Here is a 70,975-nt window from a genome sequence, read left to right on the forward strand (position 1 = left end):
TCATGCATTGCGCGACGACGGCGATGGCGGCGACGGCGACGCTTGCGTTGGCTGCTGCGATAGCATCGACGGCGACGGCGGCGGCGTTGACGGCGCTGACAACGGCTACTAACACAGGGCGAGCGCACGGCTCGACAGGCTCAACGGTCAACTGCTGCGTGCTGCGTTTTGCGTGCTGCTGCTGCTGCGTGCTGCTGCTGCGTGCTGCTGCGAGACGTTGCGTTCGCGTTCGCGGCTCTGTACATCGCGGCGTATACCCAACGACTATTGGCCACGGACGCAGCGGCCGTGCTGGAGACCCGCCAGAGCGTTGCCGCTGCACGGTTCGGCAAACGCACGACGCGGCCGCTGAGCGAATCCGAAACGTAAATTGGCATCCGAATCGGTGTCCGAATGCAGTCGCAGTCGCAGTCGCAGTCGCAGCCAACATCGGCAGCTGATGATGCTTTCACCTTGAGCTTTTGCCACTGCCGTGCTCTATGCCTAATGCGATTTTTTATCTTTATCAGCAGCGGCGGTGACATCGGCAGCGGCAGCGGCTGCGGCAGCGTCTGCGTCTGCGGCAGCGTCTGCGTCGGCATACGCTTTCGATATCGAAAGCTGAAAGCTTATGCGCCGCAACATCCGAATTTGAAGGTCAGGCGGCTTGTGGCAGAGCTTGTGCTTTTAAAGTTATTCGAGCCAGTAGGCGCAATAAACCGTTGCAAGTGGCGCAAAGTGTGCGGCAAAATGCCGGCAAAGCATTGCGACGCGTTATCCTTTTGCTGCGACTTGGAAGTAAATGGGCCAACGCAGCAGCCGCAACACACTGCAGCGCATTTTCGAAATTCCAAATTCCATTCACATAAGCAAACTAAAAGCTCGGGGCAAAAGCTTTTACAAAGCTTTAGGCAACAAGCAATATTTCAAAGTGTCCGCTCAAAATTCAACGGCGAAATGAGTTCCATTTAAACAACGGACACTTGAAAACTTTAGCAAATTTTTCGAAATTTTACTATTGACACTTTATTAAAAAAAAAAAATTAAATAATAATCAGATAAGCACATCATTTTAAAGAAGTGTAAAATTGAATTCTTTCTTATCAAGCATTCAAAAAGATCTAGAAGCCAAGCCATGAACAAAGAGCCAAACATCGTGAAAATCGTATGAGATTTGACCGAGTTATGGGGGTGGGAAATTTTGACCCATGTCTGTTTAGATATTTGAGGGTACCATTTTTACATGAATTCTGACCAAGAATAATTTCTCTTTCTCGCTCTATCTCTGTTTCACATGCAAGAGAGAACGAGATTCGCCCTCTCTCTCTCTCTCTCTCTCACACACGCTGTCTCTCTTTCACAAGCTCATTCTCTCTCTCTTTTCTGAAGTAATCATGTGTTGAAAACTTTTCGTTAAGTAAATATTTACTTAATTATTTATAAATATGTGAATTGGAATGTATTTTAATGCAATCCTGATCTGGAAACTTTCTATATTCTTGTATTTATATATGTACATACATAATTTGCGTAAAATATACCCAATACCCAAAAATTCACAAATATGAGGGTTTTCGAAAATGATATATTTTAAGATTTGTTTAATAAAAGAAAAGCATTTCCAAGAATATGCATTGAATATCAATTCGCTTCTTATTTCTGTTAAATATGTACATATATATTTGTATCAAAGATTTTCAGTAACAAAAGCTCATTGTAAATTATTAGCCGCTGGCTAAGCTTGCCGGCTGTCATGGCACCGGGATGGATGCCCCATGTAGCCGTTGCCTTGGGAATAGAAAACAAGCAACAAAATCAACAGTTGCCAGGCGAAGCCTATCAAAGCATTTTCCTTAACATATAATTGAATTCCTACACTGAAAATCGGAAGTTATATGCGGCCTGTGGTGGTGCGTATTGAGCAGCCGTAAAGCGCATATCAAGCAGGAGCAGCATGGAGGCCAGCCCCAATACCGTCCAGAAAGCTGGAAACGAATCCGATAAGGGCGAAAATGCCGAATACGAAGAGAGGGATAGCCAGAACCGTGAGAGTGACAGCTTGAGTCCAAACCAATCGCCCGGTGCGATAAAGGGCGACAAATCGCGCAAGAGCCGGCGTGGTGTGCGAGCGGTATTCAAGGATCGACCCACCAAAGTTGGCGAAGATGACAATCTAAAGATCAAGACGGGCGCCTCTCTCATACCCGATCTGAATCTGATAATAAATCGTATGCGCAACATGAAGGACGACAGCTACGTCTATCTGGATTACATGCTGCCCAAGCATAGCGAATACTTTACCCCGTATAGCCTGCGCGAGGTTGAGTTTGCGAATTTGAATATATACAAGCCCTACTATACGGTCACACGACATGGCGTCACCTATTGGCGTGTATCTGAGAATTTTTTCACACCGTTGAATCAGTGGCAACAGGAGTTCCAACAATTTTTGAGCATCATCCAAATCCGCACATTCTCCATCTTTCGTTTGTGGAAAGGCTTCAAAGTGTGGGAGAAGACGATCAAATGGCGCAAACTGAGCTTCGCCCGCAACCATTTACAGAACAATCTCTTTATCGTTATACCACAGCTGGCCAAGGCAATTCTGCGTATGCGCTCCGATATTGTTGTATTGGAGCGCCTCAGCTTTGTCAATATTGAGAATATCGAGGAATGGCATCCCTTCTATTTCTTGGAGCTTCATATGCGCATCTACGAGCAGCTAAACTATCTGTTCCATGAATTTCGCAGTTTTGTGGGCAAAGCTCTATGTGGGTACTGTCCAAATATACCTGATTGCATTCTCTAATTGATACCATCAAAACACCACAGATCGTTCCTGCACAGAGGCCATTATGGCGCGTGGCTTCTATCCGGACGATGAGATCAATTACTATCCCTCAATCAAGAAAATGCGAGAAGCACACAGCTTTATGGATCGTGCGCGCAAGCGGGCCTTTTGCAAGACCCTAACCAAGTAAGTTATCTTCTCTTTAAGGAGGTCATCTCCGTGTCAATAAACCATAGTCATATGGTCTCTCGCATACCCTGCATACACGAAGTGTGTTTCGACTTTCGATAACCCAATGCTCAGAACAGATCTCTGTGACCTTGGCAGTTAAGGACGAAACCAATTAGCTGGGGATAATATATTGACAAAGGTTCCCATTCGATCTGCGAGACATGATCTCGTGCTCGTGCAGTATACACAGATACAATATATTTCAGTTTTGGTAAACCCGAAAAAACACAAATTTTTTTATCATATCTTAGCTCTTAAGTTTTCATAATGGTCTGAGTCTGAATTTTTGACAAATTTTGTAAAGAAGAAAGCTTAGAAGTTTGTAAGGGCAATGGGCATAGGGTAACTTATAGTCGAGCACTGCCGCCTAGAACATGCAAACTTAACTGGAGCTCCTAAATACTAAAAGCAAAACGAGAATAAGTCAAGAATCGTCGGCAGTCCTGACTTGTGTAGAGGGTATCTTCTAGTCGAGCACACTCGACCATTCTGACAGATTCAGCTCTAAATTTTCTTCACATACACCGACAGCTTTCTCACCTTCTGCGATATGATGCTGTATCAGGCGCTCTATCGAGTGACCATTCAGAGCTATGAGGAACTGAATCATGCATTCGATGAACACCACCAGGTGGCGCCAACGGAGGCAGAAATAATGCGGCACGATCGTTTGGACACTAAAATCGAGAAGCCGCGACCGCCGAATGCGCCGCAGAATCCATTTTTTCTCGCTCAGCTCCGTCTGCTGCCCGATCGCATCGAGGTGGAACCCTTGGAGGAAATCTTAAAGCTCATCTTTCAGCGCATAACAGGCTTGATCTTGGAGACTGTGCTGGATATACAACCCTTTACCACAGATGCCGAATTTACACAGTACACAAAGTAGGTTTAACCAAAAAAAAACAAAAAACAAAAAACAACAAAATCGAACCAAATCAATCTTATGCGAATTTACTATATCATCTAGGCCATCGATCATGGGACGTCAGGAGGAGTGTCTGTATCAGAGTGCGCCGGAATTGGCATTTCTATTGAAACAAGATGTTACGTTCAATTTCAATCGGTGAGACTGGGACCTATTTATATGTATATAATACCAAATTACACTTTAATCCTACCTAACTCTTAAATTCTTTGCCCGCAGTAAAAATATATTCGTTTTGATACACACGGCATACGAGATGGCGCGTCTTTATACCGCACGCTTTCAAAACATACGGGAGAACTATGAGATTGATGCTACCACAGATCCCGAGGAAATCAGTAGCGAGCGGGGTAAGAATATTTAGCATGGGTATTAACGTATTCCGCACTCAGCGAACAAAAAAGTAGGAGGTTCTAGTCGGAAGCTCCCGACTAGGGGATACCCTAAACCCTCTTCTTCCGACAGGCGATAGGTATAAAATGAAAGACACTTGATATATATATATACTATTCTAGAAGCTACATGTCTTGCTCATATTATTCGCCGAAATTGTTCAAAAAACAGGATTTCGATATCGACTTTTATCGATTACTTGGAAACGGGGCAAGTTATTGAATATCGGAAACAAACTCGATCTGCGCGGGCACCAGGAGAACCTACAGCCTCTAGTTCTTATAGGTTCTGAGATCCTTGCATACATACGGACAGACGGACAGACGGACGGACGGACAGACGGACAAACGGACGGACGGACAGATAGACGGACATGGATAGATCGACTCGGCTGTTGATGCTGATCAAGAATATATATACTTTATGAGGTCGGAGACGCTTCCTTCTGCCTGTTACATACATTTGCACAAATACAATATACCCTGTTTACCCATTTTGAATGGGTTCAGGGTATAAAAAGAAAGATCTCAATCTCTCGGAACACTCACTCATCTCTTTGCAGACCTTACTGCGCTGCGCAACTATTGTGATCGCTACTGCAACAATCTGAGAGCTTTGGATGGTATTCTGGATCAGGTATTTCTGGGCCTCTTAAAATTGGGCCAGAGCGGCTTTAAGGATGCGGTTACGCCCGTCTGCCAGCGTCTGCAAAGTGTTTTGGCTATATACTTGCCCCAGCTGGCCGAGGAGGAGACCACGAAACTATATGAGGAAGCTCAAGATTTCTATGGACGCATCGGCTATGAGCCACAAACAACACTTCAGCTGGTCGCTCACATTCGCTTTCTGGATAACTGTCACCAAGAGCTTGATGAGCTTTTCCTAGTTATAGATTATATACACGATTTGTTAATGATCATCAAGGACTTTAATATACCGATTGATGATGAACGCAAAGAGGACTACATGGACACGGAGGACTATCTGAATCGCACCAGGGAAACACTGGGCGAGATAATCGAGAAACGGCAGGACTTTATCAACCAGCTGGATGAAGTTATGCAGGATGATATCAATGCCCTCAAAGAGGACATACACGAAGTGGCCATCGAGGCCCTCGAAGAATGGCTACTAATGGTAAGTAGAAATCGGAGACATTCTCTATCTTAATACGATTCGCATTTATATCATTTACAACATCAAAATGGATGAATGAATAGTAAAAGTACACAAAATATAGGATATCTGCCAGTCGAATACTTCCGACTTAAGCATCATTTATACATATTTTTTTTTTGAATGGGAATACATACTTGGCAACATCAGTCGTTCCACGGTTTGCTATTCCTTTTTGCTTATACCTCAGTCCTGGGTGGAAGGCATCTTCCAGTCAAGCATAAAGTCTCTTGACTAGTGCATTATTTCGTACTATAAGGAAATTGAAATGCATTTATTTATGTGTTTAATACAGGGTAGAGGGGTTAAGAGTATCTTCCAGTCTAGCAAGGGTAGAGGATATCTTCCTGGTTAGAAGGAAATCTTACAGTCAAGCATGCACTGAATGAATTTGCATTCAACAGGGTATCTATCAGTCGACTATTTTAATTTGTTTTTTCTACCCAATCACAGAGCAAATCGGACCGCAATAAAGTAAATGAGAAACTGGACGATCTGCTGAACCGCATGAATGCGTGTCGGGAGCGGGCGGATGAGCTAATTGGCTATCAAAAGGAATTCCAGATTGATCTGACCATGTACGAGGAGATGGACTCTGGCTTCTATGATATACGACAGCGACAAAATCTGTACAAGACATTGATAGACTGGGAAGAGGCACTTACCAGCTGGCTGGGAGCCGACTTCAATAGTTTGCCCGTGGCCGATATGATTGAGCTCAACGCGAAGACCATCAAGAACTGCATGCAATTCCAGAAGTACTTGCCCAAAAACGATATTGTGCCGGTACTGCAAAAGTCCGCCGAGGAATTCAAAGAGAAACTTCCGGTTATTGGCTATCTGCGTAATCCCAATCTGCGTGCGGTAAGAAACCAAATGACAACTAAAATGGGAAAAGAAATTTCTACTAATATTGCATTCTACATAGCGCCATTGGACTGAAATTGAGGAGCTGCTGGCCAGAAAGTTCTTTCAGGAGACCAACATCAAAATTTCCACCTACGAAGAGTCGCACGCCTTCGATGATGAAGCCAATGCGGAGACTCTTATGCAAATCTCCTCTCAGGCAACGGGCGAAACGCAGCTGGAGAACATGCTCAAAGGCATCGAGACCATGTGGAAGGAAACGGAACTGTCCATTGTACCGCATCATGATCAAAAGGATGTCTTCATTCTTGCCGGCACCGAAGAGCTGCAGGCGGTCTTAGATGATGCCAATGTGAATATCAATACCATAGCCGCATCGAAATTCGTTGGACCCATCAAATCGCGCGTGGATGAGTGGATAGCGGCGCTGGATCAATTTGGCAAAACCTTCGGTGGGTAATTATTATCTATACAAACAAATATATATATATATATATGTATATATACTTACCTTAGAGGCTTGGATGGATTGCCAGGGCGCTTGGATCTACTTGGAGGCTATCTTTGCCTCTGCTGATATACAGCGCCAGCTGCCCAATGAAGCTAAAATGTTCAATCAGGTGGACAAGAACTTCAAGGAGATTGTGCGTCAGGCGAAGAAGGTATCATTGGCACTGCCCACCATGTCCAGCGTAGAGATATACGACATGCTCATGGAGGACAATCGCCTACTCGATGCCATATCACGCGGACTGGAAGCCTATTTGGAGGTGAAACGTGTCGTTTTTCCCAGGTGTGTTTGAGATTCTGAGCCAAGGATCCACGTTGCTATGAGTATAAATAACTCGTTAATTCGTTAGATTCTACTTTCTGTCGAACGATGAGCTGCTTGAGATTCTCGCCCAGACGCGCATACCGCAGGCGGTGCAGCCGCATTTACGCAAATGCTTTGATGCCATTTACCGCCTGGAGTTCGGCCAGAAGGAGAGCGGTGATGGCAAAATGATTGCCACCAATGATATTGTTGCCTTTCTCTCGCCCGAGGGCGAGAAGCTGCAGTTTGGCAAAGGTTTGAAGGCGCGCGGCGCCGTCGAGGAGTGGCTGAGCAAAGTGGAAGATGCGATGTTCGTGTCCGTCAAGCGTTATATGCGCTTTGGGTATCAGTGCTATGCAGCCAAGGAGCGCGAAGAATGGTTTCAGGATCATCCCAATCAGGTGGTGCTCACCGTCTCCCAGGTGCAATGGGCCGCCGACATTCATCACATCTTCGAGGCCAAAGAGAAGTCACCGCTTAGCATCATGGACAAGATGAACAAGTTTGAGCTGAAATGTCTACTGGATCTGGGCGCTCTGGCAGCCCTTACACGCAAGAACATAACATCGCTATTGAGAAAGATCCTTTGTGCACTAATTACTATCGATGTGCATGCCAAGGACTCGGTACGCATGCTCATCGAGAAGGGCGTCTGCAATCCGTGAGTATCCGTGAGAGAAATCGCGATTCGCTAATTGCTAAATTCGTTCAATGATGATTCTCGCTTTCGCTTCGCCAGCGCCGACTTCAATTGGCTTAAGATGCTGCGCTTTTATTGGGCCATCGAAACAGAGACGGTTTTCTCGCGCATGGCCGCCGCTAATATACCCTATTATTATGAGTATCTGGGCGCTGGCGGTGTCCTGGTGCTGACACCACTCACGGATCGTTGCTATCTCTGCCTGATGGGCGCCTTTCAAATGGACTTGGGTGGTGCACCCGCCGGTCCAGCTGGTACGGGCAAAACAGAGACCACCAAGGACTTGGCCAAGGCATTGGCCAAACAGTGCGTGGTGTTCAACTGCTCCGATGGCCTCGACTATAAGATGATGGGTCGCTTCTTCTCTGGCCTGGCACAATGCGGCGCCTGGTGCTGCTTTGACGAGTTCAATCGTATTGATATCGAGGTGTTGTCCGTAATTGCCCAGCAGCTGATTACCATACGCACAGCCAAGGCTATGAGGGTCAAACGGTAAGCAATTCAAGCAGTTTATATAAAATCGCATGGATATTCACAGAAATATCTATGGGGAAGGGTAAACCTTTCAAAATCCCACGAAATGGATATCCCAAGGAAATCCTATGGAATTCCAATCCAAAGAACAGCTTATGAAAGTTTCTAGAAATTCCTCTGGATGTCGAGGAATTTTTAAAGAAAATTCTAAGAAAATCTTGAGAGAAATTACATTCTTTAACCATCCTAATAATCCTATGCTTACTCTAGGGAAATCCTAGGTAGATTCTAAACAAACCGCAGGAAGATCTAACATAAATCCTATGTCAATATTGATTATTATTTTGCTCTCTTTAACATTAATTAGCTTCATGTTTGAGGGTCGCGAGATTAAGATCAATCACTCATGCTGCGTCTTTATCACCATGAATCCGGGATATGCTGGCCGCACGGAGTTGCCCGACAATCTGAAGGCACTATTCCGTCCCATATCTATGATGGTGCCCGACTATGCGCTCATCTCTGAGGTGATTCTCTATTCGGAGGGCTTTGAGGATCCCAAGATTTTGGCACGCAAAATGGTGCAGATGTACCAGCTGTGCAGTCAACAGCTCAGCCAACAGAATCATTATGATTTCGGCATGCGAGCCGTCAAATCTGTCCTGGTCATGGCTGGCGCCCTCAAGCGAGCTGCGCCCAATCAGCGAGAGGATATTACCCTGATTGCCGCGTTGCGCGACTCAAATATACCCAAGTTCTTGGCCGACGATGCGATACTCTTCCGTGGCATACTTAGCGATCTGTTCCCAGGCGTCGAGCTGCCAGACTCACAGCATCCGCACTTGGAGGCTAGCCTTCGACTCGGCCTGAGGCAAAAGAACCTACAGCCAGTGCCCACTACAATACGCAAGTGCCTTCAGCTATACGAGACGATGTGTGTGCGCTGGGGTGTTATGACAGTGGGTCCCACGGGCGGTGGCAAATCAGTGGTTCTGCATGCGCTGGAGTTTGCGTTGGCACATCTATTCGAGAACGAGGTAGCGGATCCCAATTTTCGACCTGTTGTCATACAAACAATGAATCCCAAGGCGGTTAGCATGAACGAACTCTACGGCTTTGTGGATCCCAAGACGCTAGAGTGGCAGGATGGTCTACTTGGGTTGGCGGTGCGCACCGCCACCCTTGTGGAGGGTGGGTTTGTGGCCAGTTGGTGATTTTGATTTTAGTTAATTTCGATTTTGATTTCACAGAGGAAATCCATCAGTGGATCATGTGCGATGGCCCAGTGGATGCCGTATGGATTGAGAACTTAAACACTGTGCTAGATGATAATAAGATGCTGTGTCTGGCAAACTCCGAGCGTATTAAGCTAACAGCCTGGATACATATGCTCTTCGAGGTGCAGGATCTGCTACAGGCCTCGCCAGCGACGGTCTCTCGCTGCGGCATGGTGTATGTCGATCCTGGAGATCTTGGCTGGATACCGCTAGTCGATACCTGGCGCGAAGTTGACATGAGCAAAAAGCTAAACCCATCCCTGGCCGAATACCTCTATCAACTGTTCATCGGCTACTTCGAGAAGGCACTAAAAATCGAACGCAAACGGGCCTCCTACACCATACACCAAGTGCTCGGCTCGAAGGTACGCCTGTGCTGCTCGCTGATCTCGTCGCAGCTGGAGGGCGTCAAGTGGAGTTCGCTGGCCGAAGAACCGGCCAAGAATCTGATCACAAAGATCTTTACTTGGTGCGTGCTCTGGGCAATTGCGTCCAATTTAAAGGATGCCGAGAAATTCTCCTTCGAGGACTTTTGGGGCAGGGCCATGGCCGTGCATCCGAATATGGAGTAAGTATCAGGTAAATAAATATCTATACGAAATCTCTCATATTCGCCTGACGGCAGCCTGCCACCACGCTCCCTCTGGAACTATCGGGTGGATCTAGAGACCAACGATTGGGGTGGCTGGAACGAAATAATGCCCAACTTTAAATTCAACTCCGATATATCCTACTACGATATGCAGGTGCCAACGGTGGATACAACCAAATATGGGTGAGCAAATGAACATTTTTCTTACTGGACATGGGTCAACAGGCGCTTTTTCTTGTTTACGGCCTGGTTGGCTTTCAAATTGTAACCCTAAGGTTGTGTGAAACTCGACGTATGAGAATTATTTTTCTTAATATATAAGTAGGGGCAAAAATATTTCTGGTTCAATCTCTTGCGATTATAGTTAAGATTTAAGCTTCTAAACGAAAATCGTTGACACAATGTTTGGTTCAGCCAGCTCTTATAATTCTCAAGTTATGTTCGAAAACGCAAGTCTCAAAATCGATGCATATCGATTTTGGGATTATTTATTTTTGAATTTCATGTCTCTAGCTCTTATAGTTTTCGAATTCGAATCTACAGACATGTCAAGAGCGCGACATATGACTGCCGACCAATAAATCTCGAGATCAATTTCATTAAGCCAACTTATTGCACAAACAATATTTCTTAGCTATGTAGCTGATCTGCTGTTCAAGCGAGATTTCCCAGTGATGGTAACCGGCGAGACAGGTGTGGGCAAAACTGTGCTGGCGATCAGCTGCATGAAGCGTCTGGCCGAGGGTAAGGTCATACCCGTGGTGCTAAATTTCTCGGCTCAAACGAGCAGCATGCGCACACAGGAGATGATCGAGGGGCCGCTGGAGAAGCGAAAAAGGACACAATTGGGCGCACCGGTTGGCAAGACGGTTATCATATTCATTGACGATGTCAACATGCCCAAATTGGATACCTACGGCAGCCAGCCGGCCATCGAGCTGCTCAGGTTTGAATGGATCACCAGGTGTTGCGGTCTGGTAGTTTTTTTTTTGTGATTCTAATTATTTTGCAGACAGTATCTGGACTTTAAGGGCTTTTACGATCGCGAGAAACTGTTTTGGAAGGACATTCTGGATGTGGTATTGGGCTGTGCATGTGCACCGCCCGGCGGTGGACGCAATTTGTTGACGCCACGCTTTGTTCGGCACTTTGCCCTATTTTCGCTACCCAAGCCCAATGAGGAGACCCTCACACAGATCTTCAATGGTATACTGTTGGGCTTCCTGCAGACCTTCTCCTCTGCTATCCGTGCGCTCTCCGAGTCCATTGTGCACGCCTGTGTGGATGTCTATATGCGTGTGATCAAAGTCATGCTGCCAACACCGGATCGTTCCCATTATATATTCAATTTGCGTGATCTTTCCAAGTGCATACAGGGCATACTTCAGGCGAACAACATGTACTACAATATGGAGAATCAAATACTGCGATTGTTTTACCATGAGACAACGCGCGTCTTTCATGATCGTCTGATCAACACGGAGGACAAGGTGATCTTTCAGGGCCTGATGAATGATGTGTGCAAATATCATTTTGAACGCGAAGTCGTCGGCCTCGAGGAGCCGGCCATACTCTTTGGCGACTTTATGATCTTTGGCAAGCCGAAACACGAACGCATCTACGAAGAGATCAAGGATCATGCCAAGCTGGAGAGCGTGCTCAATGATTATATTGCCGACTACAATTCCATGTCATCGGGCAAGTATATGAAATTGATACTCTTCCAGGATGCCATGGAGCATACGGTCCGACTGGCACGCCTCTTGCGCAGCGATCGTGGCAATGGTTTGCTTGTGGGCGTGGCCGGTATGGGTAAACAGTCCCTGACCCGTCTGGCCTCGCACGTCAACGAATACAACTGTTGGCAAATCGAAATGAGGCGCAACTATGATCTCAACGCCTTTCACGAGGATCTGCGCGTTCTCTACCGCATTGGGGGGGTAAGCACCAGGCCGACGCGAATTTCTACAGCATTATAAGTAGTTAAGTTCAAATTTCTCGAATACTTCATTTTAGATTGACAACCAGCCCGTTACGTTTCTGCTAATTGATAGCCAAATCGTTGAGGAGGAATTCCTGGAAGATATCAATAATATTCTAAACTCCGGCGAGGTGCCCAACTTGTTTGAGGGCGATGAGTACGAGAAGATAATACTGGATGCCCGGGATGCGTGCAATGAATCCAAAAAGGATGGGGTGACTAGAGCCGGACTTTTTTTTTTATCAAGTAGCTTCTTTCTATAAACATTCACCCCTTCACAGAGCTGCCCACGCGATGAGATCTACAAGTTCTTTATCAATCGAGTGAGAAACAATCTTCATGTGGTCATGTCCATGAGTCCGGTGGGTGATGCCTTTCGGCGACGTTGCCGCATGTTTCCCTCACTGGTCAATTGCACCACCATTGACTGGTTTACCAGTTGGCCCACTGAAGCGCTATATTCGGTGGCCTTAGGACTGCTCACAAAGATAGCTCCGAATATGACTGAGAGAGTGGCTCTGGCCAGCACAACTGTATTCATGCACAAGGTGCGTTCCAAACATTGCGTTTATCTTTTTCCAAAAATTGCTAAATTATACAACAACTCCGTACCGCAGACGGTGGAGGATGCCTCTGTGCGTTTCTACAAGGAGATGAAGCGGCATTATTATACCACGCCCAGCAGTTATCTAGAGCTGCTAAAACTCTATCAGAGTCTGCTCAAGCTTAAGACGCAGGAGATTATAGCCAAACGGAAGCGCATTGCCAGCGGTCTGAACAAGCTGCTGGAGACCAACGAAGTGGTAAGTAGACCAGCTATTGGAGATGCCAATTAAAAGAGCACAGCCTAAGCCCCTTGTGTGCCCTTTAAGATTGCAGTCATGCAAAAGGAGTTGGAAGTAATGGTGCCCCAACTAGATGAAAAGTCTGCCATGATGAAGTCGTTGGTGGATAATCTAACCAAGGAAACCAAACAGGCTGACGCTGTCAAACAGGGGGTCATGGAGGATGAGGCCAATGCCAAAGAGAAGGCAGCCATTGCCCAGGCGATATCCGAAGATGCTAGCAAGGATTTGGAGACAGCCATGCCGGCTCTCCGCGATTCCGAGGAAGCGCTCAAGGGTCTAACTAAAGCCGACATCAATGAACTGAAATCCTTTACCACACCACCGGCCCTGGTGCAGTTCTGCATGGAAGCTGTTTGCATTTTGTTGGGTGCCAAGTGAGTATTGAATCACACACACACAGTTAAACAGCTGTAGAACTGATTGCGATGATATTCCATAGACCCACCTGGGCCTCAGCCAAAGCAATTATGGCGGACATCAACTTCATTAAGCGACTCTTCGAATACGACAAGGAACACATGAAGGACGACGTCGTAAAAAAGGTCAAAAAGTACATAGACCACAAGGACTTTGTGCCAGCTGTAAGTCGAGTCAAGTGTGGGGCTTAAGTGTCTTTTTCTTTTCTCAACCGAAAAAAAATGTGTGTAACTCAATTCACAGAAATTCGAAAAGGTGTCGAAAGTAGCCAAGTCCGTGAGCATGTGGGTCATCGCCATGGACAGTTTCAACAAGGTCTACAAAGTGGTTGAGCCAAAGATAAAGCGAAAAGAGGCTGCCGAGGCGGAACTTAAGGATGTCATGAAGGTGCTTCGCCAGAAGCAGAAAGAGCTGGCCGCTGTTGAGGCCAAAATACAATTGCTGCGCGACAGCCTCGAGGAGAAGCAGCTCGAATTCCAGGTCATACAGGACAATGTGGACCTAACGTATGGTCGGATCAATCGTGCTGGACGTCTTACCTCGGCCCTAGCCGATGAGCAGGTGCGCTGGCGTGAAACTGTTAAATCACTTACCGCTGATCTTGGCTGCGTACCTGGTGATGTGCTGGTTGCCGCCGCCTGCGTTGCCTATCTGGGCGCCTTCTCGAATCAATATCGTCGCGACATGAGCCAGTTGTGGGTGGACAAGTGCCGGGAGTTCAGCATACCCTCGAGCAAGGAGTTCAATCTGCTCAAGGTCTTGGGCGATGCGTACGAGATGCGTCAGTGGAATGTCGACGGCTTGCCCAAGGATAACATATCCATTGAGAATGGCATTTATGCAACGCGTGCGTTGCGCTGGGCACTAATGATTGATCCGCAGGAGCAGGCCAATCGCTGGATACGCAACATGGAGAAATCCAACAATCTGCAGGTGATCAAAATGACAGACGCCTCCATGATGCGGGTGCTGGAGAACAGCGTACGTCAGGGCAATCCGGTGCTGCTCGAGGAACTGGACGAGACCATAGATCCAGCGCTGCGACCCATACTTCAGCGTGAGACGTACAAGTTTGAGGGACGCGTCTATCTCAAGCTGGGCGATCAGATCATTGACTACGATGATAATTTTAAGCTATATATGACCACCAAGCTGCCCAATCCGCATTATCTGCCCGAAGTGTGCATCAATGTGACACTGGTCAACTTTCTGGTCACCGAAAGCGGCCTCGAGGATCAGTTGCTGGCGTAAGTAAGCCAAGGATTGGTGGGAAGGTAACTCAGTTTTAATCCCTCACTTACAGAGACATTGTCGCCATTGAGCTGCCCGCCATGGAGGCGCAACGCAACGATCTTGTGGTCAAGATCAATGCAGACAAACAGCAACTGCTATCGCTGGAGGATAAGGTGCTCAAGCTGCTCTTCAACTCCGAGGGCAATATTTTGGATGATGAGGAACTTGTGGAAACGCTCAATGATGCCAAGGTGAGATCCTCACCAAATACATGGGCAGCAACCCAATCTGATACACTCTCTCTCTCTCTCTCTCTCTCTGACTTTCTATCTGTTTCTGCTTGACCAGGAAACTTCATTGATTATTGCGGCACGTCTCATTGATACGGAAGAAACGGAGAAAGTTATTACAGCCTCGCGTGAACGTTATCGCATCCTCGCATCTCGCGGTGCCATTCTCTACTTTGTGGTCGCCGGGCTGGCCGAGATCGATCCCATGTACCAGTACAGTCTGAAGTATTTTACGCAGGTCTTTTGTAATGTACTACGCATTGATCATCCCGTCATGGCCATCGAAAAGCGCATCTCCACGCTAATGGTTGATGAACTGAGGGCCATCTATGATAATATATCGCGCGGTCTTTTTGAGAATCACAAGCTTATCTTTAGCTTTCTGCTGGCGCTGTCTGTGGAGCGACAAGAGGGTCGGGTTAGTGAGGAAGAGTTCAATTTCCTAACTCGTGGTGCTGTTGGCGGGGCGCGTTTCAAGGCACAGCCACCGGGTTTGAGAATGAGTCAAGTTGAATGGGAGTCGGCATTATATTTGGAACAGCACTTTAAGGATACCTTTTCGGGCTTCACTAGCGAGCTGGACAAGCCGTTCTTTTTACAGCTGCAGGACAACAAAGAAGTGTTCGACTTCGCTAACACCAAAGAAGATCCCACCGATAAATGGAACAAGCGTCTCCACGTCTTCCACAAGCTCATGTTTGTGGCCACCTTCCGAAAGCCGCGTTTCCTGCTCAATGTGGTTAGCTACCTTCATTCAACTGTGGGTAAATACTTTACAGAAGTCTCCGCCTCGGGCACACAGCTGAACACAGTGTAAGTAGGCGGCTTTTGTGCTTGTTTTCCATTTTAGCTGGGATCTTCAATGTTTTTGTTTTCCACTCTTCAGCTACCTGGACACGTCGTCTGTAACACCATTGATCTTTGTACTGTCGACCGGCTCGGATCCCATGTCGGGTTTCCTTAAGTTTACCAATGAAATGAAATTTACGGACAAGTATTATTCGATATCCTTGGGTCAGGGCCAGGGTCCACTCGCCGAAAGTTTGATTGATAAGAGTTTACGCATGGGCCACTGGGTCTTTCTGCAGAACTGTCACCTGGCCACCTCCTGGATGCGTGTGCTGGAGACCGTAGTACGCAATCTGACGCTGGGCATAACCAAGGCGCATGTTGACTTCCGTTTGTATCTCTCCTCCATGCCCACACAGTCCTTTCCCATTAGTGTGCTACAGAATTCCGTTAAGATTACCAATGAGCCGCCCAAAGGCATTAAGGCGAATGTTATTGGTGCTTTGAGTGACCTGAAGACGGACTTTTTTGAACAGCACATTCAGAACGGCAAATGGCGGGCGATTGTCTTCGGCCTGTGCATGTTCCATGCGGTGCTTCTGGAGCGTCGCAAATTTGGCCCACTTGGCTGGAATATCACATACGAGTTCAGTGAGAGCGATCGCGAGTGCGGACTGAAAACTCTTGACTTCTTTATCAATCGTGAGGTCAAGGCCGATATACCATGGGAGGCCATACTCTATATCAATGGCGAGATCACCTGGGGTGGTCGCGTTACCGACTACTGGGATCTGCGCTGCCTACGCACTATATTAACCATATTCTCGTCGGAGCGCATTGTACAGCCGGATTATAAATATTGTCGAGGCGATTCCTACTATAGAGATCCGCAGGGCAAAACGCTTAAGGAGTATGCAACGTTTGTGCTTGGCTTTCCGGTGCTGGAGGATCCTGAAATCTTTGGCATGAACCAGAACGCCAACATTGTGTTCCAGACGAAGGAAACGGAATTCTTTATTAGCACACTGCTACTTGGTCAGCCGCGTTCCGCTGCCGATGAGGGTCAGGCCATGGAGAATGATCTCTGCCAGCAGATTATAGCACGCATACAATCGTCCCTGACCAATAAGATACAGCGTGAGCCCATCCACGATACCCTTTCCGTGGTAGGTAGCAGTAGCTTAATCCCAATCCATAATCCGAATACATACACAACTTTATTCGATAGCCCGATAGCAAGGGTCAGATGCCGTCGTTGACAACCGTCTTGGTGCAGGAGATCGATCGCTTTAACATTGCGCTGGGCATTGTCCATGACAGCTTGAGCAATCTGTCGAAAGCGATTAAGGGTCTGGTTGTCATGTCTGAGGATCTGGAGCTGGTATTCCGTGCACTGTTGGCCAACCAGGTGCCGGCCATGTGGGCCAAACGCAGCTTTCTGTCCGTCAAACCGCTGCCCAATTATATTGTGGACTTTCAGCGTCGCATCGACTTCATCCAGCACTGGGCGGAGAATGGTGCGCCACGTTCCTATTGGATAAGCGGCTTCTTCTTTCCGCAATCCTTCCTTACCGGCATATTGCAGACATTTGCGCGTCGTCGCGTCCTGCCCATTGATTCGCTCAAGATTGACTTCCAGATCATCGAATTGGAGCTAGTGCAGCAGGATTTCTTTGAGCTGCACAATTCACATATCAATGTGCGTCCACAGCTAGCCATGTTCGATCAGCTGATGTTTGAATAATTCACTCTATTTCCCACAGGACGGCCGTCTCTATGGCAATCTGGAGGAGTGCACGGATGCGCTGATCAATGTGCATGGCATCTTTGTGGAGGCCGCTCGCTGGGATCTGAGCAAGGGTGGATTGACTGATGCCCGCTTTGGCGAGCTATATACGCGCATGCCTGTCGTACGCTTCATGCCCTGCCTGGAGGTTGGCACCATGGTCCGCTATGAGGCGCCGCTCTACAAGACCCAGCAGCGTTCCGGCGTCCTATCCACAACTGGTCACTCGACTAACTTTGTCCTGTCCATATTGTTGCGCAGCAAAAACGATCCCGAGTTCTGGATAATGCGAGGCACGGCACTTGTCTGTGCCGTTTTGGAGAATGTCTCCTAAGCTTTGATGGGGGGATACTATACATATATTTATGTATATATTTCTATACATACATATGTATATATACATATTTATGTATATGCAGCGTAACTAGGCGTCTTTATTTCGTACAATTCGTTTCAATTATGTTTTGGGTTCTCTTTGAGGCATAACCCAAGTAATACAATTTCTATATGTATGTGTATATGTTTTTCATTCGTATTTTCTAGAGTTGTGTACTATATATCTAGCTCAAGGAGCGCGGGTATACATATTATTATTAACAGTTCTTGGTTCAGTTCTGTTCAATGTAGTTAATCATATGGTTATATACAACATATAGTATATATATATATATATATATATATTAAACAGAATACAACACAAGAAACGGCAAAAAAGAAATTATGAAATTTTTGTTGCTTAAGTTAAGACAAGGCCGCTTACGAAAAAAAAAAACATTATACTTGGTACATAACGTTACACGTCTAAAGTCTGTCTTTTAAATATATTATATAAAAAGTTATGCAACATGTTCCCTAAACCATTTATACAATTTAAATACCTGCACCTTAACGCAGGCCATATAACACAATTTATCATAAACGAATTTTGGGCGACTTTTCGGAACATGCGAAAATATGTTACTCGAATTGTTTGAACGAAAATAAAAAATATATATAATAATAAAGCACAACTCTACAAACTACTAAGTACATTTAGTGGTACACACAAAAATTGACGCTAGAACATATTCAATATTGTTTCAAAAATAATTGTCTAAATCTTAATTAAGGTTTTCTTTTCTTTTTTTATCTATTTTTTTTTGTTTGTCTTCATAAAGGAATGTGTTTTTGCTATTGCATATTTGCCAATGGTTTTTTTTATCGCTTTTGTCGTCTAGGGTTATATTTTTTAGTAGGACTTTCTAAGTAATACTGCCGCTCTATGGGAATGGATGGGAATTTGTTGTTTTGGAGTTTGCTAAAGGTTCGTTTAGGGTCGGGTTTGCTTACAAGGTGCATTGGTCCATTGTAAGATGCGTTCATGGAATGATAATTTAGTGTTTAGTTCAACTTAGGATCTAAATATTTATGTTATCTGGGTGGCGTATACGAACTTGTTTCTTTAAGTACTTAGTAACTAGCTGTAAACATTAACTAAAAACAACAAAATATGATTAATAATTATACAAATATTAGTATAGTTGCCACAAAAAAAAAAAAAAATAATAATAATAATAAGAAAATAATCGTTCTCTAGGAAGTTGCGTGGATGGGGTATGAGGGGACCACAAAAAAATTATTAAAGGCGGGGCATGGGACACATACTATCTTAAAGCTTTTTAGTGCCATCAATATCAATGCTCAGATCCGGTAGGGAGCCGCGTGCATGCAACAGGCTACGCTTCTCCGGATCCTTGATCTTCTTTGGCTTGGGTCTGTTCGTTTTTGTATACCGATTGATGACACCATCTGTCTCATCCATCATACGCAATATAAGCGTCTGATCAGATGAGTCTAGCGGCGCTATTGAGATATCTCGCACGGCACGGAATTTACCGCAATTGTTCAGATGCTCGTTCTCCAAGCGGAAAAAGTTCCAAACGAAGCGACTGTCAAAGAACGTTAATTGAATTACAAATAAAGCATCGAAATAGTCGGAATTAAGCTTTACCGAAAGACTTCCAGAATGCCCGTTATGGAGGTCATTATATCGCCGCTCACAATTTTCATTTCAGTCAAATAAAAGGACAGCGCCCAGATAAAACGCAGCGCCAGATCCTCCAATATGGCAAAGTAATAGAAGCCCTGATTGGAAAACATTTAAACGAGATATTATAAAATGGGTTTTCAATTATTTAGCCGCCGGTTACGCACTGTAGACGAATAGACGACCTCCTCGCGTAGGAAGGTATTCTCGCCCGCATTTTTATCGAACAAGCCCCAATCCATTTTAATATCCCAGGTGTACGAATAACAGGATGAGACTATAGAAGCCACAATCCACAGCCAGGTGTAGGGATTATCAAAGGTGTTCGCATAGTTGGCTGGCATGCAATAGAAAGAGAAAGCTTCATGTCTGAGCAAAATGAGATACCACATATTACTACTTACGACTGTTGAAGCTCTTCAGCGTGGCGAAGATGACCACCATAAAGGTTGTTGAATATTTGCCTGCATTGACCAGATGGGGAAAGGCTTCTCGGGTGTCGCGATAACGTCGCAGGCATTGCGCAAAACGAAACCAGGCAGGCAGGCAATTTACAATGGGCCGCACTATAAAATCCTTTTCCATGCATATGGACGCATCCACCGCCTCGGACCAGTTGCCATTAGTAAAGTAAAAGCATATGAGATACTCAAAATCCAAAATAGCAGTGGCCAGGGAATTCAGCTGATCGCCCAGCCAGAAATCGGCAAAGCCCACATGAAAGAACGGCGCCGCCAGGCAGCGTCCCGTGATGCGCAACAGCCAAAAGCGTGCATCATGATGCAGCACATGAAACGGATTCGCCAGAAATATCACCATAATCAGCGTCAACGTTAATGGATTGATAAAGGCCGGTATGCTCAGGCTGGCGCTGTACAGAAAGCTCAGCATGCTCAGCGTCCAGACGACACCAAATATGGCCGCCAGCTCCATGAGATGCTGCTCCGATAGATGATTTCGCGGATCCAGCTCGAAGATGAGCACATGATTAACACCAGACGAACGCCAGCCGTAAATGTTGACGCCAATCAAAAAGATGAACTCAATGATCAGCAATGGGCCGCGATACAGGCGAAATGTGACCTTTAGATTCTCTCCGGTTATGTCGTGAAATATCGCCGACAGCACCACCACAATGCCCAGCACAATGAAGCTGCCGGAGAAGAGGCCCACCTTGAATGTCGTCCACGGGCTCTGCTGTTCGCCCAGCGGCGGCACACGCAATCGTTTCATCGCCCGCTGTCGATCGCCGCCCTCTAGCTCGCCCGTGACCGTCGTCTCCGTTTCATTGATAATGTTGTCGATGTCTTTGTTGATAAAGAAATGCGAAGCCTCCACATATTCCTGACGCCACTTGGCGCCACTGTCCACGCGCAGCAGCTGGAATTACAAATGAAAAGCAGTTGAAAAAACATTTCTAAAAATTCATTAGTTTAAGCTAAAAGCCGACTAATTTGCTGAATAAACTATTGTAGTTTAAATTAAATTAAAATTAACAAAAATTTAACAAGATATTATTAAGCTTAACGAATTATTACAAATCAAAAACATTAATTAAATACATTGAATCTGTTTAATTATAAAAATCTATCTTATTATTATTCAATATGCACATGTTTATTAAATGCCAATTTAATTTGATATTAAAAATAAACAATTAAATAAACTATTAAATATTAATTATTTTAATTCAAATAATAAACAATTTGAATGTCTATTTTATATACTTAATTTTTAAAAAAAATTTTATGATTAATGACGTAAGTAAATTTTTTTATAAAATAATAAAATAAACATGTTATAACTAAATTTATAAAAAACAATTACTTTACAATCTAATTGCTAATTATTTTAAGTACACAGTTTTTAATATTTTTTTTTTGATTTACGAAATAATTGAATTTATTTGTGAAATAAAATAAAAAATTATACAATTATTTTCGTAAATTAAAAATAAAATTAAAATTTTTAAATTTTAAGCTAAACTCAAATTTAATGATTGCAAACTTCATCTAAAATTATAAATTAATTTTCAAACATTTATTATTGAACATCGATATCAAATTAAATTGCCAAATATTTTAATTAAATGTTTTGATATTTTAATTAAATCTTCAAATATTTTAATTCATTGTTAAAATATTTTAAATAAATGTTTGAATATTTAAATTAAATGTTCGAATATTTTGATTATGTTTAAATATTTAAATTAATTGTTTAAATACTTAAATTAATTGTTTAAATATTTTATTTTAATGTTTAAATATTTTAATTAAATTTTAAAATATTTTTTTTGATTATATAAACCCAATTGATATTAGCAGATATTCAAAAATTCAACCGATTATCTAAATTCATTTAATTTAATTTAATTGGCAAGTTAAAGACATAAAATCATAAGAAAGTCTTAAAATAACATTTGAATACGGTTGGCAACTCTCACCTTATCGTGTTTTTTGAGTATTTTACGAAAACCCGTATGATTCAGATTCTGATAGTTCTGCAGCAGAATAAGACTCAAATAGAACTCGCTGAAGGCCAGTTTCAGCTCGCGGGCCTTGCGATCCGGCAGTGCCGCGTGTCGCTTCTGGCCCTTGGACTTCTTGGCGGTACGCTCGGACTCCTCAATGCTAGACTTTAGCTCCGCATTGAGTGTGGCAAATTTACGCGTTGCCTCCGCCAACTTTTCCGAGTAGAAAGTATTTATCTTTTTCAGCTCCTTGTCGCAATAATGAAAGAAATTCTCATCGAAGTTCGCGAAATGCCGTTTGAGCACCTCATCCTCCACGCTGTCCACTGAGGGTGCCTCCTCGACGGCCAAATACAGCATGGCCTTCATTTCCTGTCAAATCAAGAGCATAATCAGCATTATGATATATACATATGACATATAGGTTCAGGTTGGAGAACTAGTTCGAATAGGAATTGCCACCCCGATACACTGAGCCCAAAAAGTATTTAGACACGTTCCTAGTCTTCAATCTTCATATCATATAGCTATTATGGAGCTGTTTACACAGCTATCATAAACATGAAAGTTTACAAACTTGATTCTATTTATTTATGTGATAAATGAGACGACAATTGATTTATGGTATATGAAAAACTGTTCTGTTTATACAGTTTCCTTGATCAATCTCAGCTAAAAAGTATATTTTTTGGATGCTGACTTTCTATCTCTTTCGCGAATGCACTTTTCTACAACAGTGACTTTTCTGTTTCTTCTTCTTGATTAACTCTGGTGTTTATATGTAGATATTTTTGAAATTTTCAGGGCTTAAATAGGGCGTCGCGAAGTGTGTATATACCAAAGGCCAAGACTATACCCCCAACAAAAAGGTTCAATTCAATGTATCTGTGTCTACTCTATGAGAATTGCATGGTTATCTTGGTTATCTAGGGTTTTATAAGCTGAAAAACGTAATATATGATTTTATCAGAATATTTGATCTTAAAGAGAAACTACCTTTCAAATTTTAAATATCTAGCTTCCGTATAGCCATTATTACAGCAAGATTAACAATATCTACATATATACTGAAGATTTCTGTAAGCTCAATTGAAGTTTGTTCAAATTAAGTTTAGCAATGTTTCCCTCAACAATAAGAGCTGAGCAGGAAGAATCTTCGCTCGGTACATATAACCATATCTATAACTATTCTTGTATGACTTTGTTAGGTAACAAGTCTCACCTCATAGTTGATGTACTGCTTGCGCCATTCGGGCGTTATGTGCGCCGACAGATGCTCCGCGAACTTCATGACGGCGGCCTTCTTGTTGTTGTCCTCGCAGCTGCTGCTGCTGCTGCTGGTGTCGTGTCCCTGGCTTGGTTCTTACCCAACTGCGAGCCAGCGCTGCAAACAAACAAACAAAATGAATTCAATTTGTACGCTGTGCGACTGAGTCGTGGATAATTAAACGCCCGACTGCAGACGCCAAGAGGCCGAGCCGAAATCAATGCATATTCAGGCACCGAGAGTATATAGCTTTCATGTAGATAATATCTAATCAGCCAAATTTGTAAAAACTTTGTAAAGCAGTTGGCAACTGTGTGTGTGCTTTCGGCTGATAAGAAAAACATTATACGTTCCTTTAAAATACGCTTGCGATGCGTATTATAAAATATGTAAAGCATAGAAGCTCTCTATATATAATTAAGTCCCAGTCAGAATAGCCAAGTACTATATATATCTGTGCGTACATAGATAAACATGCAGAAATCTATCTATCTATATGTACATATATCTACCCAACTATTTGCCTGTCTATGCGAACTGTCTCAGTTTTGAAACTATTTTTATGAAACTTGGCATAGATGCGACTTTTTGTTGCACGCGATACATATGTTGGAGTCGGCCGAATCGGATCGCTATATTATATAGCTGTCATAGGAATGATCGTTTGATATTTGCAAAAAAAAACACTTGTTTTTCAAAATATCTTGAACAAGTATTTACATGCTGCTTACATATGAGCAAAAGCTTATCAACATCGGACTCCTATATCATATAGCTCTATAGGAGAAATCGGTCGAAAATTGAGTTGCTGTATGGAAAACTTTGCTATTTTTTAAGATATCTTGACCCAACTGAGCAATTATAAAATCGTATAATTAATTACTATATCAATCGTCTCCTACGGCAGACATTTCCACAAGAGTATTTCGAAGCTGTGCACATATGTATGTATATGTATGCAAGGGTATTTAGGCTTCGGTGTTTGTAAGCTTCTATGTACAAAGTTTATAAGCACATAGCTGTATGTTTATTTTTATTAGCGCTGCCCGCATAATAAGCTAAGTAAATTGGAAAATTTTTGTCGCTGCGCTGTGTAAGCAAAGACGCTCGCATTTTGAATCAATTAATTGCACAAATATTTGCTAAAAAGCGGCAACAAGATGAACAACAACAACAACAACAACAACAGCTACGCTTGGTGGACTTAAAGCGTATATCTGGCCGGGTTGAACTTCCGTTTTACATAGGACCAAAAGGTAACTAACACTAACACACACACACACACACACACGTGCGGGCGTTAATTGATAGTGTGTCAATACGTCAATTGCGTGCGTTCATTCAATTAACGTCAACATTTAATTCCAAATATAGATTTCAACTTGTCTGGCCTGATCGATTGGGCCATTCAAGCCGTATCGCATATGCATCAACATTTACAGCTACAACAACAACAACAGCAACAACAACAACTGCAAGAACAACATGTGTGTTAAACACTTGTTGCCTGTTATTTGGCTTATCTCTGCGCGGCTGCTCTGTACACTGATTTTGTCTACTTGCTTAACTACGCGCCGATAAGGCAGACACATTCGACAATCACACACACACACACACAGCATGCACGCAAATATTTGATCAATAAAGTTGTCAAGCCAAAAGAAATGCAAAGCTCGCCTTCCTGGTCTGACTCACACAGCTTTAATTCGGGCACAATGAAAGCAGCGGCCAGCGTTGCCTGGATAACTGTTGTTTTTGCTTCTGCTGCTGCTGCTGCCTCTGCCGCTGCTGCTGCTGCAGCTGTAAATCAACTGCGTTTGAGTTTTGTGATTGAACCAGACAAAACTGTCGGCCCAATTAATTGACGGCATCACGAGATTAGGTTGAACGAAATTGCTTTTCAATTACATAAATATTACACATCAATCTACATATACTATGCACCAAAGTGTCTCTGTTGACATACAAACGCTGGCTGGCTGGCTGCTGCTGCTGCTGCTGTCGCTGCTGCTTGTCCTGTTTGCTGGTTAATATTATTGTTATTGCTGCAGCTAGTTTTGTATTGTTGTCGTTTTTGGTTGGCGGCACAAGTTAATTGCTATGGGCATATGTTAACTGGTATGCATTTAGGCCGAGACCTAATCATTACTAATTGATAACATTAACTAATTGGTTAAGTACACTTTATCACAGAATAGCGCGCACGGAACAACAAAGAACAAAAAGCAAACGAAACAAAATGCGAGGGCTGCAGCGCTACGCGTACGTTTATCGATGGTCAGTATTGGTAAATGCGCGCGAAAACCCTGATTGCCTATCGATAAATATAATAACAATAGCTATAGTGGGTTAAATTCTTTTAAAATATACCGCACAACCCTCTCGACAATCAAATCATTTATATGCAAATTAATTAAATACGCCCATTGTGCATTTTATTTGTGCTAGCACGTATCGCTCTTTTGGTTGCCAACGCAACGATAATCAGACTATCGATAGGCAGACCCATGCTCCGTGGTGTTGAAATTGTTCTTGGATATCGCAAGCGACGCTCGCTCACAGTTTGCTCTCAGAGTTTTTTACGCTAATAAATTGCAACGAATTTCGCAACTAGACGACACGTTAAACTACGCAGTTTCCGCTGCTGGAAATGAGTACGAACATAAAGAATCTAAAGATGGGCCACTTCGGCGGCGGCGGCGCTGGCTTCAGCATGTCAGCTGGCAAATTGCTTGCAAACAATAACACCAACGGCACCAGCGGGACAGGCGGTGGCGCAGGTGCGGTCGGCGCTGCCGGCTGCAGCAAATTAGCGTCCCATGCGACAGCCGATCCTGACGTCTTCTTAACGCCCAGCGGTGTAATAATACCGCTGATACGTAGCAGAGATGTGCCTAAGCAGCTGCCAACGCTGACCGTCGCACTGCAGCGTCCGGCGGACGAGCATTTGGCTGCTGAGGATCTGGATGCTGTGCAACTGGAGCTGGAGCTAATGCTCTCGAATGTGGCGTTGCGTGCGCGCGTTTTAAAGGCTGAATACGATAGCTTGGACAAGGATGAGAAGCGTCAGGATCGTCGAAAATTTGAGCGCATGGCGCCCTGCTCACCGCCCACAAATGCGGGCTTGCTCAATGGACTGCTGGGTCTGGGCGCCAACAGCGTCGGCAACAGCAGCGGCATTGGCAGCCCGGCGACAGCGAGCAACTCGAAGAGGAAACTGCGTGATGAACCAACGGGCGTGCGTAAAAAACATTCATCCATGACGATAGTCAAGCAGCAGCAACAGCTGCAGGGCTCCAAGCACATGGCCAAGAACAGTCCACTGGCTGTGCACACGGACGACAGCATGGACTATGTATCGCTGCCGGCCATCCAACAGCAGCAGCAGCAGCAGCAGCAGCAGCAACAACAGCAACAACAACAATCACAATCACAACAGATGATACTGCCTAAGGTGGCGATGCCTAAAAACGATATGCCAAACAAGTTTTGGCTATCGGTTGAGCCTTATTGCATGCCACTGACCAATGAGGATTTGCGACTGATTGATGATCTACTAGAGCAATATCGTGGACCATTAGTGCCGCCGGTACCCACGCTGGGACCGCACTACTCCACAGTTTGGGCGCAGGAGGATATGAAGACGTTGCAGCCGGGCGGTGCACGTCAGAAATCCCAAAATGCCAGCGCCATGCTGAAAAAGGGGGAAAGTATGCTGGAGGAGAGCATAACGGGGCCGCTCACACAACGTCTCGTCTCGGCGTTAATGGACGAATCGCTGCCCAGCGAACAGGCGGCGGTTGGCGAGCACAGCAATAGCAGCAGCAACGAAAACACACACTCCTCATCCACCAGCAATGCAGCGGGGGGCGGCGCAGTTGCCACGGGCAACTTCCGTTCGCTGGCCATGCTCAAGCACGGCGTGGGCATTGAGCAGCGACTGAAAAAGGAGCTGGTGGAGAGCGGACTGATCGATGCCAGCGAACTGGCCGCCCACGAGAATGTGGACGAGGTGCTGCTGGAAATAAAGCGCGTCACCGCCGAAATAAATAGCGTGGCGCAATTCAACAGCGACGAACTGAAACGACTGCGTGCCGCCGCCAGCGAGGAGATAAAACGAATCGAACTGAAACGTAAACTGGATACAATCGATCAGGAAATCCTTGAGTGCTACAAACGTATGCTGCAGTATCGTGCCAAGCGAAAGGGCCATACCATCGAGGAGAAGCAGGAGATATTGCGTTTAACCAGCGAACAGCGTGCGCTCGCCGAGCAGCTGGAGCGCATGCAGTTACTGGGCGCCGGCGATGGGAAATTGTAGGACAGGAGCTTGGCCTGGGGCTGGCGCCAGTTAATGGCACTGCATCGGGCGGCGCTGCTGTTGCAGCAGTGGGAGCGGCATAGCGTTTGGAACGATATCAGTTTACAATTGCAATGTGTATAAAAAGCAAATATATATATATAACGAAGAAGACAAAACAAATTATGGAGAAAAACTAATCAAATTTCACCGCTTAACTCGCCAGTTTGTAAATTAGCAAACCTCACACATATACACACTATGTACACCTATATAAACATACACACACACACAAAAGATATATATACATATATACACATATAGTTCGTACATACAATTTTTATATAGCTTTAAGTTAATTGTGCCAGGCAATAAAACTTGTCACTGTCACCCAAATATTGTTTTGGCCAATCTCTTGTTCCTCTGTTCCGCTGTTCCACCTCGTTGCACACCAATCCGAACACCACAAGCGATCGGCGCGCTTTGATAGCTAAACCAGCTGGAGTAGCACCCCTAACCCAGTGGCCGGGCACAGGCAGCGGAAGCACGGCTATTTGCCCTTCGATAAGGCGAAGACGCCTCTGGTTGCAATTCGCTTAATTAAAATTAAACAAGCGAAATTCATAAATTATTTATCAACAACGATGCACACCGACACTCGAATACGCTGCCAACGATTTTACAGCCACTCGTGCATTTAGATCGCAGCCGGGCAATCTTTTTTCGCTCTGTCTCGTATCTATATTTCAGTTTCTTTCTATCATATAAGTTGGCTATCTCGGAGCTGTTGCCTAGATAACTGATGTCTCGTCGCCTGATAGATATATGGCCATACTAGTTTATCGCCTCAATATGACAGCACAGCTTAAATCATCTCGAATATTATCGGTCGAGTTTTTATAACGTTACCTTAAGTCTTCGGCCCGAATCAGGTTTTCATTGTGCGCTCCAATTTACAATATTTCCTGGATCCTGTACATGACTTAACTATTTGGGATATATTTTTTCATAATTATTTTCTTCAAAACAATCAAATTATTTATATATATATATATTATATTTATATGTAAATTTATATATCTCTATATATAAAACTGTTTGTCCTGACTGACTGACTGACTGACTGACTGACTGACTGACTGACTGACTGACTGACTGATTGGTGATCAACGCACAGCCCAAACCGTAAGAGCTAGGAAGCTGAAATTTTCACTGTAGCTACCTTATGTGATGTAGGTGCACGTTAAGACGGGGTTTCGGGAAATTCCACCCGCAAGTGTGGAAAAATCGCGAAAAACGTTTGTATGTAACTTTTTTGTTTACCATCGGATTGGCCTCAAACCTATTTTCAAAGATCTTTGTTCAAATTCATTTGAGGGGTGTTTCACACTTTTAGGAAAATCCATTCCTCCTTGGTGGAAATGGAGGTCAAAGATTAGGTGGGTGACGTTTCGCGCTCAAATTCATTTCCAGTGATCTATATGAAAAATCATTTGAGACGTGTTTCTCACTTTTCGCAGAATTCAAACTTCTTCGGGGGGAATGCGATTTAAAGATTTTTTGGGCGGTGTTTTAAGTTGTGTCCGATTTGCTTCAAACTTATTTTTAAAGCTCTTTATAAGAACTTAATAAGTACGTATTTCAGCGATTTGTAAAATTCCACCCGCAACAGTGGTAAATTGGCGGAAAACGGTTGTATGAAAGTTTTTTGTTTACCATCCGATCGGCCCCAAATTCATATTTAAAGATCTATTTTTAAATTCATTAAAGGGGTGTTTCACACTTTTTGAAAAATGCATTCCTCCTTGGTGGAAATGGGGGTCGAAGATTTGGTGGATGACGTTTTGTGTTCTAATTTATTTCCAAAGATCTATACGAAAAATCATTTGAGACGCGTTTCACACTTTTTGCAAAATCTAAACTCCTTCGGTGGAAAATGCATTTCAAAGATTTTTTTGGTGAGTTTTAAGAGTTTTCCGATTTGCATAAAAGTTGTTTGATTCCCGTCCGATCAGTTTTAAAATCATTTTCAAAGCTTTTTTGATTTTATAACATACGTGCCACGGGCAAGGCCGGGTTATACCCGCTAGTATATTATAAATCTCTCGCCAATAATATTTTATTTATTTATATTTTAATATTTATTCTTTCTTTGGATCATTTAATAAATGTTATTTACATACTTTAGATATGCCTTATAATTTTTATACCCTTGCAGAGCGTATTATAATTTTGTCGTGAAATGTGTAACGCATAGAAGGAGACATCTGCGACCCCATAAAGTATATATATTCTTGATCAGTATCAACAGCCGAGTTGATGTCCGTCTGTCCGTCTGTCTGTTTCTATGCGAACTAGTCTCTCAGTTTTAAAGCTATCTTTATGAAACTTTGCAGAATTCCCTCTTTCTGTTGCACGCAGTTCATATGTCAAAACCAGCTGGATCGGACCACTATATCATATAGCTGCATTAGGAACGATCAGTCGAAAATTAAGTTTTTGTATGGAAAATTTTTATGTTTTTCAAGATATCTTGACCAAACTCGGCATTTATTAGTTTTACTATGCTCCCCATATATATGCAAAATCCTATTAAGATCGGACAACTATATCATATAGCTGCCATAGGAACGATCGGTCGAAAATTAAGTTTTTGTATGGAAAATTTTTATGTTTTTCAAGATATCTTGACCAAACTCGGTACTTATTAGTTTTTCTAAGCTCCCCATATATATGCAAAATTCTATTAAGATCGGGCCACTATATCATATAGCTGCCATAGGAACGATCGGTCGAAAATTAAGTTTTTGTATGGAAAATTTTTATGTTTTTCAAGATATCTTGACCAAACTCGGTATTTATTAGTTTTACTAAGCTCCCCATATATATGCAAAATTCTATTAAGATCGGGCCACTATATCATATAGCTGCCATAGGAACGATCGGTCGAAAATTAAGTTTTTGTATGGAAAATTTTTATGTTTTTCAAGATATCTTGACCAAACTCGGTATTTATTAGTTTTACTAAGCTCCCCATATATATGCAAAATTCTATTAAGATCGGGCAACTATATCATATAGCTGCCATAGGAAAGATCGGTCGAAAATTAAGTTTTTGTATGGAAAATTTTTATGTTTTTCAAGATATCTTGACCAAACTCGGTATTTATTAGTTTTACTACGCTCCCCATATATATGCAAAATCCTATCAAGATCGGACAACTATATCATATAGCTGCCATAGGAAAGATCGGTCGAAAATTAAGTTTTTGTATGGAAAATTTTTATGTTTTTCAAGATATCTTGACCAAACTCGGCATTTATTAGTTTAACTATGCTCCCTCCACTTATGCAAAATCTTATTCACATCGGGCTACTATATCATATAGCTGCCATAGGAACGATCGGTCGAAAATTAAGTTGTTGTACGGAAACCTGTTTTGTTTTTCATGATATCTTAACCATACTCGGCATTAACTATTTTCCCTGTGCTTCTTAGATACGGGCAAAGCACTATGAGCATTTTGAAAAGGTTGGGTCTGCAAGGGTATTAAATCTTCGGTGTGCCGAAGATAGCACTTCTTTCTCGTTTTTTTTTCCTTTTAATATATAATATAATATATTTTATATGCTATATATTTTCTTAGTTTATTGAACTCAAAATTTACCTGAATCATTTAATATATGTATGTCATCCAAAACCTTTCGGAAATATTTCGAACTTTAAATAAATCCAAATTTAAAACTTGTTTTAATTTAACCAAAAATATGGTAATGCAATAAACAAGAAAGTTTACATGTTAATGTTCATTTACAATATATAAATAAATATATATATATGCTTATGTTATTTTCATCGTAATTGTATCGTCTAAGCGATATTATTAACCACCCACAAACCAAATGCTTACCTCTCGCTCAGCAGTATCACCCCCCTCCTTCCCCCTCAACCAAGTGGAAAATGTGAAAGCGATGGAATCGCAGTCTCGGACAAAATATGGAAACCGTTTTAACACTGTGCTCTTCATGGAATGGAAACCTTAAACAAATCTCAAGCATAAACAAAATAATTGAAAGGAAATATTATGCCAGCTTATTTCCAGCGTTTATAAACTGGAAATGGAAAACGCAATCAAATTGCAAACAGCATCTCATTGTATAAACTTTATTTCTTACGATTCAGTAAACAATTTGTGTGATGTATGTTTGTATATGGGAATGCTATACACATAAGTACGTGTATATGAATAAACAAAATAGATAGAAATATATATATATATATATTTATAAATATATATACACATAAATATAGGTGTTTATATTAATGTAAATACACGTACATATATATAGAGCCTAACATATGCGATTGTACTTTATGTTGTCAGCGGTGCCGTGGTTTCTACTTTATCTTCCGTCCATCGCAGCGTCGATACATCGAAATCTGCAAACGACAAAAATGCCTATCACAGAAGCCGCAGTCTTTGCCTCGCCGGATGCTTGAGCGTACGCTATGAGGGCAATGCATCAAACTCCGACCGATAATCATTTAGCAAATCGGAACGGCAGGAGACTTGTATGGCTGAGGCTTTCGCCTTGAGCCGCAAATTGTTATCGTTGGTCAGCAGCATCAGGTGTGGCACCTGCGTCTGCAGCTGCAGGCAGCAGTTGACAATGCTGTCATCCGGGCAGTCCACCTCAATCAAATGGTCCGCCTCCTCCAGCGCCGATTGACCTAAGCGCAATGAAAAGGTATATACATAGAACAGCTTCCGATTGAAGTCTCAAGTCATCATACCTTGTATTTTGAGACTATCGTCAAACTTTTTATTCAAATAGCGTATGGCGCGAATGGCCGCCAGACGCTTCAGTTCGTTGTCATCGCGCCTGTCCTTGAGTTTGTCCAGCTCCTTGATGACAATATACGGTATATAGAGCATGCTGCCGTTTGTTTCGCCCAATGCCACATGGCACAGATCCTCCACAAACAGCAGATTATCCATTAGCACATTTGTGTCCAGCACAAAGTACATGTGATCCAAGCGACGTGCGGGCAAATCCTGTCCAGTTGTTAACAGACGCTGCATCTTTATATCCGATATATCCTCCTGCTCTGACTCGCTTTGACTCTTATTCAAAGACAAATCATGCTGACTATTGGAAACCTGTAAATAATTTATTTAATTTAATTTTAGTTTGAACGTATTTAAAACACCTTTGGAATTGAAGGGCTTTGATTTGCAAACTTTTACTTTTTTATTCCACAAGTTTGGCAAATGAATGGGTGGTAAATACTTGACCTAGGTCAAGCAGGTGAAAACCCGTTTTTACTTTATATATATACGAATAGGATGGCACCCTGGGTTGAGTTATTGCAAGGCTGACAATTTAAATACGCACCACTGTAACGCTGCTGCTCGCTGCTGCATCGTCCTCCTCCTCTTGCCAGTCCATATCTATGGGTTCCACATCATCGTTTGCCTTCACACAAGCTGGCAATGGGCTTGTCTTGGCGCTTCTTTGAATTGTTGGCAGTTTCTTGTTGGGCAGTGTTGTTTCACTTTTTTTGTTATTGTTGTTGTTGTTGTTGGACGCCTTTTGCTGTTGCTGCAGTGATTCGCGGAGTTGCGCCAGGCGCTGATTGGCTAGGGGCAGCAAAACACATGAGCAGAGCATACACGCAGAACAGGTTAATAATAGCTTACCACTTATGGAGCGATTCTTTTCTAGTCTATTGCTAGCATCGAGCAGCGCCTTGGGCTTGGCCCAGGCATTCTTAGCACCAATGTATGAAGCGCTGGCCGGCTTGTAGACGGCAGAAGGTCGACATCTTTGACTAAAACTATTTGAGGCTGCGCTGGCCTGCGGTTTGGCTGTGGCCGGCACGGGCCTTGGCTTGTCCGGAAAGCAAAAATTCTTTAAGCTTTGGAAGAAGCCCCTCGACTGTCTGGGCGTCTCGACTGGCGTGTCACCAGCTTTGCGTGTGGTGTGGAATGTGGCAGTGGCGCTTGTGCTGGGCGCGTAGTTGGCGGGTGGGCTGCTGGTGGGGTAACTGTTAATCAGGCTGCTGTTTCTGGTGCTCCTTTTGGTCACGGGTCGTTCTTTGTCAACTTTGACGCTCTTTGACTGCTTCAAATTTGTCTGCAAGCGTTTGAGCCGTTCCTGCGCGGGTTGTTTGGTTGCGCCCTCTGTGGACATGTCAAAAAATTTTAAACATTTTAACGTATTCAATATCTAACAACAACGGACGGATTCTCACTTACTTTGCTGCTGACGTATATTTAAGGTGATTTGGCTTTCGGCATCGTTGTCGATGGCTCTATGCTTGGCTAGTTTAAGGCTACATTTGTGTTTTTCGGCATCCATTGCGCGCCGTGCAACATATAAACACGTTTCCAACTACGCATAGATCCTCATAAACAACGGTAAAAAACAATAGTGACAGCAATCAGCTGTTTACTTACTGGCCTACGGCTATCGAAATCGTTACGATAGTTTGTTGCTACGGCATAAATTTGAGTGCTATTAAATAAATATGTTTTGTGCGCTTGGGTAAATAGTTTTTATTTTCTATATATATTTTTCCTTATGTTTACATCAGCAAACAACTTTTTATAGGTTGTTAATAGCATAATAGAAAATATGTGACTTTCGCGTCACAATCGATAGCCACAATATCGTAATCACGTACCATCTCTTATTTGGTTGCTATGGTATTTCGAACATCGAACAAATTACCTCAGCGATATATCGATATATATTGCACAGCCCTAGTCGCCATAATAGCAACCGGTGTTTTTTTTTTGCGTCGAGCCAGAGGTAGTCAGTCTTCCAGATTTCTTTGCAGTTGCCTAATCAATTGTTTCCGATTTAAAGCAAAACCACTCAACATGATCAAGGTAAGCATTGTATATAGTATTTATGGGAATAAACAATATGCCTGGCGTTCATATTGCTGATTAAGTATTGCGTTGGCGACTGTGATCCGGCCGACGGGTACAAAGTCCAACTGGGACACCAATTGTCTGCTAAGAATAACTGTATGTGTACCATGTACCTTGTACCCAAACATTCACGCGCTGCTTTATCGTTACACAATAATTAAAAAGAAGATCGGTTGCCCTTATCACATGTTTACTCTGATTATCACTTGCAGAACGTTGTCTCCCTGGTGACTGGTGGCGCCTCCGGCCTGGGCCGTGCCACAGCCGAACGTTTGGCCAAGCAGGGCGCCAGCGTTGTGCTCGCCGATCTGCCATCGTCCAAGGGCAACGAGGTGGCTAAGGAGCTGGGCGACAAGGTGGTCTTTGTGCCCGTCGATGTGACCTCCGAGCAGGATGTGAGCGCTGCTCTCCAAACGGCCAAGGACAAGTTCGGCCGTCTCGATTTGACGGTCAACTGTGCGGGCACAGCGACCGCCGTGAAGACCTACAACTTCAATAAGAACGTCGCCCACAAACTGGAGGATTTCCAGCGCGTGATCAACATCAACACGGTGGGCACCTTCAATGTGATTCGTCTGTCCGCCGGCCTGATGGGCAGCAATACGCCCAACCAGGATGGCCAGCGTGGCGTCATTGTGAACACCGCCTCGGTGGCCGCTTTTGATGGACAGATCGGCCAGGCCGCCTATTCGGCATCGAAGGCCGCCGTTGTCGGCATGACCTTGCCCATTGCCCGCGATTTGAGCACCCAGGGCATTCGCATCTGTACGATTGCGCCGGGTCTATTCAATACGCCCATGTTGGCTGCGCTGCCGGAGAAGGTGCGCACATTTTTGGCCAAGTCGATACCGTTCCCACAGCGCCTGGGCGAGCCCAGCGAGTACGCCCAGCTGGTGCAGGCCATCTATGAGAATCCGTTGCTCAACGGCGAGGTCATCCGCCTGGACGGTGCCCTGCGCATGATGCCTTAAACGGACCTGGATTGCACTCGAGATCAGTTTTGCATTTATCGGAGCGCTTGCTGTGTGTGTGTTTTATCTTTTTCTCTTAGTACATAAGCTAAAAGTTTTTGTTTTTGCATTCAATTTGTAATTGTACAGAATAAAAATGCTGAGATTTGAATTTAAAATGCATGGAAGAGCATATGATTTTCGATGCTTGGTTTGATAAGCTCAAGTGTATCGATAGCAGCTGGTATTTGTTTTAGTATTTCGATGCCCAAGTACAGGTTGGCGTTTAGATGGCTAACGCGCTCTGGTCACACTGGAAACGACGCTGAAACGACGTCGAAGTTTTGGACGAATAAAATAATGCTGAAATTGAAAGCAGCAGCCGAAAAACAATTGCAATGTGTGCAAATGCAAGCAATCAATATGTGTTTATTAACAAAGTGCGTGTGTTAAGCAAAAAGTGCGATCTGTAGGCGTGTAGCAGTGCAATCGCAGCCAGGCAAGAGAGAGCCAGTGCCCAAAGCCAAAGGCAAGTGCAATGAAAATTGTGTGCGCCGTGGAATTGTAATGAATGCTAATGCATTTGCTGTGTGTGTGTGTGTGTGTGTGTGTGCGACACATGTATAAAAATCACAAAAGTGTGTATGTGTGAGTGTGTGCCTTAGTGTCTGGCTATGTGTACGCGAGAGCCAGGAGAGCAATAATTAAATTTAGCAAAGGTGTTACGTGCATGTGAGCTGCCGCTGCTGCGTCGCTGCCTGTCTGCGTGTGCGTGTGTGTGTGTGAGCGCCCAGTTGTGTATATACAAAGTGACAAAAATTCTAATTAGAATATTTGTTATCACTATATCCCTTTCCCGCTCGCTCTTGCACACCAAAAATACATATTCAAATTGCAATAACGCTTGACTGCCTGCATTCGCATTTAAATAGCGGCATTCAGTTATCATAAAAAAAATTACTACAGCGCACGACTTACTACGAAAACGACGACGACGACGACGACGATGCTGTTAACGTCGCTAGCGGCAGCGCAGTAGCGTCGCATTTCCCGGCTACTCCTTTGGGCAGATGCTGCTGGGCGGTGCTGGCTTCGTGTATGTGTGTGTGTGTTTGCCTATGTGCGTGCGTGTGTGTGCAGGCGTACTACACGCAGCGCAGCATTTTTTACGCACTCAAATGATTTGGCATTGTGTTAGTATATGCATGTGGGTGTTCGTGCGTGTGTACGTGCGTGTGTGTGCATTTTTAAATTGCCAGCAACGGCGTCAGCGCATTTGCTAAAAAGGTAGCAAAAATCTACGCCCAAAATCTACTACTAAATTGGCAACAATTTCTGCGCACAAGCAAATGCTTTGATTGTCGGCAAAGGGGAGGGGTTGGGTGGAGCGGCTTGTTGGGCGGCGGGCGGCATTAAGGCGCACGCAACTGTCATTGACCTTCAATTCGGTGCAGCATTCGTTGCTGCCTCTGCTGTCGCTGCTGCTGCTGCTGCTGCTGCTGCTGCAACAACGTCGCCGCACCCAAAGGTCATGTGATGTGTGTGCCGCGATGCGATGTGTGTCATCAATTAATCAATTTATCAATTAATCAACCGTTAATTGGCAATACATTGATAGCCGCAACTACGCACCATGAACTGAATGAACGTGTGTGAACCGGAACTGCCATTCAAATATTTGATTCAGGTTCAAAGGATTTTGGATAGTTCGCCAAATGAACTAAATTAATCATTTTACATGATAAACAAACAAAAATGTACTAGGGTTAGGATGAGGAACTGAAGTCGGATGAGTTTTCTAGAGGTTCGGTTCGAAGCTAAATCAAACAGCCTTCGGAGATAAATCGAAGAGTTGGTTTTTCTGTTTGTGCAAATTTATCATTTAATCAGTTTATAACAAGCTTAGCCGTGAACCGAACTGGTTCATTGCATAACTCAATCAGAATTTGAACTAAATTAGTGTTTTTTTTTAAAAAGTTTTGGCTTTAACAGAATAATCATGAATTAAAATAAACTAATCATGAACTAAAATGAACTAATCAATCAGTCCTCTAGTGAACCGATGATTGATCAAGTCAATAAACTGAACTAACATAATACCATTCGCAAGCAGCACAAAGAACTAATCAATCAGTCCTCTAGTGACCCGTTGATTGATCAAGTCAATAAACTGAACTAACATAAAACCATTCGCAAGCAGCACAAAGAACTAATGAATCAGCCCTCAAATGGATCGTTGATTGATCAAATCAGCAAACTGAAACAACATAAAAATATTTGCAAGCAGCACAAATAACTAATCAATCAGTCCTATAATGAAGCGTTGATTGATCAAGTCAAAAAACTGAACTAGCATAAAACTATTCGCCAACAGCACAAATAAATAATGAACCAGTCCTGTAATGAAAGCTTGATCAATCAGTAAAATGAAGTAGAACGGTATTTTTTTTCGTGCCGACAAAACAGTTCACAAAGTTTACCAAACGAAAAGCCAACTTGTTTGGCTGATCAATCAATCAATCAATTAATTAATGTTCTCTCCTCTTTTAGCTTGCTACACACACACTCTCACACACCTCCCACACAAACACACACACACGCACACGCACACTGAACATGGAATCGTCCATTAAGCTTAAGGAGTGCAACAGCTCAAATGGCAATACGAATCAGAGCCTCAATCAGAATCAACTGTGCAATGGCAACAGCAACAGCAACAGCAGCTGCACCGGAAGCACCAGCAATGGGGTGTCCGTTAGCATTTGCAGCAGCGACAGCTTTAGCAGCATGATGCCGCCGCCGGCAACGCCGCGCGACCACGAGCTGGTCAGCGCCAACAGCATCGAGCTGAATGCTGCCGCATCGCTGAGCGATGACAGCGGCGTTCCATTGACCACCAACAGTTCCATATCCAGCGGCGATTCCTATCGCATTGGCATGTGCAAATTCGAGATTGAGGTGAGTTTCGCAATTGATGCCCTTTCGTTTCGCTTCCACTGACTGTTTCGGATGGTGACTTTTGGCAGATGGTGGAAAGCGATGGCGAGGTCTCGCAGTTTGATTCGCTGGACAACTGCTCGGAGGGTGGCATGAGCGCGGAGAACTTTAATACGCTTAAAAAGGGGCCACTGGCACCGATTGATCCACCGCCCGAATTTCAGGATTCGCCGCAAACGACCCTGGTGCGCTCCATCTCCAAGAACATTGTGAACAGCCTGCGCCGCTGGACCTCATCGCAATCATCGTTCGAACATCTGAAGGATGATGTGACCATGGTCAGTGCAGCGGTGGCCAGCGGCGCAGCCAGCCAGGAGCTGGTCCTGCTGCTGGCCAAGCCGACGGCGGACAACAGCAGCAGGCTGTTGGGCAGCGATGCCGCTGCCGTGGTGGTCAGCACACAGCCCGGGGCAACGGTGTGCGGGATGCTCTGCCAGGAGCGAACGCTCAAGGAATCGTATGCCATTAACAAGCATTTATATTCAAGCGATTCCATACTGAACAGCCATACGGACAACATATACGACGAGCCCAACAACATAATAAGCAGCTCGCTGGGCAACAGCATCGATCTGCTGGACGAAGATGATGATGACGACGAAGATGACGATGACGAGGACGAGGAGGACAATGAGGCTGCCTCCGAGCAGAGCAGTTGTTCGCCATCGCTGCCATCGCCGCCGCCGCCCGTTTCCATAATTAAAATCAAACAGACCTTGTGCCCCTACTATCAGGATCATACGCGCTACTTCAAGGCGATACCCACGGAACAGGATAGCATTGCCAGCGCCAAGGCGGCGGCGGCACAGCAGCGCTTCAATACCGCCGGCCTCTCCGAGATACACGACTATGATCTGTATTATGGCGGGCGTGGCAGGCAGCCGGCGCTGCAGCCGCAGGACAACAGCAGCCTGCAGCGGCGACAGTTGCTATACAGCCCGTTGGGCCATACCAGCCATTGCCACTATCACTCGCATCATGCGCACTACCATCATCATCCTCATGGAGCTCATCATCATCAGCATCATGGACACTATCAGCATGGCCAGCGGCCCAATTCACGCAACTCGCTCAACAGCCGGCTGAGCAGCTCGCACAATTCGCTGAATGTCTCGTCGGCCAATAAGCCGGACGATTCCATCTTCATCACGCAGGCGATGTCGCATGATGCGCTCTTCACGCGCGAAATTTCCGATTTCTATAATGTGCCCATCGATTCGGATATTTATGCGTTTCCCGTCGACATGATCGAACAGCAGCTGGAGAAGCAGCAGCTGGAGCAGCAGCAGCTGGAGAAGGAGAAGCAACAGCAGCAGCAACAGCAGCTGGAGAAGCAACAGCAGGTGGCCAACAAACATCCGGCGGGCTATCACAAGGCCGCCAGCAGGCGCAACAAACGCAACAAGCGCAAACAACGCTACGCGGCGGGCGCTGCGGCGCCAGAGACCAGCGACGATGGCGGCGACAAGGCGGGCAAGCATGGCAAATATCGGACGCCTGTGGTGCAGACTGGTGAAACGGAGCCGCTGCACATGACGCTCGACGAGGTGAAACAGTTCTATCACACGCTCTATTCCGATGCGGGCAAATCCTCCTGGTGCGCCGGTGGCGTCGGCGGCGGCGGCAACAACAAAATGCCAAACACAGCGGCTGGCAGCGGCAAAGCGATGGGCGTTAAGTCCAGCAACGAGACCATCTGGAGCGTGTCCACGAATGCGACCAATACCACAAACACAACCACAACGACGGCGCGCACGCGCAGCAGCGCGGGCACCAATCGGGGTGGTGGTGGTGCTGACAGCGCCGCCAAATATCTGAGCAAGCAGAGCAAACATAATATCGACAATGATAAGCTGAACAACAACAACAATAACAACAACAACAGCAGCAGCAATTATGCACAGCAGCAACAACAACCCGCACCAGCAGCAGCAGCAGCAACTGCCGCCACGAACAGCACTTTAAGCGGCGGCGGCGGCGGCGGCGGCACCACGACGACGACAACCATCAGCACACAGGTGCCCAGCTCGTCGGACAAGCTGCTGGCATCGGATCAACAGCAACAGCAACAGCAGCAGCAGCCCAACAACAACAAACATCTGCTGCAGACGGAAAAGAAGTCACAATTCTCGCTTAACCTCAAGCAAAAGTTCTGCAGCATCTTTCGCTTTCGGCGCAGCAATCACAGTCGTTGTCGCGCCAATGCGGCGGCAGCAGCAGCAGCAGCAACAGCAGCAGCAGCAGCTGCTGCGGCGGCGGCCAATGCCACAGCTGTCAATGCCACGTCGTCAACAACAGCGACGGCAAATTGTGCGTCGAATCTAACGGATGCGGAGGAGACGAACAATTGCCTCAATCGCAGCGAGCCAAGCGCTGATCTACGCAAGAAGTTTCAGTCGCGTGCGCTGCCGCCATTGCCAAAGAAAGGTTGGTACACGGCGTTCGTATCTACTTATTAATTTAAATTGTATTTTATTTTGTGCACCAATCGCTTTTCAGCTTATGCCATTGACGCCGCCGAAACGGAGCCGGAGGAGCAAAAGAAGAGCGCCGGAGCCCAAGAGCCACGTGCCCTACAGTTTACCTCAAGCATTGAGAAAGTCAAAGATGTACGTACACACTCGCTGCTCGCTGCTCGCTACTTTATGTTTGCTTTTCGTTACTCGCTACTCGGTACTCGCTAATCGTTACTTTCTAACCATTAATTATTACTCGTTACTCTTTATTCGCTAGTCGTTAGTTGCAACTCGCTACTTTATATTTGCTCAACGATTCATGCTGTCACTTGTCACTTCTCGTTACTCACTACTCCCTTACTGGTTACTCGGGTCTTGCTACTCGCTACACCTTTATTTTTACACGCTACTTCTAACTCGTTACCGGCTACTCGTTGCTTGCTTCTCGTTGCTTGCTACTCGTTACTCGCTTATCATTATTACTTGCTTCTTGTTGCACGCTTCTCGTTAAGCACTGGCTCTTACTCGTTACTCCTTTCTCGTTGTTCGTTACTCGTTATTAATCAGTTTTGCTTATTTGCAGTACGGCTGGTATTGGGGTCCATTGTCCAGCGAGGCCGCCGAAAAGGTGCTCTCCAATGAGCCGGATGGCTCGTTCATTGTCCGCGACAGCTCCGATGATCATTACATATTCTCGTTGAGCTTCAAGCTAAACAACTGCGTGCGCCATGTGCGCATCGAACAGGATCAGGGTAAGTTACACACATAAACTCTTATCGTGTGTGGAATATCAATCTGTTTAGAGCATCTTTTAGCTATTATTTTATATATATTATTTTATGTGCATGGTCATAAAATGGTTAAATGTAGACGCACACGCTAAAGTTTTTTCTGTGGCTTCGAACCGATAACTATTTGAATTCAACTTCCTGACTATACAATTTTATGACCACCGAGTTGAGCGGCCTGAATAAGCTAAGCTCGTTACGCGTTAGTTAATACTTATTAAAAATAAAATTTGATAGGCAAACTTTAATAGCTATATAGCTTAAATACTATAGCCTACTTGTCGCATTCAAAACCGTTCATTTACTCGTTGATTACTCGATGAAAAAACAATCGAGTTAATTGGAGCGTATTTAATAATTTAAAAAAACGATTCAATCCCAGTTAGATTTTATAGTTATTGCATATATTCTGAATAATCAATTATCTCTCTCTCTCTCTCTCTCTCTATGTCTCGCTCTATCTCTCTCTTTCGCTCTTTCTCTCTCTTCATTCCAGGCACATTTTCGTTTGGCTCGTATGCCAAGTTCAAATCCCAAACTATAACCGAGTTCATTGAGAAGGCGGTTGAACATTCGCGCAGCGGCAGGTGCGTTTCGCCAAAGCACACACAAATAAGATGTTATATATATTTATATACAATTTTGATCGATATTGTATTTTACAGATATTTGTTCTTCCTGCATCGTCGACCGGAACATGGACCAATGCGCGTGCAATTAACCAATCCAGTATCTAGATTTAAGCATGTACAAAGCTTGCAGCATATGTGCAGGTGCGTTGCCCAAATCTTAGCTTCCATTAAGCCAATTTCATTGGACTCTTCTTTCTCGCTTACAGATTTGTTATACTCAAGGCGGTTATACGAAAGGATCTAATACAGACATTGCCATTACCAAGAAGACTTCTAGACTATCTTAACTATAAGCATTGCTACTCCGAGCAGGTGGAGAGCGACAGTTCGCACTCGCAGGTGATTGACGAAACTTTGAGATAATAATTATGCACAGGTAGTCGTACAAAAGAGCGTGAGAAGAATCGACTTCCTTCAGGCAGAAACTTTATCCTGCGTCAGGATGAAGTGGTTTGTGTAGATAATATTTGTCTGTTTTCTCTCTAGAAATGTTTAGCGAGGGATCAATAAGCATCTTGCTATCTGTTTTCTGATTCTTTCTGGATATAGGATGCCATCGTGGCTTTGGAAACCCATGGAAGATCTCTGTGCTAATCACTATCAGGTCGAGAGCTGCTGCTGCTAATAGATAGACTAGCCTGAGGAGAAAGAGCCTGAATGACAGCATGGATATCGATGAAGATGTTCGTTATGGTTCCCTCTTAGAAGGCATTTTTCAAGATTTAATCTGTAACAATCCCTGCACATAGCTGGGAGATACATATGCTTTTATAAAACTGTTTGTCCTGGTTGACTGACAGCCAGACTTATTGGCGATCAATGCACAGGCACAAGGCCATCCGTAAAAGCTAGAGAGAAGGCAGTTAGGGGCTTGGGGAAATGCCACACGCAGGTTTGGGATATTTAGGGAAAACGGGGCCAAGAAATACCAGCTAATATATATATATATAATATTATCGCTAACTAAAATTTGTTTCTTTTTTTTAGATATCTGGCGATGGCTCCATGTAAAATTTAGCAAGGCAATTTGACGACAATGAAATTTAACGATGCGACAGTGAAAGGCGAAAGCAACAGAAATTATTATATAATATAAGTAGTAGAATTTAACAAATCGAACAGATAAGCAAATGAGAAAGCAAAGCGACAACAAAGTCAGTTAAAAACGTTGTGAGAACAAGAAGAAGCAACAGCAGCAACAAATAATTAAATGCGAATTGTTGATAGGAAAAAGAAAGAAACAAACAAAAGGAAGTAAAGAAAGGGAAATTCAAAACTATGTTTATTGATCATTTTTGTACTCGGTGCTATACTATAATTATAAACTAATTAATGAAAAGTAAAAGCAAAACAAAACAAAACAAAAAAAAAAACATATTATATATTGATATGCGTAGTCAAGTAAAACAACAACAACAATAAGAAGAACAGCAATAGCAACTGTAAACAAACAGATGTATATAATTATGCATAACTAGAATGGATAATAGATAACAAATAATAATAATAATAACAACAATAATATTAATAATTATAATAATAACAATAACAATAACAATTTACACAGCCAGCTCCAGACTTTGTGCACGATGCATTTTGCGAGCGCGTTGAATTCTGATTTGAAGAATTCTGTGAATGAAACAAACTTTAAATATGCTTGCCTTTTAGCTGTGATTTTTTCCCCCTTCCTCAATTATAATCATATATAAGCTATATGTATAAGATGTTTTCCAAAAGTCGATCGACTGATCATGTTTTCATTTGCATAATGGCTACAAATCGATATGTTTAACTGTAAATTTGCTCAAGTCCTTGAAACGATACAACGAAATCAATAAATAGAAAAGAAAATCGATTCAGAATCGATATGCGAATTCGCTTAACATATTTGAGGTTATGTTACATTTGAAACCGACAAATATGCTAAGAATCGAAGCGTACAACAATTCAAAACAAAATCTTTGGCAAATTTATGGTCTGACACTGAGAGAAATACTCGCTAATTGCTCAAACGTTTGTCGCTTTTAATCAATGTTGATATGTTTTGCGTTAACTAGTGCAAATCTCACTGCGCTTCTATTTTGTATTATTTGTTCATTAGATACTCACCCATTTGGAGTCTGTTGGGAGTCCCATCAGAGTCTGTCAGAGCTGTAGGCCACATCATCAACGAGCCGCTCTCAAAATCGTGCCCAGAGTTAGGTGTTGTTTTGGCAAGACCCAAAAAAGAAAAGAAACAAAAAAAACGAAAAAAAAAAAAAATGAACGAAATGAAAATGTAACGAAAATATAAATGAAAGTATTTCATAATAGAGCAATGTAAACATCTGAGAAATGTTGATGGTAATTAATAATTAATTAATTAATTAATTATCATTATTATTATTATTATGTATTTAATTAATTAATTAAGTCGCGGGCCCAACTGCGCCTGGCCAAATGCAATATGTACATTTATTTAATTGATTGTTAATCCGTATTTGTTTTTCCTGTACTTATTTGTTATTTAAGTTTTAAGCTCAGTTCCATAATTGTAGAATTCTTGTTTTTTTTTTTTCTGTCTTTTAACTATTGTGTATTATTTGTTTTTAATTTTATTGAACTACACTTTGTATATATTTATTTCGTATATGTATAATACACACGCAAACATATATAATTATATTTCCTTTTTATTTTTTTGTTAACCAACAATACAGCGAAAACGAAAACAAGCAATTACACTGTGCAACATAGTTTTCATACCCTTTCAATTAGTTAACCCATCAATTTTTAATATGAATTTATTTATTTTTGTAAATTGAATTTCAAATTATTTCTTTATTTTTGTGGTTTTCTGTTAAAGTAGTAAAACAAAAAACCTGTTGCATAGTGTCTATTTGTCTATTATAATTAAATAAGCAATAGAACAAATAACAAATTGAGCAAAATTTAAAAACAAAAAATTACCAAAACGACCAGTGAAACGACAGCGCGACATACAAAATGGTCGCTGGCAAAATGAGCAATGGAAAGGCAATATAACAAATTTTTAATAATAAAAATTAAACCAAATTGTTGCTACGCCTCTGTTTTTGTGCGACCCCTCCTCCCACGCCCCTCCGCCATACTAACAGTACTTAAATCTGGGAAGAACTACAATTAGTTATCCGTTGACAGGAACATGGATAAAAGGAAACAATTTGACACAAGGTATCTGTCTTATATTAATCATTCAACATTTCAACAATTATCCTTATTCACCACAGACTCAAGTATTATATTACCCAATGAAACTTCACAATTTTATATTCACCATACAAAAATTGACCGTTGCTATTTCACGTATTGTCCCGATTCAGCACAAGCGAATGCAATTCCAACTATTGCTCTTATTCACCACTGACTCAAGTCTTATATTACCTAATATAACTTTAACAAGAGTCCATATTCACCGCAGACTTGAAATTTAATTAACCTTTGCAGTTTCACCAATTGTCCTTGTTCACCACATACTCAAGTTATATTATCCAAGGCAATTTTAATAACTATCCTTATTCACCACAGACTCAAGTCTTCTATTAGCCAATGCAATTTGACCTTTGCAGTTTCAAAAATTGTCCCTTTTCAACACAGACGCAAGTCTTATATTATCTAAGGCAATTTCAGCAATTGTCCTAATTCAGCACAAACTTAGATCTTATATTAGCCAATGCAATTTCAAGAATTGTTCTTATTCACCACGTACTCAAGTCATATTAGCCGATGTCATTTCACAAAAAGTTCGTACTCACCACAGACTGTAGCTGCCTGGCGCCATCTGTTATGTTTGTCGACAAATGTATACCTGAGCATAACAAGTGGCGCCATCTAAGAGACGTTAGCTGTTTATTTCCTGCCAACAAAATGCTGACAAAATTGTTAAAAAAAAGTAATTAAGTTTTTAAAAAATATGTGTGTAAAAGACGAAAACAACTCGATTAACTGCATAGCGTAGCCAGACATGCCGATAGACAATGCATAGCTAATTAAATACCAGCAGACGCACAGATTATAAGAGCTAGATTATAAGAGATTAAAGGAGCTAGCGCTTCGAAACTTGACATGAAGGTAGAGTAATATATAGGATGCGATTGGAAGTAGTCTAGTTTATTTGCAAATTATCGATAGGTCGCTGCATTGCTACATAACCGATAAAAATCGATCTAGATTATAAGAGATTAAAGGAGCTAGCGCTTCGAAAGGTAGAGTAATATATAGGATGCGATTGGAAGTAGTCTAGTTTATTTGCAAATTATCGATAGGTCGCTGCATTGCTACATAACCGATAAAAATCGATCTCGGCATGAACATATCTCGAGGATTATGCGAGCTAGAGACACCAATTTCAATTTTCGTATGCAGACTCTTGTGCAGTGTATACAAATCGGAAAAGTGGATTTATCGAGAAAGCTTCAGTCAGTTTCGAGTTATAGCCAGGTTCACATATATTTGTATGACATATTTATGAAGTGCTAACTGCATACAGATTGCCCAATTAGACACTCTAACACCTTTGCTATCTATCGCTATCTATATCTACATACATATATGTATATATGCAGACCATATCAGTCGAATAAACCAGCTTATTGTTGGGCTTAAACAATTGACCAGCTCCAGCTCCGAGACAGCGCCGAGTATGAAATTAATTGCCTTTGTGCAGTCAGTTTCTTAACAACATTATCATAAGTATTACAACAATCTGTAACGGTTTTTTTTATGGTAAGGCCACAAAGAAGAGAGAAGCAAAAGAAAAGCGGCGAGCGGCACGTTGTGAGCCAAGTGGCAGCCGGCGAGGCGCGGGGGGCGCCTTCGATCGCAGATCGCGGCTTTTGTTGTTGTTGCTGTTGACTTTGCCCAACAACAACAACAGCAACAACAACAGCAACAACAACAACAACAAGTTGATAAGGCAACTGCAACTGCAACTGCAACTGCAACCGCCTCGTGATTAATTACATTTTCCTTTTCTTTTTGGTTTTTGTTGTTGTTTTGCCAGCCAGTTTTCTCTTCAGCCTTTTCAATTTTTGCTGGCTGCCAGGCGTTGGCGTTGGCGTCGCCGTCGCCGTCGCCGTCGACGCTGACGTCGCCATTTGAAATTAAATTTTGATTAATTGCAGCGCGCCGGTCGGCACCTTTTTTTTTCGGCTCTGGCCGCAGTTGTCAGTCGGCGCTATGTGAAAAGTGTTTTCCTTTTTTTTTTTTTTACAGGCCGCTCGAAATTCGCTGCACTTGCCGCAGCAACTGAGCGCACACGCCCCCTCCCCGTCCACGTCCCCGTCCCTGCCATTGCCACTGCGCCCGCGCCTGTGTGCCGTCCCGCTGTGCGCGCGTCCGTCAAACTTCTTGAAACGAAACAATTTTCAGGTGTGAAAAATTTTGAAATGCGCTTTCAATTTGCGCTGCCTGCGTCGGCAACGGCGCTGCCAGCGACTGCGCCCCATTAACGCAGCAACCAAATAAAGTCATTACCAACTGCCTGGTCAGGTAAGGGCGGGGCGGAGGGACGGGGGGGGGGGGGGATGGGCGAGAGGTGTGCGGATTGGGTGTCTTGGTTTGGGCCTGGGCGGCGTTGCCTTCTAATGCGCCCCAGCAATTTGCTACGTAGGCCGGCCACACCTACCTGCTGCCAAACATGCAACACACGAATCCCCCCACCCCCCAACCTCCCCTCTATACCCCTTCCGCCGAGACACCTCCCCTCCCTCTCCCCACCCCCCGTGACACGAGGAACAGCTGGCAGCTGGCAGCTGCCCCCTAGTCAGTGCCTAGCCTAGGCCCAGGCCAGAGTCTCGTTTGCAGTCCGTTCGAGCTGTTGCTGTTTTGCAATACCCTGTAAATGGGCGAAAAGGGGTATATTGATGCTGCTCGATGAGCATCAAAAGCCGACTCGATCTAGTCAGATCTCAGTTCAACAACTATACGAGCTCGCAACAATATTGAGCTGAAGTTTGTTTCAAATCATGAAATCGATAAATGTCGATATCGATAAGTTTTCTTTTGAGCACATTTCGACGCCCATAAGGGCTAGCTTTACCAAATTTGGCATGTCGACTCGCATATAATGTACACAGCCTACGAATATTTCACTTTTTTAGTTGCCTCTCCGTATTGATCAAACATAAGTTGTATAATACGTATTTTGGAAGAGACTGCCATGGACTTTGGCATTTACACATATTTCGAAAATTTCAGAAGAATCGGACAACAAATAACCGAGTTATTTGAGATGGAAATTCCCTGTGGAATGCTGCAAGGCCGAGTGTTATTTTTTTTAAGCCCAGCTCAGCGCTGGATATAGGGCAGCTGGCAGTCGTGCACACCCGACTAGAGCGGGCCAGCTTGTGCTTTGGGTTTTGCGTTTTGTTTTTGCGTGTCTGTCTTGTGGCTAGCAGGGATCAGATAACTCAATTATTCGCGGCGTAAACAAATGCTGCCTTTCAGGGTTTTGGCCAACAACAACTTGAAGTGGAGCCAGGGCTCCAGCTAGAGCTGCAGCTCCAGCTAGAGCTCCAGCTGCAGGTCCAGGTCCAGTCGGGCTTCTTCCTTGCGCCGCAGTTCAAAAGAGATGGGTTATTATCCCAGGCATAAATGGATTGTAAACGTGATTTTTATAGTCATTTAGCATAATAATGCATTTTATGGTTTGCCAGTCCGGCCAGCTAACCTCTCGGTCTCTCCAGCCCAGCTCAGTTTGGTCGCCATCTCCATCTTCAGCTCCAACTCCAACTCCAACTCCATCTCCAGTTTCCGTCTTCGTCTTCGTCTCGGGACAGTCCTCAGCAGTAAATTAAGCGCTGCTACGTTTGGCTCTTTGGCTTTGACTGCCTGCTTAGTGCAAAGATTTGTTTTGTGCCCAAGCGCAAGAGAGAGAGAGAGTGAGAGAGTGAGAGTAAGAGAGAGAGAGGGAGAGAGAGTTTCTGAAGCAGCTTCCAATCTGGGTTCATGCGTGCAGTTTCATGAGAATCAAATCAAGCTTAGCAAAAGGGAAATAATTTGGGGATTAGCATCTATAAAAAACAATTTTCTTTTCATGCGGATTCGATCCCTAGAAAGAGAGAGAGAGAGAGAGAGAGAGAGAGAGAGAGAGAGAGAGAGAGAGAGAGAGAGAGAGTGTGTAGAGAGTGTTTGTTTTCTTTTCTTCAAATAAATAAACTTTCGTTTCTATATCTTAATAATAATATATCTATATAATTAATCTATACATAAATTTCGCAAAATTATTTTCAAATTTTCAGATCAAAATATGGTTTTCAATAAAACAAAAAATCGGTTCGTTTTAGGCTCCGGCTCCGGTTTAGTTCGTTTATCTGGCTTAAGTTTCCGTTTATGTTAAATTAAAAAATAAAATCCGGATTCGAACCGGTTCGGCGAAAGCCGGCATTTTCATTGAATTTTTCTCCTTTCTGGAATATCTTTTTCGAAATACTCATTTGCGACTATTTGAGACACTTTGGACGACAAGTTAGCAAAACATCTGATGTTTATGTTTATGCAGTATACAGCGTGATATTAAAGGGTATGTCATGAAAATTATATTTTAAAATATATATATTTTAAAATATAATATCATATGATATAATATTAAATAAAATAGCATAGTATTTATTAATAATATATAATTTATTTATTAAATATTTTCTATAATTTTGATTCTTTTTCATATCTAAAATGTAGCAGACAATTTTTTTTTGTAAGTGAAAATCTTTTGTAGAAAGATAATTCCAATGTTACTTTGGAAAATAGGAAATTTTTTTATTTTCTTTTAATTTTCAGTCGATTTTATACAACTTTTTTGTTGAAAATATTTTCAGAAATTGAGAAAATTTCTAACTCCAAGGCGATTTTCTTAATTGTAGAAAACAACTTTTTAGGAGGGAAAATCTTTAAGGACAAATACAATCAACATATAGTTTTTTTCGAAAATTTTTGTAAAAATTGGAAAAATTGTTAATTTTATAGAATGTCGAAAATGTTCTCAAGATATTTTCAGCGAAATTCCTATGGAAATGATTGCTTGCAAGGGTATTTAGTTAACGGATATAAGAATTAAAATTCAGGCAACAGTTTCAGGAGCTGAGCACAATATTCGTATAAATTAGAAACAAGAATTGGTTCAACAATAGATCGTCTTTGATTTAATAGAATTTATAGCCAAAAAAAAGATGAGCCCAATTTGGACAAGAGTTTCAATTAACACGAATTAGGTTAATCACAATCAGGGGCTGCGCACGAACCGAATTCTTGATGAAACGGATTTGTTGCCGGAGACGTCGCTTGACTGACTTCTTAGCCAATTTGCGCGTTTGCGGCCCCGTTCACGTTTGTTATTCACGCTTTTCAATTGGGAACGCGCCGCACAGTTGTTGTACCTCCCCTCCTCCCCGTCCCCCCTCACGCCTACGAGCAACTTCAGCCTTGGCCCATGGCTGGGATCCTCGTTTTATTGTTTGTCTTCTTTATTACAAGTTAAAGCGTAATTACTCAACAAATATGCGGCAATTTGCGAGCCTGCAAGCTAAGAGTTGCCCAAGAAAAGTCTCAGCTTGGCCGCTTTGCTGCTGCTGCCCCTCCTCCTCCTCCTCCTCCTCCTCCAGCTGCTGCTGCCAACTGCTGCCAGTTGGCATTTTTCGTGCTGGAGAAATCAATCGGCCAAATGCCTGGCCGCAAAATTGTATTTATTTATTTATTTCGCTTTTGTTTTTGCCTTTGTTGTGCTGAGATCCTTGCGCCTCGCTTCTGCCCCGCTTGATCTTGCCGCTTGCCGCTTGTTGCTGCCGCTTGTTGCTGCCGCTGCTGGTTGCCCTTATCTGACCGCATTGCAATGAAGTAATCCAATTTGCGCGCAGGTTGTCATTTTGGCGCGCCAAGGTGCCCATTATTGTCCCCGAGTTGCGGAGCCTTGATCTCGACACGGTTGTTGGGCTTCCAGTTTCTGTACAGTGTTGGTAAATGGCATATGCATAATGGGTGTTGGCTAACGAGCATTGCACTTTAAATGCTTAGCCAGGTTTGTCAACATCGTGAGTTTAACCCGTTCTTTTTCATCCGTTTGGGCGCCAGCGAAAATGGTATTTATATATGTCAGACAAGTGTTGGTAAATGACATTTGTATTAAGTGTTGGCCAACTAGTTATGCATCTAAATAGAATTTGTGTAGGAATCCTGTTTGTCAACATTTAGCATATAACTTTGACAGGCTTTTCTGTGTCAGAGCAGTGTTGCTAAATGACATTTGTTTTAATTTAAGTTTTGGCCAATTACCTATAAATCTAAAAGGAATTAGCTAAGGATACCTATTTGTCAATATATCTAGTATTTTAAACTTGACAGAAATTCCCAGCTTATTGTGTCAGGTTAATTAGCCAGGCATCCAAAAGTATGCCGTTACCCGATTTGAGGTAGTGTTGGCAAATGGCATACATATATACTGAGTGTTGCCAGCTGAGTGTCGGCCAGCTTGTGCCATAGGCTGGTAGCTTTGGTATTCAATAAAATAGAGTTAACCTAGTCGGCGCAGTGTTGGTAAGCGTCACATTTGCCAAGTGTTGAACTAACTAGTTGTAGATCTCAATTGAATTCGCTGTCAGATCTGTTTATGATCATGCCCAGCCAGCTTCCTACAACTGTTAGCACTGGCACCTGTGCGAAATATGGGAAATGGCAATTTCTTCAATTTCTGACCAGTGTTAGTCAATGACCTGTGTATTAGATGTTGCCTAACTAGCCATAAATATCAATTGTGCTTGCTGGGAAACCTGTTTGCCAGCATGCCCAGCTCCCGGTTCGCGGTACCCCTTGGCAACCCCGGCACCCCTGGCAACCCTGGCAGCCCTGGCAGCCCGTTGGCAGCGGGGTGTTAAACGCTGCGCTCTTTTAGCCATTGTCTTGCCCATTGTTTTCGCACAGCACTCAAAATATTATCAAAATACTTATCAAACAATAAAGTAAACTTACGCGCAGATAGGCAGCGGGGGGTGTTGGGTGTTGGGTGTTGGATGTTTGGTATCGGATATTAGGGTTAGCTTTGGGGTTAGGCCTCGTGCCTCGTGGCTCTCCCTCTATGTAGATTTATTTGATTTATATACATTTTTGGTTGGCTTATCGCAGCGATCAAAACTCAAACCGCACGCGACCTTCATAAAAATGTTGCCCTCTTTTGAACAAAAGTAATTTTCAAATTATTTCCAGCAGCTTTGGGGTTGCCAATGGAATTTGATTTCGCATTCTGATTTCGACTTGTCCAGGGTGTCCTTTGACACGATACGACACAAGGACGAAAGGACGAAATCGACAAGCGACAAGCGACAGGCGACAAGCGACAGGCGACAACGAATGTTTATCAAAACAAGCAAATCGCATAAAAATTGAGCCATTGTCAAGGGTCCATCTCGCCGCGTTGGCTGGTCCGCCGGGGGTTGGGTTTTAGGTGGGGGTTGTTTGCATTGCCACAGAAGAGGCACAAGGCTGTGCGATCTGATCCTAAGCCTCGATTAGTTATTATTATAGTCGCATTTAAGCCATTATAAATTTCGAGTGGCATTCATTTGTTTTATTTGGCTGTCAAGTCATCTTCTATCTCTTAACTGGTCGATCTTCGCCTCTGACACTAAATGTTTTCATATCATTTCCTAATTCATTTAATTTGCACCTCTGTCCAACTCTTTCTTAATCCGAGTAACTTCTTTAATTGCCATTTGCCATCTCGTCTCGGATTAGTACTCCGAGCTGCAGCTTTAAATATTATATATTTTTATATATAGTTTATATATTATTATATTTTATTTTGTTATATCTGTTGACATTTTTTCATCATATCTGCAATATTTTCTTTATTTCTGTTGATTATTATTTTATGAACTACTTAAAGCTTCTCTCAATTCTGCTTTAAGGCAATCATTTTTCTAGCTTCCTTATTTTTTCTCTATTTCTTACATTATTTCTATTTTCTCTGATCAATATATTTGTCTCGTTTTCTTTTATTTTCTTTTCTTTTCGCTTCTAACACAAAACCAAACTCTTTGATGCGCTCTTAACTTATCTAATATATTTGTTGCGAAATACCTAGCTCTATACTTTAGACATATATATATGTATGTATATATGTATATATATAGATATATTAAATCTGATTGTATCTAAGGCGCATTTCCCCCCTCCCCTACTCTTGTTCTTGTCTTTATTCATACATTTTTTGTTTGGACTTCATTGGGGATCGAACGCCTCGCACTTCTCTCTCTCTCTCTCTCTCTCTGTCTCTCTCCCTGTCTATGCATATATTCTTACATCTATTTCTTGTCTCAACTCCTAACTAACTCTCTTAACTTCTTCTTTAACTCAGCTTCATCTTCATCTATGCCAATCTTGATATTATCTTCCCCCCGGCCAAGTAGTCACAATTTCACGTTTATTCCAATACTTGCCACTCGGAAGCTTGCCTCTTTTAACGTTGCCCACCTCATCTTCTCACGCTCACAACATCGATGGGAGAAACAACTATTAGCTGGCCACTTTGGACAGGCAACTGGCGCTAATCCCGACAAGCCACCAACAAAGGACGAGCCGCCTCCAGAGACGCAAATCCTTGTCGATTGCTCACTTTAATGCGCGACATCCTGCAAAGCTGCCCGGTTACCCTTGCGCCTCCTTCCACTTCCATTTCCATTTCCACTTCCACTTCCATTTGCCATTGCCAAGCCCATTCCCGGTTCACTATTTACGTCATGTTGTACATGTTAAGCCGACAAATCGGTTGCGATTGATTAAAGTGTGTCCTGGCAGCAACCACCCAAAATGTCTCGCCCCGTTTCGGGCCGATTGCAATCTTGACTTCATTATCGGCTTTTCGAAATTTTTGGAAAATTTGAAATCTGGCCAACGCTCGAGCGGGTCGCCAAGTTAAGCCGCTGGCGGCGTTCACCTTCGGTCGAGCCGAGGCCACCTTGCCTGTGCGTCCTGCAAGGACTGCTCCTGGCGTGAAATTTGTCATATCCTTATCCAAGCATCTGGCTGGTGGTTGTTTGCGCTTGTTGCTGCGCCAGCGAAACATATTTCACTGGGCCAGGCCAAAGGAGGCGTGAAATCTGCCCGCTGCCGTGTCGAAGCTGCAAAGCCCCGGCGTGCGCAAATCCAACGCTTGGATTTGCCAGGTTGCCAGCCCAACATCCAGGTCCCAGTGGAGCACTAGACGACTGCGGTGGCTGTCCGTGAAATCGCTGCGTGCGTCCAGGATTACGCAAATTTGAGCTGTGTGTGCGTGGAGCTTAAGCCGGAAGCACAGCTCTCTCGGCTTGCCGGTAGTGCCGCTTCAAATTGTAGGGTGCACCGTGGAGGTGTGTAGGTTACAGGGTGCAGCTTGCAGCTTGCAGGATGCTGGTTGTTAGGTGTGTGGTATGCAAATTATAAAGTGTAGGGTATTAGGCCAAGATGCAGGTTGTAGCTTTTAGGGTGTAGGGTGCACGAACTGTAGGCTAAAGATGAAGTGTGCGAAGTGTTAGATGTAAGGTAGTGTGTGCTTCTTATTGGATGCAGGGTACAGGGAGGATATCGAAAGTGTGAAAGATATACCTTTCGGAATATTTGCTGTAAGTTAGAGGGTAGACATAGAGCGCTCTATTTAGGTGTAGGTGTGCAACCTGATGCCCTACTCCTTGATGAATGTATATTAAGGAGTGGAGCATCAGCTTGTAGGCTTTACTCAGGGCGCAAGTTGCAAGATGTAGTGTGAACGGCGTTAAATGCGTAAGGTGTAGGGTGTAGCTTGTCAAGTGTAGGGTGCATGAGCTGTTGACTAAAGTGCCTTAGAAGAAATGTGTGCAGTGTTAGATTTAAGGTAGAGGGTGTTTATTATTGAAGAGGACAGGAGGGGTATAGAAAGTGCTAGCTTTAAAATGTAAAGGGCTGCGTGTAAGGTGTGTATGAAAACTGTACAGTGCAGGGTACGAGGTGCTAGTTATAAGGTGTGGGATGCATTCAACAGCGAGTAAGGTTTTAGGTTTGTAGCTCGTATGATGCTAGTTGAAGGGTGTAGGGTGTGTAAATTGTAGGTTGCATTAGCTGCAGGTTAAACTTTAATATAATTAACAAAACATTTGAGATGAAGAATAATGTGTGTACGGTATAAGATGAAAGGTAGAGGTGAGATGTAGGTGCTTATGATAGGATGTAGGATACAGGGGGGGGGGGGGGGTAGGTGCGGTAGATTTAGAATGCTGCTTGTCGTAGGGTGTTGTGTGGAAATTGATCAAGGTAGATATGGTATATGCTGGATAGTGTAAAGGATTTCGGAGGCAGGAACTTAGGTGTCAGGTGGAGGGCGCTTATTGCAAGATAAAGGTCTTACATTTAGAGTGAAAACTGTGCAATATAAGAAAAAGGGTATAATGTAAAGGATACAGCCCGAAGGAAGTAGCATAGGCTGCAGGTCCTACAATACGGAAGAATGTGGATGATTAGATGTAGGGTGCAGGGTAAGCATTTGAGTTGGCTGCAATTCTTATAAAACTGAAGAATGTCTGTTATTAGATGGAGGCTGCACAGAAGTAGGCTCAATAAAAAAGTAGAAGCGTGCAAGTTGCAAGCTCCATTTCGTAGGGTGCAAGCTGTTAGGTTAAATGCACCAAATGCGGCAAGGCAGGGTGCACAAATATTACGATAGAGGGCAGCCTGCAGGTTGTGTGGCTTGCAGATTCTCGTGTGGTTGGGGGGTAACGGGAAGTTGGGTCCGTCGATTGCTCCACTTGCTCCATCGAACACTTGCACTAATTACAATTGCAATTACGCGTCGTGCGAATTGCGAATTCGCGTCCGCATCCAAGTGCTTGGGAGCCAAAATGCGTTCGCACTTCCCATCATTAGGCCGCATGACTGATGGGTGGGAGGGGGGGGGGGGGGGGTCAGGGCGTTGCATGCGTTGCATATTAATCAAATTAGCTCCAATTTTTTTTTTTAGCTGCTGTTGCTTTAGCTTTGCTTAGGCGACGTTTCGTTTTTTGTGTTGTGCTCGGTTCGTTTTTTTGTTTTGTTGCCCTGCCGATCGCAGAAATCATTTTAATGACATCGCGACTGGCAGCAAACAATTGAGTTGTCAACTGTTGGGGCTGGCGGCGGGGCGTGGCAGCTGGGGCGTTGATGACATTAATAAAATGGCAAAAAGCCAGCAGCAAGGCAGGCAAAACAACAACAAAAACAGAGTACACAACTGCAACGGCAACAATGTTAATTACCAAAGCCGAAGCGACAAAATTGTAACAGTGGCAATGCCTGCGGCAGTCCAAAAATGGGCGTGGCACCAGCAGCTGGACCAGCTCAGCGGGGCTGGTCTGAACTGGGCATATTATGTGGAGCAGCACGGAAACGGCCCAAGGCCGAACAGTTGGTGCGCATTAATTGCCATCGCCCCAGCCCGTTGCCAGCAGAGCCGGGAGCCAAGAGAAGCTGCAGCTCGAGAATGCGGCACAGCGATTGAGGGCACCCTTGCCCCATCACAAGCACCCTAACCCCCCTCTCTGGTCTTGCCACCCGGCCATCGCTCATTGAGTGTGTGTAGCTTAGCGCTTATGAAAATGAATGAGGCCACAATTTGTGGCAGCCCCATGCCCCATGCCCCATCTCGCTCTCTCATGCCACCTTGCCACCTAAAGCAGCCATAATGAAAGCCACTGATGACTTCTACGTGTCCATCAAAAGCGGCTACATATTGGCAGCCGGCTGCGCTGCTTTGGGCGGCCATTCTGTGCCTGGGCGCCAAATGATTTGTGCCACCAAATCGGGCCAGCAATTTGGCAACTGATGCGATTTGTGGGCGGCGCCAACAACAACAACAACAACAACAACAACAGCCCACCCAAAAAGCCAGTAAGACCCATCATATAGGGCTTGATGAGTTGCCGGCGATGCTGTTATATCCATAATAATGTCATCCATTACCAGATAGAATAATAATATGCTCTAAATCGAACTTGGAACAAAGAACAAGAAAAAGAAATTCAATAACTTGTTCGTTTTCTGTTCGATTGTTCCTATAGCAGGGATATAGAATATATATTTAAAAATTGATTTAATCTAATTTGTATTTTGAATTTTAATTTTAATAAATTATGTATTTGTGCAAATGTATGTAACAGGCAGAAGGAAGCATCTCCGACCCCATAAAGTATATATATTCTTGATCAGCATCAATAGCCGAGTCGATCTATCCGAACGTAAAAATCTCAGAACCTATAAGAGCTAGAGGCTTGAAATATCAGCTGTAGGTTCTTCTAGTCCCCGCGCAGATCGAGTTTGTTTCCGATATTCGATAACTTGCCCCGTTTACAAGTAATCGATAAAAATCGATATCGAAATCCTGTTTTTTTGAGCAATTTCGGCAAATAATATGAGCTAGAGTCAACAAACTTGATATGTAGCTTCTAGAATTGTGTAGCTTGTGAAGTGCTGAATAAAAAAAGTGCATTTTTCTATCGATTCTTTCCATAGAGCTATATGATATAGAAGTCCGATATGGAAAAGATTTTAATCATATGTTGGAAAAAATAGTTAATCGCAAATTTGTTTAAGATATCTTGATAGGCCAAAATGGTTTAAGCAGGAACTTAATCTATGACTGTTCCCTTCCATGGCAACTATATGATATAGCAGTTCGTTACGGCCGATTCTGATCTATAATCGGCCGATTCTAGATTCAAAGTCTGTAATCTTAGGACAGGCCTATGCACAGAAAGTAGTTTGCATAACATCAGACAGACTGACGGATACTGATCAAGAATATATATGTCTAATGAGATCGGCGACGTTTCCTTCTACGCTTTGCATATCAAATGTATTTTTAATATGAATAGAGAAGAACATATGTTCATTCTGTGCATACAATTTTTCAATGCAAATATTTATTCTTTTATATTTATAATAAAAATAAATACATATACAGCTCACCAGAATCAGGTGAATATTGTCCAATTTTTGTATGATTTACAAGAATTGATCAAAATTGATCATAATAAGAATAACTGAGCACAAATTTGAATCTTTTTGCTAATATTCTTCTATCCCAAATGAAGAGAACGCCTATTGAGATCTATAATATTCAAATGTATGTGCCTTAAGAAATTTGTGTCTAAAAGAAAACAAAATATTTATACACTATGCTTTGTATACCCTTGCAGAGGATGTTATAAATTTGTCATGAAATGTGTAACTCACAGAAGAGACACCTCCGACCCTATAAAGTATATACATATGTATATATATTCGAAATCAGTATCAACAGACGAGTTTATATAGCCATGTCCATCCATCTGCCCGTCTGTATGTCTGTCCGTTCGTCCGTCCGTCTGTCCGTCTGTCCGTCTGATTCTATGCGAACTAAGTAGTTCCTTAATTTGAAAGCCATCTTCTTTAAACATTGCTTAGGTGTGTCTTTCTGTTTTGGGCAGCCATGTATCGGATTCCGTCGGATCGGACCACCATATCTTATAAGTAGTTGCCATCGAATAGTAGGTTCTTGTATAGAAAACATTTTCGTTTACCAAGTTATCTGGATCAATCCAGCAAATTTACTGTTTATACTATGCTGATTATATATGTGCCAAGTCTTATTAAGCTATCACTACTATTATATACAGATCTAAAGCAAGAATCGGCCGACAAGTGATATTATGTTTTCCAAGATATTTTCATGAAACTAAGCACTTACGAGCTTCACTTTGATCACATATCTGCAAAACCGAAAGGCAAATGTCTACAAGGGTATTAAATGTTCGGCGTGCCGAAGGTATCCTTACACTTTCTTCTTTTTTTTTTGTGAGCAAGCCAATTAAGGCTGTGATTAGTTTATTGAACCTTTCCTAAATATGTTTTACTCAAACTATTTACAATTGCTAAAAACGAAATTAAAAAGTTTAAGTCAAAAATGACCGAAAAATTATTTACAATATCTGTAGTATATTTTATATATTTTTTTATTTATTATTTATAAAACACAAACTAATTATTAATCATTATTTTCGTTTTAATCAAATTTTTTACAATTTCTGAAAAATTAAATAAAAAATTTTAAAGGCAAAAATTACGAAAAATTATATTAATATTTTTGGTCATTATTAGTTAATATATTTTATTTAGTAAAGATAAAATATTTAATAAATATTATTAAGCAAATAAGCCAAATCATAAACTATTTATTAATAATTATTATTGTTTCACTCAAACTTTTCAAAATTGCTGAAAAATTAAATTAAAATTTTAATGGCAAAAATGATTAAAAAATATATCAATATTTTTTGATTATTATTATATATTACATATGATTTAGAAATCAATAAATTATTTAATAAATATTATTAAGCAAATAAGCCACATTTAGAGCAATAACTCATAAGCGATTGAATGCTCAGCTTATGCCTAAATAGGTTTTGTTGTGGTCTTTTATTTTTTGCTTTACTGTAAAATGTTTCAATTATGACTTCGGTTAACTGGTTTGGGTATGCGGATATTTTCTACGGACCATTTCGGGCACATATTTGCACAGCCCGAAACGTAATGATATGTTACCGTTTTGAACGGAGACGGGGCCCTTGGGCCACGCCCACTTTCTCGAATGGGCAACAAAGGGAAGAGAAAAATAAAGGTCGCACCATTTGCGGCTAATTTTGTAAATCATGATATCGTAATTAATTTTTGCAGCCCGCAACACAAAACTCAAAAGACAGCCGCGTCGTCGTCGGCGTCGGCGTCGTCGTCGACGTCGTCGTCGACTGCGGCGTCAGCATCTTTAGCGAGAAATCCTACAGACAAAAACCAATTAATATTTGAGCAATGCTCCTGCGGCAACAATTAAAGTCAACGGCAACAACAAACCACAACAACAAACCACAACAGCAAAAGCAACAGCAACAAAAGCAGCTCAAGAACAAGATTTTTATTGAGATCTCAAAGATGCAAAGTGATTTGAATTTGATTGTGCCGCGCGTGCGCTTCACCCAGCCTGTGCTCGCCCCTCCGCCGGCTCAGCAGGGCTCAGGTGTGTGCGAGTGAGACGGGCAGAGACGGACGCAGTGGGGCGCAAAAGGTGTGAAAACCCTGCTGCGTTTTAAATGCAAGCTAATAAGAACAGGCACAGCCATGGCTGGGATCGGGTTCGGCTTTGTGATCGCGGTGCAGGGGGCCCGGGAAAGGAGACCCAGAAGTACATGCACCTAAACGAGTTCAGATCTGAGGCTGTTTGGTCGTGATCGTTACAAGCGACCGACAACCGACAACCAACAACCGACAACCAACAACCGACAACCGACAACCGACAACCGACGAGTCCGAGACAGCCATGACCAATGTGTGGTTCGTTTGTCGATGCCAAAATGCATTTTAGTTTTTTAATAGCTGGTTCCGAAATTTCACAACAAAAGAACGTGAGACACAATGCATATTCATGTCGGATTGTTAAACGAATACAAAGTATAATAATATGCATAAAATGGGAATTTATTGATTCCATTCAGCATTGATGTACATCTAATTTGGTTTTCAGGCAGAGTCGCCGCTCTTCTCGAGCACAATGTTTGCTTCAAATAAGCCAATTTTATTGATTGGAATTAAATGCATAATATCTGATGCTAGTTTACCAGCGAGCCTTAGGAACAAATTATTGATAGTCCCTGCTCGGGCGCCATGTTCCGATCGGGAAAGTATAAGTGAGACTAAGCATAGACGCTTATGGATTACAATTTCTTATAATTTCTTCTTCTTCTTCAAAAAAGAAGCATTTTACAACAAGTAAATTAAGCATTAACTAAATGTATTTTAAAGTCCCTGCTCGGGCGCCAAGTTCAAATTAGGCCTGCCTAAGTCTAGACGTATTATAGATTCAAATTCCTTATGCTTGAAATGAACACAAATATGTCCTTGCGCGGGCGCCAAGTAAATATTGAGTTCATTTATGGGAGAACTATGCAAGTCGAGACATTTATAAACGTAAGCTTGAAATTCAGAAAAACTGTCCCTGCTCGGGCGCCAAGTAAAAACTTGGTAAATAAATGTGAGAGCTATATGAGTCGAGACATATACAAATTTGATACTCTCATGCCGACATAAAAGGTAGCATAATAAAAATTAAATAAGCATTGGCTATAAATTTCTAAAAGTCCCTGTTCGGGCGGAAAGGAAACATTTGCCTTCCTTTCATAGTGGCCCATAGGGGCCTTATAGTCGGAAGATAAGCACAATCCTGACTTCATAGACATCACTATTGAAGCTGTTTAACTAAACATCTTCTTCTTTTAAACTTCAGTTTTTGAGCTAACAATAAGAAGTGGACGAGGCCGGCAGACTTGCAGCATGTGAAGTGCTTAACTAAGAGTTATAATACGTTTAAAATACAATCACTTAGCTGTGTATAAGCTAAAATTTGAGCCACAAATTGGTCAGCTAATGCAGCCAAGTGTTGTGTTGCCAAATAAACCGCAAAGGGCCTGGCATGGCCTCAATGCGCGAATGGGAATGGGAATGGGAATGGGAACGGGAATGGGGCAAACGTGACGGCAACGAGCGGCTGGGGAGCGAAATCAAGTCAAGCGACAAATAAATGTAACAAATACGACAACAACATCCAGTTACATGGCATCGGCAAAGGCAGGCGGGGGGGGGGGTGGGGGTGGGGGTGGTTGTGGGCAAAGGAGGCGACACACAGCAGCAAGGACATGAAACGGCCAAACAACGGAGTCAGCCACAAAAGTCGACCTCAAAACGGCTGCCTAAAAACTCAATTACATAACAATCTGTTCACATTTTTTCACACACCATCAACTTTAAATGAGCTCGCTGGGCGAGGGCAGCGAGAGCGAGAGAGCGAGATAGAGAGATAGAGAGACAGAGAGAGAGAGAGAGACAGGCGAGGGCTGCTGGGCACGTCGCCAAGCTAAAAATGAGCAATGCCAAAACGGTGGGCGGTGGGTCGGTGGGTTGGTGGGTTGGTGGGCGTTGGGTGCTGTGTAAAGGCACTCGAAATCAAATTACGAGCCCGCAGCCACAAGGAAGCGCAGTCGACGCCCCAAACTGAGGGTAGCACGGTCTAGCCAGGACAACAACAGCAACAACAACAATCACGTCGAGGACACAGAAATTACAATGTAATTTATTTGCCGCCAGCGTCGCGAGTCGCAGGAGCAGAAGCCGGAGCCGGAGCCGGAAATGCCGAACAGAAGTTGGCGTTAGAGAAAATCAATCGCGACAGCTAAGTAGACAGCGCTGCGAATGAGAATGCGAATGAATGCTGGCTGGCAGCACCATCAAACTGGCCAATGAATGTCAATTGTGGTCGTCGTCATCGATGAAAACAGAAAACAGAAAATAGAAACCCGAAACCATTTGATGGCATTGTCTGAGGGGCAACTGTTTGCACTGTATTTCAGTTGAGTCTCAGCACTTTCACTCGTAGTTGGCGACAGGCATTTTGGCATTTCTTGACATCTACCTCGCTCTGCTCTAGCTTATCTGTATTCTCTCTGCTCAGCGTATTTTTGTCAATTATGCTTTGTGCGGCATTCTTAAACGCTTTACTGCCCGCGCTGCGCTGGCTTAGTGATGTCAGAGTAGATCGATACGTCGATTTATCGATACATCTTTTATCAATTTTAGCTCGATGTATTGCTTTTGACGTTTCAATATACAAACTATGAAATAGTGATGTCAAAGTACATTGATACATCAATTTATCGATGCCATTTTTATGAATATTAACTCGTTGTCGTTTCGATATACTAACAAACTAAAGAATAGCTTCGTGGAAGTACATCAATACGTCAATTTATTGATACCTATTTTATCAGTATTAGCTCGTTGTTTTTACTTTCGATGTTTCGATCTTTCGATATACAAACTATGAAATAGTGATGTCAAAGTACATTGATACATCAATTAATCGATGCCTTTTTTTTTATCAATATGAACTCAATGATTTTACTTTCGAAGTTTCGATGTTTCGATATACAAACTAAAGAATAGCTATGTAAAAGTACATCAATACATCAATTTATCGATGCCTTTTTTATGAATATTAACTCGTTGTTTTTACTTTCGATATGCATGTTTCGATGTTTCGATATACAAACTATAGAATAGTTATCGATACCCATTTTATCAATATTAACTCGATGTTTTTACTTTTTTTTTCGATATACATGGCTCGATTAAAACACCACGCTCTCTCTCTGGCGTTCCTTCTCGATTCTTAAGCTGTTTTTGCACTGTGAACGAGTATCACGCTGTCGGCTGCACCCGTTCCAAATTTGTTGACTTGTCTTGGCATAGTTTTTGACTTCTTGTGTTGTTCTGTGCCAAGTCATTGCAATTTGATGGGCCTTATGACGCTCGTCTCTGCTGGTGGGCGTCTCAGCTATTTGACTCTACGTTCATGGCCGACCTCGCCCTAGAGAAAAGCAACTTGGGCTGCGAATGATGTGCTTTAAGATCGGAAGAGCTTTTCTGTGACAATTACAATGAGCTTCAAGCTAATATATCCCTTTATTGGTATTGAAAATGATCTCAAGTGAGCGTTGTGGAGACTCGAGGACGGCTCAACCAACTTGGATGTTTCTTTTTCTATTTTATTCGGGATATTATTTCGAAAAATTCTAGCCTAAATTAGCTTGCTTTTGTTTTTTCAAAAATGATTTTTATGTTTCGATCTGCTGAAATCGGAGTTGGTGGCATTATTTATATGAAAGCTTTAAAGATGTGCTTGGAGCTTTCATTAAAAAAAGAGCTTCTCTAATATTTTTAACAGCTTTAATATTTATATATATGACTTCATTGCTTTTAATACATCTGATTAAGCTTCGTTCAGTTGAACTTCTGTTAAGCTTTTAGCTCAGTCAAGAAATGTTGAAAGCTTTTCTCATTTAGATTAGGGCACAAGCTCTACGTATATAAACGCTGAATATCCAAAATTTTATGTGCATAAATTTTATTCAGTTTATATTATGCTTTGCTGTTGAAAATTGCAATAAATTGATATAGAAGCTTTGACTCGTTTGATTTGGTGAAGCTTTGTTATATAAAGCTGTAGATGAAGCTTTGTAGATTTAGCTTGTGCTTTGAACTGGCATATAGGGTATTCTGTGGTCGTATATTTGTGTGATGTACCCTTCAAATGTTGTTCATTAAAGCTCAGCTCTTTTAAGGTTTAAGGCGAAGCTTTGCAGCTTTTATCAGTGAACTGTCATATAGGGTATGGTGTAGTCGTATATTAATGCAATATTGTTTTTTTCTTCTGTTCATGAAAGCTCTCTCTAGATGAAGCCTTGTTGGGTACGCTTTTGCCTTCAACTATCATAAAGGGTAGTGTGAAGTCGTATATTTGTGTGAACATACTCTTCGAATGTTGTTTGTTAAAACCAAATTCAATTAAAGCTCAAGGCAAAGCTTTGTCGCTTTCTCTTGTGTTTTAAACTGACGTATAGGGTATTGAGTAGTCGTTCATTTGTGAGTTTTTGCTTATTGTTTGTCCGTCGAGTGTCAAATGAAGTTTCGAACTTGTGTCCTAACGATATTGTTGACAAGCATCGGCTTCGAGCTCTGTGTGTGCGTGTGGCTAAGCTGCTCCACAACAAACAACTACACCCCCCCCCCACTCCCCCTCCCTCCCTCCCTCCCTCAGCATACCCTGCCCATATTGCCTAGCCGCTAGCCCCTTATAACTAGCAGTGCCCTATCTCTGGCTGTTGTTGTTGCCGCAATTATTCATAATTCGTGGGCTCATAAAAATAAATGGCTGCTTAACGTAATTGCCATAATTTCGTGTGACTTGACTTTGCCTGCTGGATGCAGGCAGCAGCAACAATAACAACAACAATAACTACAACAATAACTACAACAATAGGAAGAAGAGGAAGAGCGCCACAAGCAGTGGCAGGCGCAGGCGCTGCGGCAGGGGCACATTCACTGAGGGGTTGTCCTGGCCTGCATTCAAGCGATTTTTTACGAGCAACTGCAGCAGCAGCAGCAGCAGCAGCAGTAGCATCATTTGCCCCCTTTTGTGTGCTTGTTGGCCAGTGGGCGTGGCCCAGTTGCCGTACCAAATTAGCGACACATGTGTTTTGTTTTTTTTTGTTTTTGCGGCTGTTCCATTGCCAAAAATGAAAATAAAGAGCACACATTATAATAATCAGGCGCGGCAGCAGCTCGAATATGTTGCGCTGCATCTGTTGATCCTTGCCGCATTCAGTGTCAAGTGGGCGTGGCATTGACTTTTGATATGCCGCGGCCACATTATGGCTATGGCCTATCTGTTCCCTGTCACATTGACGAGCAATTAACACGGCCATTTGCGGTTTGATTTAATTGAAAGCACAACTGTTGCAATTCTCCGATGTTGAATGGCAAATCGGTGGCAAGTCTGCCTCAAGCCTGCCACAAGCTGAGCAAATTTGGGCGCTATTCACGTTAAAAAGCTATAAACTATTTTGCTTATCAAAATATATTATAGATAAATGTTAACCGAGAAGCTAGTCGAACGAAATAAGCCATGAAACTGTCTGTGTGTGAGAGCAGTGAGAGAAGGAGAGAGAGAGAGAGAGGGGAAATTTTTAAGGGACTTCTTAATATAGTTATCGATATTATTCTAATTGTTTTGATCGATATCACCATTTATATGCCCTATAATCGAGAAAGAGGAAGAGGGCGAGGGAGAGGGAGATTTAGAAAGCGGAAGATAGAAAAAAGTCTATTTTAGGTTCTTCTTTTTAATATAGTTATCGATGCAACTCACATTGTGTTGATCGATATCAGCAATAATATATCCTCGAATATATCAGAGATGGAACAAGTTGAGTGAGAGATGGAGAAGGAGATGCAGAGAGAGAGAGAGAGAGAGAGAGAGAGAGGAAAAAAGGAAGAAAAACGGCGAGAACTGTTGGTTTTTTAGGTTCTTTTTCGTATGATAGTTATCGATAAATTTCAAATTGCTTAGATCGATATCAGCATAAAAAAGCTCTAGAACCGATTTAAGATAAGAACCGTTAAAAGGGAGAGAGAGAAACAGAGGTAAGCCCAGATATAGGGGGAGAAAGGCAGTGGAACTAGGCAAATATATATAATTCATTGGATTCTTTTGCTGGAATGTAATTAAAAATAGACAAGAGAGAGGTGTGAAAAACGAGGTGTTAGGTGTGACGCAAATACCTTAAAAATTATAATAATCAATTAATATTGTTCCTCAATTCGAATATTTCTCCGAAGAATTGCTCGCTCATAGAGACTCTATGCTTTTCGTGCCTTGTCTATATATACATATATATCGTATATTCTTATATTCTCTTAATTCAATCCATCTAGCTCCATTCATCCAAAAGTTCCTCTCATCAAGATCTAACCATACTTTACAGTCTATCTCTAGATAGAAGTTCTTTTGCATTTTTATAAACAGTTAGTAAGCGCTTATCAGCGGGTTTTAACTGTTTGCAATTTCCTGTACTCTATTCCCACATCATCATCTTCAGCATCATCATTATCATCATCATCAACATCTTCTTCTTTTTCATCTTCTTCTTATGCCTATATCATTGCCTTGAGCGTCCCCTGGTAACACTTGATGTGACAATCAAACGGCAATTTCTTGAAACACTCGCAAAAGCATCGCAGCAATTGTCAGTTGTTGGCCACAGTAAATGTCCCAGCCTGAGCATGAAATTTCCCAGTATTAATTGACATTTATTTCCCAGTATTGCCCGAACGCCTGCACCAGCGCAGTCTTATGTCGATATATCTTTGGGGCTTTGCGCTGGATATTTGTGTTTTATGCGATATTTGTGCTTAAGAGAAGATTTTTTTTTTTTTTTTAATATTTAAGTGAATTTAATTTGAATTCAATTGGAGCTCTAATTGAACAAAAAATCGGGTAGAAATGGCAAAGGAAGCGAAACGAAGCTTTAGTTCACAATATCTTTTGGAAATCTTGCAAAAGTCATATATACTATATAGATCACTTCCTATGCTTTTCTTGATATATTAACATCTATTTCTTATTATCTTATTCTTTCCTGCTTTTTATTGAAACTTTAGCTTGTATTTTATAGCTTTAGCTTATGTTTTATATCGAATTTCTTTTGCTCTTAGCTGTTACTTATTTCAAATCGTATCTTTATTTTGTTGAACTTTTCTGGCAGCTGTTAAATCGTTTGTTGAATAAAGTTAAATTATCCGCAGCTCTTGATATTCTAAGCGATTTAAGCAGTTCGCAAATTTACAACTCCAGGCACATTTCAAAGTATGGACTTTTTTTTTCTTAGCTTTATTTTTGTTTTGATATTTATTTGCATGCAACTTTAAATTTATTGAAATATTCCGAAAAGTGAACAATAATTGGAATGCAAATAATAACAATCACAACTTAAACCACAAAGAAACGAAGAAACAAATAACAATTAACAAATAAACAAGAAACATTCGCATGAAGAAACGTATCCCAAATAAAAAGTTTCCCAAATTAAGGCAACTTGCACAATGAAACATATGTAAATACAAAATTAGTGCATAATAAGTTATTATATTCGATCAAATAAATCCTTGTCTTATTAATTTTATGCAAAATAAACACACACAAAAACAATCCTAATTCAAGCTGAGCAAATATAACATAATTATGATAAGAAGGAAAATTTTGATTAAATACTTTTTGAGGGTATTGTAATTTCGTCATGAATTGTGTAACTCACAGAAGAAGACATCTCTTACCCCATAAACTATATATATTCTGGATCAGTATGTCATGTCCGTCTGCCTGCCTATTTGTCTGTCCGTTCATCTATCTTTCCCTCCGTCCGTCCGTCCGTCTGTCTCTATGAGAACTAGTCTCTTAGCTTTTAAGCTGTCGTCTTGAAACTTTGCCGAGGTTCGTCTTTCTGCTGCAGACTGTACATATGTCGGACGAATATAACATATAGCTGCCACAGGCACGATTGGTCAAAAACTTTTTGGCTGTCTCAAGATATCTTACACAAACTTGGCACTTATACGTTTTATTATGCTATCTACATATATGCAAAAGCTTATCGACATCGGACAACTATATCATATAGCTGCCATATAGGACCGATCCATCGAAAAGTATGTTTTTGTTTGGCAAAAGGGAAATGTCTTAATGTGTATTACATCTTCAGGGTGCCGAAGATATCCTTACTTTATCGCTTTTTCTTTACTTATTCTTATTATTGGTGATTATTTTTGGTAATTGGACAAAAATAATAAAAATATTAAAAACTAATAACAATAATACCAAAAAAAAGAATAATAATAATGTTAATAACTATAATGAGTAATACAATAAAAATTAATATTAATAATAATAATACTAATACTAATAATAATAATAATAACAATAATAATAATACCAATAATAATAATAATATTATCAATAATAATTATAATAATACTATTAATATATTAATAATATTAATATTAATATTAATAATAATAATAAAAATAATAATAATAATAATAATAATAATAATAATAATAATAATAATAATAATAATAATAATAATAATAATAATAATAATAATAATAATAATAATAATAATAATAATAATAATAATAATAATAATAATATTTTCAATAATAATTATAATAATAATATTAATATATTAATTATAATAATAATATTAATATATTAATAATATTAATATTAATAATAATAATAAAAATAATAATAATATTAATATTTATATTAATAATAATAATAAAAATAAAAATAATAATAATAATATTAATAATAATAATAATAATAATAATAATAATAATAATAATAATAATAATAATAATAATATTTTCAATAATAATTATAATAATAATATTAATATATTAATTATAATAATAATATTAATATATTAATAATATTAATATTAATAATAATAATAAAAATAATAATAATATTAATATTTATATTAATAATAATAATAAAAATAAAAATAATAATAATAATATTAATAATAATAATAATAATAATAATAATAATAATAATAATAATAATAATAATAATATTATCAATAATAATTATAATAATAATAATAATAATTATGATAATACGATTAAAAACTTATAATAATGATACTAATAATATTAAAACTCATATGACTAATACTAATACTAATAACAATAATAATAATAATATTTAAAAATAAACTAAGAGCTCGACGTCCTTCCATATAATATCATGTAAGGAATACATTTAAGAAATAGAAATCCTCTCGTTGGCTCCGCATGGCCTCGTGTCTTTGTGCTTTGCTCTCGTGTTGTTTTTCTTTCTTATATTTTCTGGTTGTTTTTCATATTATTTCCGCTCTTGCGGCATGTGGCAGGCAAGTCTCCCGGGGGCTTATGTTCCTGTTTCCGGCTAGTCAGAAAAACTTTGCCAGCTACCTGCTCCAAAAACTTTTCGCTTTACCAAAAACTTTACTTCGCTTTTCTCTTCTGTTTTCTCGCCTTCCCATTTTTCTATTTCTCTTCTTTTTTTCTGGTTTGCTTTTTAGGCGGTGGGTGGGGAGGGGGGGGGATAGATGGGACAGGGTAACCACAAAAAATAATTAAAATTCATTCATTTGATTTGCAGCTGTGTGGGCGCAGGGTGAAAACTTGCCCCTTCAACACGCTGCAACTGATGGCTGCCATTTTGTGTGCGAGGCAAAAACAACAGCAGAATATAATAAAGGCGAGAAGCTGGCGGGCCGCGGAGGAAAATGGGAAAAACTTTTTGCAACAAACTGTAGCAGAATTAATTAAGTTTTCGTACGCATGAAAATTGTATTAACAACGCGCTGAGCGGCCGACAGGTAAGCGAGGGGACTTTATGAAGAGGGGGGGGGGGGCTTGGCTGTATAGGCAGGCGGATCTGGGTAAGGGGGTGGGGGGTGGGGGGTCAGTGTCGGCCACTGGCGCTGTATGTCATTAATAAAATTAACACCAGCAGACACATGTGACACGGAACAGCTTGACAGAGCGGCTCCATGAGAGACAAAGTGTGAGTGCGTGAGAGGGGGAGAGAGAGGCAGTGGAAGTGCAGCTCTCAGAAGAGTAGCGGCTGCTGCATTGAGAGTGGGTCAGCTTGGGGAGTGGTTGGGGCTAGCTGCAGCAACTGACACAGCAGCAGCGCAAAGAGCAGAGCAATTAAGTAACCTGCCAACAAAACAGTTGACACTGCAACGGGCACAGCAAACAGTGCAGGGGGTAGGGGGGGGGGGGGGTTGGGTGGTGGTGAGCGGGCAACCAAGCGCTGGACAGGTTGGGGGTGTGGCAACCAGGCAACCAGGCAACTGGCGACTGGCGAATTTTGGGGGTGGTTGGCGAGCTTTTGGGCTAACGAAAAAATATGCTTTATAGACGCCCCCACAGCAATGACATTGATTGCTCAGCTTTTAGCCAGCTTTGCTGTTGGTAGGATTGTGTGGGAAGTTCCGGGAGGGGGGGGGGGGTGACATTGCTGTTGGGTGGCTTTGGGATGCTGCAGAGCAAATGGGTTAAGTGCTGCGGCGCTGCTGCTGTTGCAGTCGCAGTCGGCGTCGTCGCTAGCAGCGCTAATAAA

At 42.2% G+C, this 70,975-nt stretch overlaps 6 protein-coding genes and 1 long non-coding RNA gene across 8 annotated transcripts in view; 4 read left to right on the top strand and 3 right to left on the bottom strand.

The window, feature by feature from the left end:
• The window catches only part of LOC135440006 (uncharacterized), a 43,136-nt gene extending 42,885 nt beyond the window's left edge, over nt 1-251 (bottom strand). For both annotated transcript variants that reach the window (XR_010438222.1, XR_010438221.1), the window contains exon 1: nt 114-251. This is a non-coding gene — a long non-coding RNA (uncharacterized LOC135440006). The remainder of the gene's footprint in view (nt 1-113) is intronic.
• A 1,544-nt stretch (nt 252-1,795) lies between these two features.
• On the top strand, nt 1,796-18,075 carry Dhc16F (Dynein heavy chain at 16F). Its single transcript, XM_064698955.1, has 27 exons — nt 1,796-2,750; nt 2,812-2,956; nt 3,533-3,883; nt 3,969-4,064; nt 4,146-4,276; nt 4,882-5,456; nt 5,949-6,359; nt 6,424-6,814; nt 6,879-7,155; nt 7,223-7,837; nt 7,916-8,368; nt 8,718-9,541; nt 9,601-10,195; nt 10,253-10,402; nt 10,854-11,165; nt 11,232-12,159; nt 12,236-12,415; nt 12,482-12,748; nt 12,818-13,003; nt 13,073-13,422; nt 13,488-13,629; nt 13,709-14,712; nt 14,769-14,949; nt 15,047-15,801; nt 15,875-16,943; nt 17,006-17,476; nt 17,541-18,075. Exons 1-27 carry the CDS (start codon nt 1,934-1,936, stop codon nt 17,895-17,897), a joined length of 12,033 nt encoding a protein of 4,010 aa, XP_064555025.1. The 5' UTR covers nt 1,796-1,933; the 3' UTR covers nt 17,898-18,075.
• On the bottom strand, nt 17,968-25,554 carry LOC135440012 (solute carrier family 53 member 1). Its single transcript, XM_064698956.1, has 7 exons — nt 25,293-25,554; nt 23,282-23,443; nt 22,033-22,431; nt 19,994-20,969; nt 19,757-19,926; nt 19,554-19,687; nt 17,968-19,491 (listed from the first exon to the last, which is right to left on the bottom strand). The coding sequence occupies exons 2-7, from the start codon at nt 23,348-23,350 to the stop codon at nt 19,212-19,214; spliced, it is 2,028 nt and encodes a 675-aa protein (XP_064555026.1). The 5' UTR covers nt 23,351-23,443; nt 25,293-25,554; the 3' UTR covers nt 17,968-19,211.
• A 288-nt stretch (nt 25,555-25,842) lies between these two features.
• On the top strand, nt 25,843-27,790 carry Ada3 (transcriptional adaptor 3). The gene is given in 1 exon segment (XM_064698957.1): nt 25,843-27,790. A coding segment is annotated over 1 exon segment (1,794 nt). The 5' UTR covers nt 25,843-25,976; the 3' UTR covers nt 27,771-27,790.
• Nucleotides 27,791-31,763: 3,973 nt separating this feature from the next.
• Swt1 (Swt1 RNA endoribonuclease) lies at nt 31,764-34,106 on the bottom strand. Its single transcript, XM_064698885.1, has 6 exons — nt 34,088-34,106; nt 33,887-34,022; nt 33,329-33,811; nt 33,024-33,268; nt 32,422-32,788; nt 31,764-32,358 (listed from the first exon to the last, which is right to left on the bottom strand). The coding sequence occupies exons 2-6, from the start codon at nt 33,987-33,989 to the stop codon at nt 32,135-32,137; spliced, it is 1,422 nt and encodes a 473-aa protein (XP_064554955.1). The 5' UTR covers nt 33,990-34,022; nt 34,088-34,106; the 3' UTR covers nt 31,764-32,134.
• A 258-nt stretch (nt 34,107-34,364) lies between these two features.
• scu (scully) lies at nt 34,365-35,696 on the top strand. The gene is made up of 2 exons (XM_064698886.1): nt 34,365-34,522; nt 34,780-35,696. The coding sequence occupies exons 1-2, from the start codon at nt 34,514-34,516 to the stop codon at nt 35,536-35,538; spliced, it is 768 nt and encodes a 255-aa protein (XP_064554956.1). The 5' UTR covers nt 34,365-34,513; the 3' UTR covers nt 35,539-35,696.
• A 129-nt stretch (nt 35,697-35,825) lies between these two features.
• Nucleotides 35,826-44,241, top strand: Socs16D (Suppressor of Cytokine Signaling at 16D). Its single transcript, XM_064698887.1, has 9 exons — nt 35,826-36,046; nt 38,068-38,475; nt 38,544-40,941; nt 41,014-41,123; nt 41,554-41,722; nt 42,255-42,345; nt 42,424-42,531; nt 42,597-42,729; nt 43,378-44,241. The coding sequence occupies exons 2-9, from the start codon at nt 38,134-38,136 to the stop codon at nt 43,399-43,401; spliced, it is 3,375 nt and encodes a 1,124-aa protein (XP_064554957.1). The 5' UTR covers nt 35,826-36,046; nt 38,068-38,133; the 3' UTR covers nt 43,402-44,241.
• Nucleotides 44,242-70,975: the final 26,734 nt, after the last annotated feature.

The sequence above is a fragment of the Drosophila montana genome, unplaced genomic scaffold, assembly GCF_035044405.1.
Source record: "Drosophila montana isolate Dmon_TW-CO22-7 unplaced genomic scaffold, ASM3504440v1 contig_786_1, whole genome shotgun sequence".
Classification (NCBI taxonomy): Eukaryota; Metazoa; Arthropoda; class Insecta; order Diptera; family Drosophilidae; genus Drosophila; species Drosophila montana.

What these genes read in the sequence shown, in the direction of transcription:
- Dhc16F (XM_064698955.1), top strand. Translation starts at nt 1,934, where the DNA reads ATGGAGGCCAGCCCCAATACCGTCCAGAAAGCTGGAAACGAATCCGAT. An exon ending in GCCGTGCATCCGAATATGGA is followed by an intron (nt 10,196 to 10,252) that starts GTAAGTATCAGG and finishes GCCTGACGGCAG; the next exon opens with CCTGCCACCACGCTCCCTCT. An exon ending in ATGAATCCAAAAAGGATGGG is followed by an intron (nt 12,416 to 12,481) that starts GTGACTAGAGCC and finishes ACCCCTTCACAG; the next exon opens with AGCTGCCCACGCGATGAGAT.
- LOC135440012 (XM_064698956.1), bottom strand. Translation starts at nt 23,350, where the DNA reads ATGAAGTTCGCGGAGCATCTGTCGGCGCACATAACGCCCGAATGGCGC. An exon ending in GCTGAAGAGCTTCAACAGTC is followed by an intron (nt 19,927 to 19,993) that starts GTAAGTAGTAAT and finishes ATTGCATGCCAG; the next exon opens with CCAACTATGCGAACACCTTT. An exon ending in AGGTCGTCTATTCGTCTACA is followed by an intron (nt 19,688 to 19,756) that starts GTGCGTAACCGG and finishes TTTTCCAATCAG; the next exon opens with GGCTTCTATTACTTTGCCAT.
- Swt1 (XM_064698885.1), bottom strand. Translation starts at nt 33,989, where the DNA reads ATGGATGCCGAAAAACACAAATGTAGCCTTAAACTAGCCAAGCATAGA. An exon ending in AAATATACGTCAGCAGCAAA is followed by an intron (nt 33,812 to 33,886) that starts GTAAGTGAGAAT and finishes ACATGTCCACAG; the next exon opens with AGGGCGCAACCAAACAACCC. An exon ending in AAAGAATCGCTCCATAAGTG is followed by an intron (nt 33,269 to 33,328) that starts GTAAGCTATTAT and finishes TGCTGCCCCTAG; the next exon opens with CCAATCAGCGCCTGGCGCAA.
- Socs16D (XM_064698887.1), top strand. Translation starts at nt 38,134, where the DNA reads ATGGAATCGTCCATTAAGCTTAAGGAGTGCAACAGCTCAAATGGCAAT. An exon ending in GCATTGAGAAAGTCAAAGAT is followed by an intron (nt 41,124 to 41,553) that starts GTACGTACACAC and finishes GCTTATTTGCAG; the next exon opens with TACGGCTGGTATTGGGGTCC. An exon ending in GCGCATCGAACAGGATCAGG is followed by an intron (nt 41,723 to 42,254) that starts GTAAGTTACACA and finishes TCTTCATTCCAG; the next exon opens with GCACATTTTCGTTTGGCTCG.